General features: G+C 39.8%; 2 protein-coding genes across 3 annotated transcripts; both read right to left on the bottom strand.

The window, feature by feature from the left end:
- Positions 1-16,740: 16,740 nt before the first annotated feature.
- Positions 16,741-25,174, bottom strand: gpr37a (G protein-coupled receptor 37a). The gene is made up of 2 exons (XM_055022708.1): positions 23,840-25,174; positions 16,741-18,325 (listed from the first exon to the last, which is right to left on the bottom strand). Exons 1-2 carry the CDS (start codon positions 24,668-24,670, stop codon positions 17,459-17,461), a joined length of 1,698 nt encoding a protein of 565 aa, XP_054878683.1. The 5' UTR covers positions 24,671-25,174; the 3' UTR covers positions 16,741-17,458.
- Positions 25,175-25,280: 106 nt separating this feature from the next.
- pot1 (protection of telomeres 1 homolog) lies at positions 25,281-63,960 on the bottom strand. Of its 2 annotated transcripts, XM_055022731.1 has the most exons (20): positions 63,894-63,960; positions 51,126-51,259; positions 49,994-50,066; positions 47,655-47,755; positions 44,697-44,804; positions 44,481-44,552; positions 43,888-44,014; positions 41,893-42,023; positions 35,162-35,458; positions 34,870-35,025; positions 34,012-34,196; positions 32,698-32,795; positions 32,370-32,396; positions 31,091-31,247; positions 28,598-28,806; positions 28,316-28,451; positions 28,121-28,203; positions 27,314-27,408; positions 26,173-26,278; positions 25,281-25,988 (listed from the first exon to the last, which is right to left on the bottom strand). In XM_055022731.1, exons 1-20 carry the CDS (start codon positions 63,958-63,960, stop codon positions 25,852-25,854), a joined length of 2,499 nt encoding a protein of 832 aa, XP_054878706.1. In that variant the 3' UTR covers positions 25,281-25,851. The 2 variants fall into 2 exon arrangements, with proteins under 2 accessions (XP_054878706.1, XP_054878707.1); XM_055022732.1 differs by lacking the exons at positions 47,655-47,755; positions 63,894-63,960 and having other exon boundaries at positions 25,282-25,988; positions 51,126-51,147.
- Positions 63,961-68,858: the final 4,898 nt, after the last annotated feature.

Genomic DNA, 68,858 nt, shown 5'->3' with positions numbered 1-68,858 from the left:
TTAGCCCTGCTGGGGGCTAAGCAGCAAATCCTAGCATTTCCCCTGCTAAGATGTCCATTGAAAAGTGTGAGGGCAGAAGACCTGACCATCTGGTTGTGTCTTGGGCCTATTTCTCACCACAAGTTAGCTCACTGGAAATCCCCTCAATAGACACTGTATAACTGTATATGTTTCCCTTATGAATTTGACCTCAGTGCACATAATGTCTATTTCCTTGGCTCAGGACACAGTGGGCCATGCCACACAGATTGTGCTGTTTCAGAAGTAGGTCATTACTACTGCACACATTTAAAAAAAAATGTTTAACCAATATGAATAATGAACAGAACATGGGTCAATTGTTATCAATCAGTGACATCCAATCTGTTTCTCAATTCCAAGCCTCAGGGAACACTGCCTTGCATGTTTTATACCTGACGTCTATAAAAGGGTGAAAAACAGCCTTCTGTCGCACTTAATAGAATGAAGAGAAGGTCCTGGAATCAGCTGTTCTGGAAAAGAGATAGCTAATATATGCAAGGTTGTGAGGTCTGGGATTGAGAAACACTGGACTGAACTGTTGTGAAGTGATGCTGACTATAAATTGATGAAGATATTCCTTTTTTTATTAATTATATTTACACCCTCTCAAGAAACTTTACAAATAAATTTTAACTGATTTAGCTCTGTCAACTTTCAAATGTAAAAGCGTGCAGACTTCTAACAACAGTTGGTTCTCTTCTGATGATCAGCACACATGCATATGAAGACAAGAGCTTAAAGCTCATCGCTGTCTATCTGGAGGACACAGCTACCATTGTTTGTAAGCTTCAGACTATAAACACTGTTTTTTTTCTGAGACTGAGAGTCAGTCTAACAAACTATAAAATAACTCAGGAGCAGACACTGCTGTGTGGACAGAATCTTAACAATGTTTTGCTGTTGGTGAAGACACTTTGACTTCTCATAATAATATATCTGCAGCATCTAAACTCAGCAAGCTGATCTCTCACCATTGTTTCATCATCATCATCGCCACCCAGCCATGGGATACAGTGCACCATTGTCTTTGCCTGCTGTTGTCACAACAACCCAGTGTGAGCTCGCCCTCGCAGTGAACATAGTTACAGTGAACCAAACAGAACATGGTGCCTCATTTAGTCTGAGACAAGCTATGTCTGATTGCTTCTGGTCTGAACCATTGTGGCCTGGAATCTATGGAACAAACAGACATATTTACAGGTAGAATCTCCTTCTACATTTAATACTACAGTGCATTTAAATACATGTTTGTGCAGGAGCTGCTTCCACACATGGTGAATATGCCAGGTATGTGACCCAGGGGCACTATATAGGTGGGAAAAGTTATGACAATTCCAAGGGCCCCTGACCAAGAGGGGCACTTTTTTTTGTTGATGTTGTTGTTCATAGAAATTTTAAAAAATGGGGCCCTGTCAATTACAAAATTAATTTTATTGTGTTTTCCAAAATGGTTTTTATGAGTAAAAATTAAATATTATCCCAAAATGCCCCTGGATTTGCATGTATGGCACAGTAATCTGTGAAAAATCTATTTCCTTGGCCTTCTCCCAGTGGTTCTTTCCTGCTTGGAACACTTGATGAGTAGGGTTAGGGTTGTAGCAGTCAGTACAAGACAAGAATGACTGTGGCAGTCACTATGCTGCTAAGAAAAATACGTAAAAATAAAGTTGGGTTTAAATAAATAAAAGAAAATTAGGTTTTCAAAAAATATGAAGAGAGAGAAAGGTAAAAGTGTCAATTTTGTACCTTGTTTTTCCCTGAGAGGTGAGTAGACTGTGAGATTATCAATCATACAGCATAGTTAACTTAGATACTGTTTGCCTCCATTTCACTAACATTTAATGAATTAAAGAAAGAAATTACTAAAATATTCATATATTTAACTTGTCCCTGAACCTTTTTATCACACTTAACAGATGAGTCAGTCAACAGCAGCTTTAACCCACGTCCCTCCTGACCTATCCTTTCGTAAGTGAAATTAGAGCTGCACTATGTAACTTATAAAAATATATTTTTTTTACATATTTGTTAAATCTTCTATTATATTGTAACAGTATGGCACAGTAATCTGTGAAAAATCTATTTCCTTGGCCTTCTCCCAGTGCTATCTAGAAACAACTAATAAGAGACAGGAGAGTTTTAGTGTTGTCAATCTCATGTGGCTGCTATGCTGGAGCCAACACAGCTTGTTGTGGATGCTCAGTCTCGTTAGCATAGCTACCAATGACAGCAATAAACATTTTTCTCGTAATGATAAGTTGTTTCTCCACCTTTAGCACATTTAGCAGTGAATGAATGAGGTTCATAGACAGCACTAAGACCGACCTACTGGTTCTGATTGGTTGTTTTGGTTAGGACGTTGCATTTCTTTAACTAGCAATAGTAGGTTAGGGAGGAGGTGGAGGAGATTGATTGTTTTCACAGATTATCTCTCTCATAACAAACTGTCACAACATGGTGACAGCTTTAATAAATATGGAATAAACATTTTTTTATTAAAGTGAAATTTCAGTAATCTAAAACGAATAGAAAAAAATTAAGCAACCTACTTGCAATACTGCATGTAAAATTCATGAGCAGTAAATATTGTCTTAGTATCAGTACTAGACCAAAGAAAGCAAGGTAGTTGCAAGCTTTTAAAATTGTGACGCTTTTATTGGGTCAGATTACAAAATTTGTAACAGTAGCTGCATGGGGGGATTTAATTTTGCATGTGTGTGTGATGGGGCCTCCAGATGGGTCGTAATGGGAGTGTGACTGTTCATCCCTGATTACTTGATTTCTTTGAATAGTCTTTAGCATTTCTTTCAGCCTCATCTTTTGATCTTTTGACTAAACTTTTTTTATTTTTTGAAATCTTACATGCATGTCTTTTGTAAGGACACAACATTCCTCTAATTGTGTTGGCTACATAATGACTTGAAGGGCTCTCTTTGTATGTGAACCAAATTCTTGTCTAATCATTCACTGGGCCTTGATTTGCTCTCTGGCTCTGGCCTTGGATGTTTGTGTCTTTTGTTAATGGAGCTGGCAGCCCCTGTCGCTGCACCAGTAATTAGACAGTGCCATTCATTCAGAAACAAAAGGGCTATGGCTACACTAAGGTTGTGATGTTGAACAAGATGCTCACTGACCTTCCCCCAACTGCTACCAGGACTGTTTCTGGGGAATGAGACAACATGATGGGAGGACCTGGATTACTGGCCAGGACAAACTCCCTTAAAGCTTCCTAGACTTAGCCAGTTTTTCTGTTGCATTGTAGAAAAGGATGTTCCCAACTTTGGCTATATACCAGAGGACAAAGACAGAAATCCTAAAGACCTATGGGATGTTTCATGACCTATTCTGGTCAAAAATGGTCATTATGACCACTCAGAGAAAGTGACTGACTATGTATTTCTTTCTCAAACACTTTGGTAGGATGTAATAAAAAAGTGTTTTAACCTCATTTTAACTTTATTTTCTGTATTTCATTTTAATTTGATCTAAAGTTGGATCAAATTTAGATGTTAATGTTTTCCTATATAGCACATGATAGTAATTCGACACTGTTGAATTATAGTCAGAATGGTTGATTTTTGGTTGAAGTCGACAACTGACGTTTAATGATTGTTTAATGGATCAACCATTAAACAATCATCCAATTCAAGCCAAGTAACTAATGTTGAAAATGTGTCATTGAATCAATGTTGTTTTGTGGTTGAAATCTAATGAATCAAATGCCAGTGTCTAATCAACATCTGATCAATGTTTAATCAACGTATGCTGTTTTGTCGCACCCCATCCCCTGTTCTCCTTCTCATCGGAGCTCTGGGTTATCATGTTTTAAATTAAGCACTGTTGAGGACACTGGGTAGTGATTCCTTTCTTTACATCTATCCCCACTATTTACATGCCTGGGATGTCCCAACAACACAGCCACTTCGCTGTTGGCCTTTTTGCAAAAAATGTTACTTCAATGTTAAATTATGGTGACCATAAAGGTTAAATTTATGGTAAAGGTTGATAACTGAAAAAAAATGTAATTCTAGCCAATTAACTAATGTTGAAAAGATGTTATTGAATCAATGTTGTTTTCTGGTCGAATTCTATTGATTGAATTGCCAATGTATAATCCTGTTTTTCATACCACTCCTCAAGGCACACTGCCCTGCAAGTTTTAGGCATTTCCCTAATTCAGCATACATGATTTTAATTGGAGGCTGATAAACAGGCTTTTGCTGAATTGCACTCATGCAGGTCAGTTTGAGGATCAGTGTTGGAAAAAACTGCAAATCAATTGTAAATACAAGTATGATGTTTTTTCCATCCCTCGTCATCCCCTTTCCCTCTCCTCCACTCACCCTTTCCTGGGGGGTGAGTGGGGTGCTCTTTTCACCCCTCCGATCACTGTCCTTGAGGCCACCAACATAAAATGTTCTGACCCTGGTGGGGGTTAATCATGTTTCAAATATACTACATGGGCTGCATGGTGTAGCTTGGTCTTCTGTGTCTGGTGTTTCTGAGGCCCCTCAGTCAGTCATGCAGGCACTGCAGCAGTGCCAGTCTGCCTACTCACAAGAGCCTTGGAGTAGTTCTGGAAGGGTTAAGGTCAGGGGTAAAAAGGGCCTTCAGATTCCTGGTGGAGTCATAAAAATTGTGGCTGCCACATGTTCTGATGGGTTTTCAGGCTCTACTATTCTGTTTGAGCCATTAGAGTCTGGATTTGTTTGCTTTCCCTGCCTTGGTTCAGGTAATTAGGGGTACATCTTATGTGCCCATTATTAATGTTAGTTCGACTGAGGCAACAGTGCGGAGGTATATACCTCCGCACTGTTGTTGGCACACTAAATGTTAATGTTGTTATTCTCCCTGCATAAATTACTGAAGTCCCAGCAAAAGTAGCCACAATGGTGTTCCAGGTGTTCCTTTGGGCTGTTTAAATGGAACCAAATGCTTTTTTGGGCTCTGTAAAGCGCCCAGCACATTCCAGTGGTTAACGCAACGGACAGAACAGACAGACAAGGACAGAATTTCTCTGGGGATCAACAGTGTCAGTCTGTCCTGTTATATTTTGATGACATTGTTGTCTTCACTTCAAGTGTGGATCAACATCTGGAGCACTTTAAAGTGTGTCAAGAAAATCCAAGATCATCCCACTTCCCTATGCTGGAGATTTTAGTTAACAGCAACAATAAATAAAGTTGTCTTTAAAATTAGTCACACAAGTGATATCTAGATCCAACAGTAGACCCAGACTTCAATTAAATAAATCTGGTTGTGTGTGTTGTTTTTGTCTCTGGCAAACTTAGCTTTAATTATACTTATTTTTTCTATCTAATCATGAGAAATCATAGTCAGAGAGAGAGATGAGACAGGAAGAGCAGGTTTCCTGAAAAATGAGGAAGTAAGTTTCCAGCTTGCAGATGTATAAAAATAGCTGAGACTATTCCTTTTTTCAAAGCATGAAAGTTGTAAAGGATGAAATCTAAACATTTTGAGTAATTAGATAAGATTTAAAGTAAAGTATTTATATTAATATTGGTTGACTTAAAACAATACTTAAATTTACACTTACACTTGTGGGAACACTTACAAGTAAAACAAGTAACTGTAACTTTGGTATCAAATACACCGCTCAAAAAATGAATAACACTCAAATAACACATCCTAGATCTGAATGAATGAAATACATATGAAAACAATTTCCACCTCTTGTCTATTCCATTTGCACAACAGCAGGCGATATTGATTGTCAATCAGTGTTGCTTTCTAAGTGGACAGTTTGATTTCACAGAAGTTTGATTTACTTGGAGTTATATTGTGTTGTTTGAGTGTTCCCTTTATTTTTTTGAGCAGTATAATTACAGTAATAGATTGTTCTTGGGTTCTTTAGAACATCTGTAATAACTCACGTTATGATTATCATAAGAGTAATAAGTTATGGTGATCATAAAATTTTAAATGAATGCTAAATCAAAGAAACTAAAAGGGTTATGAATGTAATTTTGACATTGAACTTGAAATGGAGTAAAACATGTAAATGCAATTAAAGATCACAGATGATGTGTTAGAGGTAGATAGTAGGTGAAAGGTTAGGGGTAAAATGGGAACTAACGGAAGAGCAGAGATGACCAACGCCTTATTTGGAGATAGATGGTTGAACAACTTAAACGTTTCAAGGAAAAGCCAAGGGAGGATTGTTGAGCAATCCTGAGACATTAGCACAGACATCAGGATAAAAATGTCTCTAAGACTGTGATGGATATGGATCATCTGTCCAAGCAGTCAGCCAATGAAACAGGCACAGCAACAGTGTTATCCAATGCAAATGCACCAAAAGGGTGAATAAACCCTATAAAAGGTGAGAGCAAAAGAGGAATCTTTGGTTGGATCCTCCAAGCAGCTTCAAGCCAAAACGGAGATGGACAAAGAACTCTGCAGCTGAAGAAGAGCTGGGGCCACAGAGCTGAAGAGTGTCCTGTGGATCGGGACCAATCTGTCTGCCCCGCAACATGTGGCTTCAAATCACACTTCTCTCATCAACTGGGATCAGACCCCAAAGACTCCAAGGAAAAGATGAAGATCAAGGCAAAGATAAAGACCCAAGTCCTGTGTGACCTCACCATCGACGCGGAGATAAAAGCTCATCAGACCAACAGAGATCCCTGCCTTCGTCAATCAACCTCCTCCTCCCGCTGCAACACCTTCTTCATCATCGAGCCATTTCTGGGATTCGAAACACCAAACTTTGTCCGTCTGTCATTTTGGGGTTTAGACGTCTTGCCCACATGCAGAACACCACAGGAGAAGAAAGTTAGTTTAAGATATTTATTACAATAATAACGCAATGATCCGGGTCCAACGGGGTATCACGGCGGTGGTAGCTCACTACAACACAGCCGAGAGAAATGATGAGTTCAGGTGTCGTCGGAAATTGTATAGTGTGAGAAAAAAACTTCTTTAGTTTGCTTACCTGAGCAGGAATGTCCCCTTTCTTTGGGGTTTTGTCAGTGGCAGGTTGCAGGAAGTGGAGCACGGCAGCAAGATGCAGGACACTAAGGTCGCGGTGGAGGGCGGCAGGTTAGTCGGAGGTCGGTGACAGAGTCTGACTGCCCACCAGAGGAGACTGGATGCTTGAGATCCAATGGAGATAAGGGGGATGAGACTCAGGCAACCAGTGTGTAATGACCATGGCGTCACAAGGGAGGCTTAACCATAAGCCTGTGTTGAGTTCTTCGGGAAGTTCAAAGAAACAACTCGGAAGTGTGCACCTGGAGAGCGCAGAAAAAACAAGAAAAGCTCAGAATAACGCAGAGGTAAGACTCAGAGGCTAGCTCCAAGGGGCTCAGAGTACCATGTGATGATAACACTCAGGCGTCGACGTGTTGGCAGCCATATCCCTATATCCTCCAGATGATGATGAGTAAACACCGACAGGTGCGCCGAATGATGAGCACGCCCCTCCAGGCAAGTGTATCTGGTGTTATCTTGTGGCCAATGTGGTGGCCGGCAGCAGAATCAAAACAAACAAAAATAAGAACCTCCCAGAACATGACACCACCTCCCCTTTAACAGTTGCCAACTGGCGGCCGAGAAGAGCTGGACGGGAGTGAAGACTGGTCATCATCAATGAGCGAGGGATCCAGAATAAACAACCCAGGAAACCAGGACCGATCCTCCGGACCGTATCCCTCCCAATCATCGAGGTACTGCGAACCACGACCCCGTCGACGGGAGGCCATGATTCGGCGGGCAGAGTAGGCCGGGTGGCCATCAACGAAGCGGGCGGGAGCAGGGGGCTCGGAAAAAGGGCTCAGAGTGCTAGTCCGGACCAGTTTGATTTGGGAGACGTGGAGAGTAGGGTGGACTCGCAGGGAAGCTGGAAGGCGAAGACGGACTGCAGACGGACTGATGGTGCTTTCAATGACAAACGGGCCAATGAACCTGGGGGAGAGTTACTTTGATATGGATTTCAGGGGAATGTTCCGAGATGAAAGCCAAACCTGTTGTCCGGGGGCATAACTTGGAGCGGGTGTCTGTCTACGATCTGCCAGACACTTGTTCTGGTCAGCGGTGTTGTTGAGGGGGTTGACAGTATTTCTCCAGACGTTCAGGCAGCGGCGGATGCGGTGTTGAACCAACGAGACGGAGATGCTCTTCTCATCGGTGGAGAGTAGTGGCGGTTGCTAGCCTAGAGATGCTTCAAAAGGAGACAGACCCATGGCAGTAGAAACATGTAAATTATGAGCATACTCTACCCAGGGAAGAAACTGACTCCAGTCAGTGGGGCTGGTTGATGAGAAACCACGGAGAGTGGATTCCAACTACTGGTTCATGAATTCGGTCTGACCATTAGTTTGTGGATGAAAACCAGAAGTTAGCCTTACCTTGGCTCCCAGCGAAGCACAGAAAACCTTCCATACTTGTGAGACAAATTGAGGTTCTCGATCAGACAAATCTCCTGTGGGATCCCATGCAGACAGAAAACATATTTGACGAGGAATTGTGTGGTTTGAAAAGCTGTGGGGAGTTTTCTGAGAGGAATCAAATGACAGGCTTTAGAAAAACGGTCAATAACAGTGAATATAGTGGTGAAACCCTTAGACATGGGTAAGTCGTTGACAAAATCAATGGATATATAGGACCAGGGTCGTTTGGGAATAAATAACGGCTGAAGGAGACCAGAGGGGGGATAGATGGGAGGCTTTATTTCTCGAGCAAACGGTACAGGCTAAAACAAACTCCTTAACGTCCTTATGGATGGACGGCCACAAGAAACTGCAGTTAATAAGTGCGATGGTACGACTGATCCCTGGGTGCCCAAAAAACCTGGATGAATGAATCCAATGAATAAAACGGGCTCGGACTGCTGAGGGAACATAACTCCTTTGAGGTGGACACGAGGGGGTGTTCGGTTTGGACTGCTGTGCTTGCTTGATGAGATCTTCTATCTCCCAAGTGACTGTAGCTAAAGTGCAGCTAGGCGGTTGAATGGTGGCGGGATCCTATTCTGCATCATCTGGGGAACATAAGCGAGACAGAGCATCAGGCTTTACATTGCAAGAGCCTGGGCGGTACAAAATGGACAGATTAAATCAGGAGAAAAATAGGGACCAGTGGGATTGACGGGGATTAAGACATTTTGCGGACTGGATGTATGACAGATGAATTATTTCTTTGGGTCGGGTTGAATTAACATGGGGGCGTTGGAAAACGGAGACTTGAGTGATTGAAACGCCATCTTCACCTCCGAAGTCCAGTTAAAAGGGGTCTTAGTGGACGTGAGAGCGGTTAGCGGTGAGGCCATCTGGCTGTAATTGCGGATAAAACGCCGGTAAAAGTTTGCAAAACCAAGGAACCTTTGTAAATGTTTGCGAGTCTCGGGGGTCGGCCACTCCCGAACCGCTCAGATCTTTTCTTCTCTTGGTCTGACCTGCCTGTCCTCAGTAATAAAAACAAGGATGTAGACAGAAGACTTATGAAATTCACATTTCTCTGCTTTCACATACAGTTAATTCTCCAAAAGCCTTTGCAGTACAAGCCGTACATGTCGCTTGTGTTCTTCAGGGGACTTGGAATAAATCAGAATGTCGTCCAAGGAAACAAAGACGAATATATTCAAAAAGTCCCTTAATACGTCGTTAACTAAGGCTTGAAAAAAGGCAGGAGCGTTGGATAAGCCAAACAGCGTAGCCAGGTATACAAAATGACCAATGAGTGTTTTGAATGCAGTTTTCCACTCGTCACCTTGACAGATGCGAAGTAGATCTAATTTAGTAAACATCTTGGCGTCGTGAACTGGCTCGAAAGCTGATGCTAACAGGGGAAGGGGATACTTGTTTTTAACGATGATTTGGTTTAAACCTCGGTAGTCAATACAGGGGCGGAGTGAACCATCTTTTTTACCTACAAAAAAAAAATCCTGCTCCTAGGGGAGAGTATGACGGGCGGATTATGCCGGCAGCTAATGAGTCCCTGAGATAATTCTCCATGGTTTCATGCTTGGGTCAGGAGATTTATAAGCGACTGGATGGTAGTGGCGCACCGGGGAGGAGATCAATAGCACAATTGTACGGTCGATGAGATGGTAAGGAAGCAGCCTTAATTTGAGAAAAACTTGAGTTAGATCATGGTACTCAGGTGGAACGCCGGCCAGATCCAGCGGGTCAACCTCATGTGGTTTTGCCAGCGGTGAACCCGGGGTAACTGTGGAGCGGAGACAGGATGCATGGCAGGGGATTGATCAGGATTCAATTTTTTGATTGAATCCTGGTTTCAGCGTCTCTGGTGTCATCTTGTGGCCAATGTGGTGGCCGGCAGCTGGATCAAAACAAGCAAACACAAGAACCTCGCAGAACCTGACACAGCATATACCTGAAATATTTTAGGAGTAAAAATAGTTTCCTAATTCTATTGTATTTCAGTAATATAAAATGCATGCAAATAGTATGGTTAAACACTAAGTAATTCAAAACATACTGTTTAATGCTTAAGAAAATGTCTTAATACGTTTGATTATACTTTGGAGAAGGCTTTTTAAAGTTGTAATGTTTCACTGAATTGTTGAACCACTCACCAAAGAATTAATTGTTTTAATAACAGACAGACTCCTTGTCTGGATAGCAGTTAAGGGAGTGCAATCCTGTCTATCTGCAAAATCCTCCTTTGAAATTTATGTAAGTTCACCTTCTCGTAAAGTCTACCCAAAATGTTCATGCTAGATCCAATATTTCTTATGTCTACAGATTAATGTGTCTATTGTTATGCTAACTAAACTTATATTCTCAACATTCCTCCTTTTGATCTCTAAAACAAGAGATCACCTACCACACTTGCCCATACTTATCAGGGAGGAAACACAAAAGAAAGTATAGGGAAAAATCAACCAGAACTCTTCAAACATTACACATCAGCTCCACCTCTCCACCCTCCAAAGCGCCACAAAAGAGCATTTGATAAAGAGGTGGTGCTGGTGGAGCACAGCACAAACGAACTAGAGTAAAAAGAACACAATAGAACTGAAAATACTGCAGAGAAAACTACCAGCCTCCTGGTAACCACCTTCTAAAAGAACAGGACTTGTCAACCTTAGTTAAATCAAAAAGAAGGAAAAAACACATCACATAACATCATTACAAAACCATGACAAAATATAAAACCTTCCATGTCACCTAAAAAGCAATCAAATTCAACCGTTCACACAGCAAATAACCATACAGTAAAATATTCCAGTACAGTAACAACATCAAAACATAACAATGCTATGGAGAGAAAAAGAAAAAGAACAATAATACAGATACAGTCACAAAATTATATGCTAAACAATAATGTTCTTTCTCTATTATAGTTATGGCTTCATTTTCGTAAAATGTTCCAGAAAAATACAAGTTCGTCGGTGAGCCTAGAAAAAATGAAGGAAAAGGGATAAAGACTTGAGACAAAAATGTTCACAACAGTTCGCAAGAGTTCCAGACTGAAGCTCGTACGGAGAGAACCCTGTAGATTGATTAATGGACATCCTAACAGACATCAAAGCAACAGGCAAAACAACTACCCCATTAAATTTGGTCTGTGCACAGATTTTAGTCAATTTTCTTAATTACTGTGATTCAAACTTTGAACTTTGCCTGGTGATTGTGAATGACATACTGTACCAAAGACTGTGTTCATCCCAGCATTTGTTCCACTTTCCAGGGCTCCTGATTCCTGAAATGTGTAGCATCAACCTACCTGATTAGTTCCTGGAATCCATGACTGGAATATAATGAGTAATCAAGCCCTTGATGACAGTTTTACTGTCCTCCTTTTTAGGTGATCATGCTTGCAGCCATCCTGAGAAATGGCTTCAACACACATCAATACCTACCTGATTCCTCTCCATGTGCTTCCTGGAAAAACATTTACTCACATAGTCGAAGGGAGAATCACTTTACCAGCCGGACCTCTCCAGAGGTGTGACAGGTTATGACTTGGGGCCTGGGCCATGACTTGGGCCATGACTTGGTTTGACCTGTCACACACAAAAAAATGACAGGCCAAGCCCAGAGATTACTTTAGTGGCATTTATTTTCTATCAGTGCAGTGAAGCAAAGATGGCAGGTGCAAAATATTTACAAAAAATGTCCAAATCAGGTTAAAATGAAAACAGCACAGCAGTACCTTCAAAGTCCAGATGTATCACCTCCAGTGTGGCACTTCTAGAGTCCAGGTGCAGACTCCCTTGCTGTGGAACAGAGCCCTGCTTTTAAAGCGACAGGCTCTGCCTACAGAAAGTCCAATCAAGCAAAAAACAAAAACAAAAAAACTAAGTAATTACTTCTAACTCAAAAAAATTCTTAATGTATAAATAATAATAAGAAGAACAAATAAATAAATACATTTGTAATCAAAATACACTCAAATAGAAAACAGCCAGCACATTTTGACGACAGCACCACATCACGCAATCCGCTCCCGGTGCGCCACAAACCAGAAACAACTGCACTCAAAAAGAAAGCCGGGAAAATGTTTGACTGAAAACAGATTAGAATGAATGCCAACTGAATGGAGAACACCACGTGTTCACCCACAATGAACCGTCTCAGGTTAAGCTGCAAAAAATAAGTTAATGATTGTGCTAGTGATGGTGAGATGAAGCCTCATGAGGCATTGAACCACTTGAGCCAACTGGTTTGAGAAAGGGTTCATTTCTTGAAGCTTCATGTGCACACAAAACCACCTACTGGCCAGGTGTATAATCACAGCCAGCTGTATCAACACATGTGATGCATTGAATTTTTGTCTATTATTGCTCTTGGGAATGACTTCACAAAAGATGTAGGATGAAATAATTTGTCTAAATTATGTATATACATATGTGTACAATAAAATATTGTTTGAATGTATTCTCTGTGTGTATTTTTTCCCAAAATAGTAGTGTCATGTGAAATGGCATGTTGTGAAATAATGTTTTTCTGTGACTCTAGAAAAATGGCCTGGGCTTAATCAGGCAGAGGACAGTGAAAGTGCTTGTGGAACTAGGGAGGGGTAGTGAATAGGGTAATGCTTGTGTAACTTGGATGATTTCATGCATTTTTATTAAGAAACAACAATTTCTCCACAGTTTTTGGTTTCAAACGATTCCTCTTTTTTGACACAACTTCTCCAGCCTTTGAAAAGACACGCTCACATGGCACAGATGATGCTGGCGTACATAAATAAATAAGTGCAAGTTTGTACAGATTGGGGTACAGTGACCGATGATTAGCCCAGTACTCCAGGGGGTTCTCCAGCCTGCTTATGTTTGCCTCTGACAGGTAGCACTGGACCTCTACGGTGGCATCTGCTGACACATTTTGAGTCCTCTTTGCCTCCATGACACTAGTGTCCAATCTTTGCCAAATGGAAACCACAGGTCAAGGCAGCGAGGCCTCGGACGTCATCGTTTTTGGCTTCTCCCCTAAATGAAGCAAGCTTCGATACGCGCTTTACGGAAACATCCCCTCCATTACTCGACACACGCTTCGAAGCCTCGGCACATCCCGTAACATCACTTGATTGTGCATATTTGTGAATATGTGCGGGCTGGCTAGCACAGACTCTTTAATTAGATGACAGCTCGTGACGGCTCATCCGTCACAAGAGGCCATCCTGACAAATGGCTCCTCTTGCTTTCCAAATAGATAGTTCTTCTGGCAAAACCTGTTGATGTTGGATGATTTTATCAAGGTAGTTCTGTTCCACCTGTTCAATGTCAATACTTCCTTTCTCCCCCTGTTTTCTGAACTATGTCAAAAGAGCTTTAAATTTCTGAAAGCTAAGCTAACAACAACACCTGTCTCAGCCTATGCAGATTTCACTCAACCAATTATCTTGGAGGTTGACGCCAGCTGTGGTGGCCTGGGAGCAGTCCTCTCTCAAATGCAGGCAGGCAAGATGAGATCCTTAAGTGAGCCATGACCGACAAGTTTACAAAGTATTCGTTGGGGAACAAATGTATTGTGTACACTGATAACAATCCTCTCAGCCATTTATCCACTACTAAATTGGCTGCTACTGAACAGAGGTGAACTGCTCAGCTAGCCGTTTTTGATTATGAGATCAAGTACCAGTCAGGGCAGTGTAATATAAATGCTTATGTACTTTCTCATGATCCACCAGATGTGAAAGCCATGCTTCTGGGTACAGCTATGCCTAAAGCATTGCAGGAAGCTTTGGGATTTTAAAAGGTTGAGGCAACTGTTGAGGCGCTTACCAAGGACAAATACACACATATGCTTCTACACACATTACACTCTCATACTTTCACACAAAGGCCTTTGTATTTGTAACAGATACAGAAACTGAATCATCTCCTCACTCTCATCTCCAAGGAAATAGAGATTTAGGTGACGCAGGACATCTGATGACCACTGGGCGTGTTCTTAGATCATAAGCAACAAATCTTCACGTTTTTAATTACATTCTGTGTAGACTCGGGGCCCCGTTTTCACTTCTAGTCTGTGATGGTAAGCGTCTCTTTTTTAGCGCTAAAAAAGAATAAAAAACGTAAAGTCTGATTATTTTGTGTTGGCTGATTTGCTGCTCATGCGCTTGCACGTTTTTGGTCTATCGGGTTTAGAATACATGATGTTTTTTCACAACACAACCCAAGCAGTTGTTGCAGTTTTGCCACAGCATACTACAGATGAACTTTATACTTTGTAGCAGACTGGTCCCCTTTTGCAGTACTTGTTGGTGTTTTGGAGGAAATGACAGCATCCCAGTCGAGAGGAGCAGGCTTAGCTGTCCCCACCTATGTTGGTTCTGCTTTGGCAGTGGGACCGGTTGGTTGAGAGAAATGGAGTTCTTTATTGAAAGGTATTTAGATCAGATGGTAGTGATGCTGTGTTCCAGTTGATGTTGCCAAGTGTGCTAATTAAGGATGTTCTGATCCAAGTCATGAAGAACATAGTCACCAGGGAGTGGAACGAACTTTGGTGCTCTTACTGATCTCACATGACCTCTGATGTCCACCCTAAAGCTCATGGCTACATGGGGCATTTACCTGCATCACATCCTAATGAAATTCTGGCCATTGATTATACCACCTTACAGCCCACCCAGAATGGCTTGGAAAATGTTTTGGTCTGGACAGATGTTTTTAGTAAATATACTGTTGCTGTCCCCACACAGGATCAGTGACCTGCCACAAAAATCAGGTCTTTTGTGATTTTTATGATTATTATTCTAACAATTATTCAGCTTCATGTAATGACTGTCATTAGAGTCTGGGATATCAGGCATGAGGACACACTGCATCCTTGCTGTCAATGGAAAGATCCACTCTGTTGAATCTCTAAGGTCTCACACCACCAAATTTCACTCTATCTCCTGGAAAAATTGTTACCAAAATCTATGAGGACATTCCTTATGCATGTCAGGATTATATTGAGCTAAGAACAAAGAAATGGCATCCCAAGATTTTAGCTTCATATGCTGACAGCAGTATGATTGCATTCAGGAAGTACAGTGCATGTGCAGCACATTTTTACATTATTTTATGAATAAATGCTTGAGATCTATTTTTAGCTGGAACTGAGGTGGTTTCGGGGACAGTGGCAAGCCGCTGATGATTCCACTGCTTGGGGATCCCATCTCGACGGCCAGTCAAGATGGGACTGGCCGATCCCCAAGCATATCTCCAGCTTAGAGAAGCCTTTAGTGCTTGACTAGAAATGACTTGAACACTGCTCCGGCAGTAAGTGGAGTCATCCTTCTCTTTTTCCATGTTGTCCTATGGGAGGAGGACAGATGGACACCGGATGGACAGATATTTTTGTTATGAGTCTGTCAGCTGGCATCAAGTTGAACATTTGGGATCTCAGAATGAAACAGCTTGGAGCCATTTAGTCATGCAGTCAGCGCTGATCTCAGCAGTGTGTCCCCACCGCAGCGTAAGCTGTAGAGGTGGAGGGCTCTGTGTGGATAGTGCTAAATGGTGAGAGCTCCAGCTCAGCTGTGGAACATTCATTTTCAACTTCTCTGTTATGGGGCCTGCTGCACTCCTTGCAGCAGCATCACCCTCAGTTTCCTTCCATCATGTTTTCTGTTCATGAACCACTTGATGTGTCGTCTTTTTGGAGCTTTTGGCCTATTTTATGTTGTCAGGTTTAGTCTAAGGCCCATGTGTCAAACTCAAGGCCCGGGGGCCAAATCCGGCCCGCCGTAGCTTTTTATGTGGCCCTCCACAGACTAAACTAAATACTAAGCGTGATTAAATATTATGTTATCAATCATATCAATGCAGTTTTTATCTGTTTACTGCCAATTTATATCAATCAATCCCTCCAGTTTTTTGAGAATTTAGTTGATGTATGATTATAGTCCATGATTTATACAGCGAGTAAATAAAAAGCCTCATTCATTATTAGTTCCTGAAGGGACTGAAAAGATGTTCAAAAATATTATGTAATTTTAAGAATTTATTGACATATTAACAGTTTGTGAACAGGTTTATTCAACATGTTCTGGCACAACCGGCCCTTTAAGAGCCTTCATGATCTTGATTTGGCTCAAAACGAAAATGAGTTTGACACACCTGGTCTAAGGTAATCAATGATTTAAAAACAAGGCAAATCTTATTTTTGTATGAGGTCAAGTTTGTTTGAATAGACATTTTCTGTAGAAACTAAACTCATTGTAACAAAACTCATTATCGAATTATCTTTGATATTAAAATTTACATTATAATCTGAAAAATCAGTGTGACAAAGATGCAAAAACAGAAAAAGCAATATTTTTTTCTTTTAGTGGTGTTCCTGTTTATTTCTTTCTTCCTTTCTAAAATACTGATGAAAAAGAAGTACTACTCATATCCAAACTAAAGTTTGAAATGACTTCCAACATTTCAATATAAAAGTAAAATGGAAGTACATCATTCAAATGCTTATTCATAACATCAAACAGCTATTATGCTTTGTACACTTTTATTCACAGCCATCCTGAGTCTTTTTGTGCCTTGATAAATATAGAGGTTACGACTGGTGAAATGTGATAATGAATACAAGCAAAAGCTGTAAAAATACTAAATTAACTCATACCGACTCCATTCTTTTAAGAAAATGAGGGGAAATCTCAGCTGGAAACTGCAGCTTCAGGAAGGAGATATATCTCAAAGGTGGTTGCCATGGATATTAAAGGATTACTCAAAGAGACATGAAAGAATCAAAGCAACATTCCGGGTGTGTTTTTGATAAGGAAAAACCATTATAACATGATGTAAAGCTCAAAAAAGTTTGATTTGACATAAACAAACTTTCATATTTTCTCTCCAAAGAGATCAAAACAGGCTGCAGGTGGGCTATCAGAAACCTTCTACTATTAAAAAAAAGGTTTCTGGTTATTTCATTCACCCATTGATATCAGATGGACACCGGATGGACAGATATTTTTGTTATGAGTCTGTCAGCTGGCATCAAGTTGAACATTTGGGATCTCAGAATGAAACAGCTTGGAGCCATTTAGTCATGCAGTCAGCGCTGATCTCAGCAGTGTGTCCCCACCGCAGCGTAAGCTGTAGAGGTGGAGGGCTCTGGTGGATAGTGCTAAATGGTGAGAGCTCCAGCTCAGCTGTGGAACATTCATTTTCAACTTCTCTGTTATGGGGCCTGCTGCACTCCTTGCAGCAGCAGCAGCAGCAGTCCAGAAAGGCTCTGGTGAATGGTTGACACAGACAGAACAGCAGCACAGGAGTCCCTGCAGACTTGCAGAACAGCAGCAGCTGACTGACCAGATGCAGGATGTCCAGGGTCTCCCTGGGAATGCCAGTCGCCATGTACATTATGATGATGTTGCAGATGTTCTCAGGGATGACGCAAAAGCCATAAAGGATAGCCAAGGCCACCACAGCACAGTTCATCTGGCTCTCCAGCTGGATTTGCTTCTTGCTCCCTCGTACACAAGCTCGCTCAGCATGACGGATCTTTCTGGCAGTGACCAGTGAGCTGCAGATGGTAAACAATGTTGGCAGACAGAAGTAGCAGCCAAAGTACCACCAGAGGCGTGCACTGTCATACGTCAGCCCCAGGACGTACAGCATGTCTGGGAGCTCAGTGGAGATCTGAACCGCACAACGGTCACAGGGCATCACATCGGCGGCGTCACTGTCCTCTGTCACCAACTGTCGGATGAGTAGCTCAGGTAAAGCCAGCAGCAACGCTCCAACCCAAATCACTGCCAGCTTAGCCATGGTGGATGCCCAGTTCTCAATCATCTCATAGTACATCATCACATTAGTGGCTACACGAAAACGGTCAATGCACAGAGCGCAAAGTGTAAAGGTGGTGACCCCGAGAGACGCCACCTGGGAGAAGATCAAAAGCAGAATGTTAACTCACATAAACACCAATCCATGAACATCACAACACTTACACTGATTTGATGAACCTTTGCACCTGCCACAAAACATCTTAGACATAGTGAGCTAGCACCTGACAGGCATTTGCACACACAGAATTTCACTTGTATTTACCAAAGAAATATTTGCCTTTTTTATACTTTTGCTGCTGACAGTTGAATCAGAAACAACACAAACTTACTATATTGTTGTGAAATAATTTAGAATGCCAAAGGATAATGTCATCTCTGTTAATCTACAGACTGCTCCTATTCAATCCAGTATTTTATTTCACTAAAGCATGCTCACATTGTGCACCAGATGAATGAGTAGAATACTTTGGTTATTTTTTAAATCAAGTTTCTGAGAACAGAGAGGCACCTTAAAACACTTATTTCTTTAGTGACAGAGTGATTTAGAATTTAATTTTTTTACACAATTAAGATGACAAGTCTAAATCTTACTATATTTAATTAGGAATGTGGCATATCAACCCCTCTGGTACAAACAGAAACCACAGCAGGCTGGATACGATTTACAGCCGAATAGCCAGTTTGAACAGAAGCTTGCTTCATCACTGATGATCTGTCCAGATTCATCAGTGGATGTATTCGCACATAAACTCTGGGACATCAGTGACAGTGGGGAAAGATTGGATGAAAACACAAATGTGTTAGTGACTACTGGAAAGTCAATGACAGCTTGGGGCGACAGCTCCACTGGCGACCCATTCTGTATCCACTGAAAGGAAGACACCCAAATAAAGCTAATTAGTGGAAAGGACAAGCTCCCAGATTGGTGGACATAACAGTAGCAGAACCAGGAAAAGGACTACTGACTTTGAGCAAGCAGTGTTCAAGTGGTAATGTCCGCAAGAACTTGCATGGCCAGAAAATCCACCAAGCGAAGATGAAGTGTTTGCTGGGAGCAGGAGTAACACAACACACAGGTGAACACCCAGGTGAGATGTAGGAGGAGCCTATAAGTGTTTCCCTTGTGTGCCCGGAGCCTTCAAGTGTTGTTGACTAATCCTGCAAGCACAGAGTCATTACGGAAGTGGATTAAGTGTTGTTGTGTCTAGTACTTTTCTCAGAAGGAGTTAGAGCACCCAATCCAGCTGAAGCCCACAGAAGAATTCATAAGGAACCCTTTTAGCTGAATTTATGCAAGGAGATTCACCTGGGATTAACTAACAACCTTCATCCAGGAGTCCCACCTCACATTCATTCATTTATTTACTAACAGCTGGAGTCAAATTAGCTCCCATGGATCACACTCTCCTGTTTTTGGAAACATGACTGTTGAGCTTTAGCAGACCACTGGTAGGATGAGTTCAGCGTGACCAGGTCGTCACAGGCAACACACACGGACACACACATTCACAATCAGGTCGAAGGACAATTCACAGAGACCAATAAATGTAACAGTCATGTTTTACACTGTGGGAGGAAGCCAGAGTACCCAGAGAGAACCTGCACATCCATGAAGACAGATTGACTACATGCTGAAGGGCAACATGCATTCCTGCAGACAAAGCAGAAAAATCTTGAAGGAGAATTTCTGCACATTAATTGGTCATATGAAGTTCAAACTCACATGGGTTAGGCAGAAAAACAGCGATCCAAAGAAACAACAGCAAGTCCTTCTCTGAATGGCTGTTATAATCTGAAAGTTTTGGAAAGTGTGTCAAATTACAGACAAAAAAATGTGTAAGATAATACATTTTTACTAATTTAATTAACTTCCATCTTCCTTTTTCAGTTTACCTTCTTATTGACTCTGCCTGGTTCAGTTAGGACAATGGTTAGCTTTTGGGTTCAACTTAAGATTCTGTGCTACCATGTGTGCTGCCCTCAGTTTTCACCCTATTACCTGAGGGTGATGAAGATCCAGCAGCACTAAGGGCTGCAACTCCTCCTAATGACAAAGAAAACAAAGGAAATGCAACACAGGAGAAGTGAATGGCGCAAGTCATCAACTCCATCATTGTGCTGGGTGTCTTGAGTACATACATTTTTAACCAGTCTTAATAATACAATTAACTTGATGCAAATTAAAATATATGTATATATAATTGACTTGGAATCTGTCTATGTTTTAACTGATTTTTTAATGTGATTTGTTGTTATAGAAATAACCTGAATTGAAATATTTCTTGTCAACAGTTGGTTCAAATTTCAAGTCACAGATTTCTGGTTAAAATAGTTTCAAAGTTTCTAGTTTCAGTTTAACCTATTTGAAATGATTTCTTTAAACTCATACAACAAATGAGAACGTTAGTGATGTCTAACACAATCTCTGGTGGTTGGTACATTATTTCTACCTGTTTCATTCAAAGAAATTCAGAGTATGTTGTTGCTGCTGTTCTGAGTTTTCTGGAACAAGATTTTATCCCTTTTAGTGATAAAGGATTGAGGCGTTTATGTCGAGAAGAAACTGTTCCGATGAAGCTAAATTATAAACAGAGCCTATTTAGAGGAGCTTGTCACTGCTTACATTGATGCAAACAGTCCTGTGGTCAAGGTCTAATCTTAGTCTTAGAAAGGGGGCTCACCAATCCCACACCCCAGTCTGATGGGTGAGCAGATTGTAACACATGCATAAGGGTTTTCACAGTGTTATGTGACCTTAATCAGATAAACAAGCCCTCCTTTCATTTAGATTTAGATGTGAAACTGGATCTACCATCTTCTCCTGGGATCTTTATGTGCAGAACCTCTGCATATCTGGCCACAGCTGTCAAAGAAACCTTCAAGCCAAGTGTGCCTGACAGAGTGAGTATAGACAGGAGAATGACTGAGAATAACCTAAAAATGGCTTAATAACTATAAAAATGATCCCTTACAGCATTCTTAAAAACAGATTCCGTTCATAAATTCTTTATGAAAAGTGAAGAGCATGAGCAAAGAAATTAAGCACACAAATATTAGAATCAGTGCAGACTTCTACTTCAACCTGATAGACAGCAGAGGGAGAATTGTTGAGCTGAGGTAAACATGTGCTGCAGTATTAGTATGTCAAGATGTGACATGTTTGATAACACACCCTAAACCTCAGCCACTGCTGCCTTCTTTTGGGTTAGTGTGTGCGCCTTCTTTAAAAAGATGGGAATTCCTCACTTTGGTGAATCACATTTATCTCTTCTATGTTTCCTCACCACATGTATGTTGGCACCAGCTTTTAAAGGTGTCGTCTCATCATTTTAGTTAGATTTAAGTTCATTATCTGTTTTTCATTACTGAGCAGTGCTGCTGGTTGCTTGAAAACCCTAGTGAAAAAGATACTTTTGTATATTTCAAACATACATTTGTTTCATTGTACATTTTAAGAATACTAAGTAGTAAGTGTACTAAATATAAATATATATGAAGTATACTAACAGTATGCTTGTACCAATTTTGACATAACTTTAACACACTTGTCTACGATTGTACCACAATACACTTAAGAAATATATTCAATAAAAATATACTTTAAGTGAACAAAATTGGCATTTGCTCAAGTGTACCAATGAAACAATATGCTTTTAAAGATTTTTTGTATATATTTAAAAATATATGCTCAAAGTAAATTTAAAATATAAATTACTAAAAGCTTATCTTAAAAGCTTTAATAACCTTAAAGCTTAAGGTCATTAATCATGATATTTCAGTATGTTTAAATTGCATCTCAGTGTTTACTTTAGACTAATGAAGTATGCCTTTAGGTGCCTTAATAATCTTTTACTATGTTGTTAAAATGGCAAAGAATAAAAAAAAAATAAAAAAATTAACAATCCTTATAGTGGAACTGGTGGTAAGTTTGCTTCAAAATGCTAATCAGGAGGGGGCTATTTTTTGCATTGGGTGATTTCATCCCTTTCTGGAGTTTCAACCGAACCCCAGATCTAAAACAACTTAATTAATCTAACCATGTGTATTACACAATAAAGACTAAGTGAATGTCCCCTTGATATTGTCAAAAATTTGAAGACCAGAAATAAGTGACAGGCCAGAAACAACAGTCGAGCTTTACAGTCAGACGTTTAACAAACCGCCAGCAAAAAAAAAAAAAAACGTTCTGCCTACCATTTAAGTTGTGCACACTCTAAAAAGCTCAATTTTTAGTCACTATGTTCTGAGATCTTAATTGAGACCCGAGTCCTGGTCTCAGGAACGCAAAAACTGGCTCAGTTGTTGCAGTTCAATCATTTTTATCTCTATGCACCCCTCCATTTACCAGTTTCAGGACCTGAAAATTGGTCCTGAACCCATACACCCCTTACAGTTTCAATTGCAACATTGGGCTTCACAAGAACTCCTCAGTAATAATATTGAGGGGTTCTGGTCGGGCCCTGAAACTGGTAAATGGGCCTGGGTGGTGCATAAAAACAGAAATGGTTGAACTGTAACAAAGGTGAATCAGAATTTTGTAAGAGTATAAATAGAGTTCCACAGTTTGCAGTTTTCAAGAATGATCTGCCAATTTCCATTTTGGCTCATACCATTTTTTTTGTGTGAAATCGTGCTAAATATAGAAAGAAAGCTGAAAACAGTAGGATTACTATTGATAACTGCAAAGATGCAGACTTGACCTGGTGGGTCTATCAGTCAAACCTCCCCCACAGCAGAGAAACAGAAGACAATAGCTAATTTGTAGACCTTTGCTGAGGAAGATAAGATCGGTGAATGAGATTGGCTTTACATCTAAGTATGAGCCGATCACTCATCTCCCAAAACTAAGAAAGTCTGTTCATCCCTAATTTGAGAAATAGGATTAATAGCTTTTTGATCAAATCAAAAACTATTGACTTTCTACTCCCTGAAGCAGTGACATTTGTTGGATGGGAGTGACATGGAGAGCTTTAAAAAGTTAATTCCTCATATTTTTCCAGTTGTCACATTATAACCTCAAATGTCAGTATTTCATTGGGACCAACGTAGGTCAGACTTATTAAGTGGAGGAAAAATGTTGTATTATTTTCACCTTCCTAACAGATAAAGATCAGAAAAACATACTCTTTATATCCATGGCCCTTTATTTTGATTCCCCCAAATAAAATCCAGCAAGATTTGACTTCAGGATTCACCATGGTTGAAAAAAAGTCCATCCGTGTGGAGTTGAACCTCAGTCTAAATGCAGCTTGTCTGGTTCTGGTCTCAGAGGTTTTTCAAAGATCAAGCATCAACCTTGGAGATCAGGGAACCTAGGAGGTCAGGCAGAACCTGGTGGTTCTGTTTAAAGCAGAGTTAGGTTCTACAACAACATCCCAGATTTCTAATCAATCAATCCTTCATCTGGACGTGGAGACAGAATGGACCCGCTGGAGACCTACAAGGACATGGACATTCACCTGGATTGACAGGAGAGCATGGAGGCTCTGGATGAGCTGCAGAGATCCACACCTCAGGAGGAGAATCTGCTGACACACTAGTAATCCTACACAGCACACCTGGCCTTTATTACTCTCAGCAGTACAAAGCCCTTCCACCAATCTCTCACCTCCAGGTAGGGGACGATCCTGCAGGAGAACTCTCCCAGCAGCCAGTGCTTGGTGAGCTCATGGAAAACCACGAGCGGCAGGCAGAAGAAGACAGCGATGAAGTCCCAGAGTGCAAGGTTTGCCAGCAGGGAATTAGAGATGCTCCTCATGTAGTAGTTGTGACACACAATACACATGAGCGCCACGTTCCCGATGATCCCTACGCTGAAGATGACGACGGCCAGCACCAGCAGCGCCCAGGCTCCGTACGACGCGGCAGTGAGGGGATAAAATGGGTTCTTCATCTGCTTGCGTCTGGTCCGCGGGTTCCCTGGTCCAAATGCCGTGGTCTCAGGAGTGTCTGGCAGGGAGTAATGCTCCTCCTCATAGTTGCTGCTGTTGAATTTCGATGGGAAAGGGGGGTCCCGCTCCTGCGCCAAAGCGACCGGTGCCTCCAACAGCTGCTCGCTTCGCCTCCTCCGGTTCTGATTGGACCTCGCATCCTTCTCATCGGTTCCTATTCCGCATTTAAGCCCTTGCCCGTTTTTTTTTAGCCCTTCATCCACAGTACATCGCGTTTTTTGCAAGCTCTCCTGTAAATGTCCATTTATTGCAGAACTTTTACGCACAGAGCGTTGGCGCAGCGCTCCCTGTAGCTTGGCTGGTTCCGGGCCCAGAAGGGAAAACAAGGCTACCCGGCTGGCTATTTGGGGGGGCCACGACCTGCTCAGCGAATTCCTCTCGGGAGTGGTAGTTTCGTTAAGAAGACCGGGACGAGAACCATGCGGGCGGAGCGGAGCTGCATCGATGTTACTCCACAGCAGCAAGCAGAGGAGCCGCTGAGGCAGCATGGTTCGGCTTAAACAGAGTGGGGTTCGGTCAGCGCCACGATGCCCGGTCCATCTCCAAACTGTGCTGTCAGATCAAAGAGGTCTTGAGCTTCTAGGAATATGAGCAGCGCTAGCAGGGTCTACTCCCGACTCCTGAGCCGACTAGGGTCTGTGCGGGGAGCCGATGTGCTGACACCAAGGTCACCACTCGCACGACTGAAGAGCCCCGAAGTTTGAAAAGTTCCACCTCACGAAGCTCTGAGACAGAGAGAAAAAGGGCTGGTGTTATATCAGGGAATGGGAGAATCTAGGGTGAGGGAGGGAGAGGGCGAAGTGAAAGATTACAAAGAGAGGGGAGTGAGAGGGAGGAGCAAATATCCGTCAAACTTCCCATATTAATTCCGTTTACCTTGCAGAAAACAGTGGCAATAATAACCCTGATTATGGAAAGGACAAGAGTTGTGACAAGGTGGCACCCTCAATAGAATCAGAATCAGTTTCTGTTCAATAATGAGTAACCATGTCAGTAAGTCACTTTAGAGAGAATTCTGCCAGATTGATCCTGATTGTTTTTTAGATATAAAATAATGGATAACAAATACTTTCCTGCAATTTTTTTATACTTTATAACTGGTGCTATTAATAAAGAGAAACTCCTGAAAGTTCAGTTCTTTTTCCAAATAGTTTGATCGAAAACATCCCATAACATCTCACCTGTTCAATCTGCTCCAGTCTAATTGGTTTCCTTCCAGGATTGCTCTAGATTTAGCTCCATTCATCCTCCCATCATCCCTGACCTGCTGCCTGCTGAAGTAATGCATTCCCGCATGATCCTGCCACCACCAGGTTGCACAGTGGACAGGATGTTTTCATGGTGCAATGGAGGCCCAAAAGTTTGGTTTTGTCCTCAGAGAGAACATGACACCTGATCCTGTGATTGGTTTTAGCCTATAGCCACACTGATGAGCCAGAGCATAATATGACCACCAATAAAATATCTGATTCAAGCTTACTGATTATCCTTTTATTTAGAAAATCATTAAATCACTATGGTGAATGGTGGAGAAAACCTTGTGATGAAAACAAACAGAAAGCATCCCATCAGTGCAAGGAATAGGTTTCCCATCAAGCAGCTCAGAAGACAGAACACGTCATGTGTTTGAATGTTAGGTGATGTGCAGTCCAGATTGGTCCATCATGCTTCATTGTTCATTGTCTGGACTGTTACAGCAGGGTTTGACGACCACAGTATTGCAGATCTGGTAGCAGGTCTGGCTCTGCCTCTTCTCGCCCTCTGTCTGGTACGCCATGAGACATAGGTCAAGCCATGGCTGCTCACCTGTAATATATGTGAGGAGTCATCAAGGTCACCCGAACCCTGGACTGGACAGGAAGTGATCAGAGTCATGAGGCGACTGTGAAGGGGCTGAGACAGACTGTGGGATACATTCTGCCACTGATTTCTCAATGCACAGGCCTTCATGGACTCAGAGCACAGCTTGGTTGTTGGTCCCATTACATACCTATGCTGCCTTCTGGTGGACAGAGTGTATCCATGGTCTGATGAATGGTGTTTTGAGCTTCCTGATTGGTTGAGATATCTGTTGCTGCCACATTGAAGAAAAGCTCCTGAAGACAGAAGCAACACAGTTTAGTTAATTCCTCCATTCAGTAGGAAGACAGTAATTCGGAGCTCTGTCAGTTGATAAGGCAACTGGTGCACAAAGGGGAAAATGGGTGAACTACATGAATATGTTCATCAAAAATATCAATGACATTCATCTTTGTGTCCTACTGTCCTGAGCTGTGAGGAGTTTTAGTTGAAAAGAAGATATGTCCTTCACAGTACTGCTTCAACATCCCTGACTGCTTCTCTGCTGTCCGGAAATATCTCAGTTCTGAGTGTTGTGCATCATTCCAGTCCTCCCGTCATCAGGTTATGAAACAATGGTTCCTATGCTGTTGATTCTAAGCTTGAGCTGACCAGTTTCCAGTTATTTGGAGAAGGTGTTGAACCAGAGACCTTACTAAAGGTCAAAGGTCACCTGTCCTTGGAGGGCTGAATTTGAAGACCCCTGAGCTGGAGACTCAGGAAACCTTTGCAGGTGGAGTTAATTAGCTGATTAATGAGATTTCAATATTTCATAAAATTTGGAGTGTTCATTTTCTGAATGCCAATATCATCAGTGACAAGAAATAAAGGATTGAAACATTCTATGTTAAATTAATCTATATTATAACTTTCCCTTCCTGAGTCAGTCTCCTGTATTAAATGTGCACCACAATTTTTGTCCCAAGTTCTGCATGTGCAAGACTTTTTCTAAATGTGAGAATATAAACACACACACACAAATACAACATATCTTCTTATAAAAGAACACAGAACCTCAGCAGATTAGTAAAAAGCCCTTAGCAACAGAGGCCGGATGACTAAAAGAGGATCCACTCAGAAACCAGGACATTATTGAGATGAGATTTTCTAGTTCTACTTTAGTGAAGGTGATGTCATGGGATGGGCCGCCAACCCATCCAGGCTGTACCCAGCCTTGGTAAACACACAGACGCTAACTCCTGCATGAACACAGCTGTTCTCATATTGCAGTCAGATGTTCCAGCTCAGACTTTACCTGCTTAACGACAAGGGCATAAAAATCAAAAACTCACGGCATGTCTCCACAAGTAGACGTCCAGAGTGTCTGTGGCATCCTGCAGCTGCAACTTCAACAGCAAGACCAGCTGCAGCGGTTGCACGCTGAGGGCTGCAGAACACAAGCAAACAGACAGAAGGCTTAGGGCTGACCCCAAGTCAGTCACATTCAGGAGGTAAATTTATCTTTAACAGACTGCTTTTGGCAGTTAATATGCTGTCGCCAGCCAGTCAGCCAGCCACTAGCCAGTCAACCAACCAGCCAGCCAGCAGCATGAAATCCAGACTCCAATGATGCTCTCATTCCACTCACTCTGGCAATTCTTGCCATAAGAGCCCAGACGTTGTTGAAGCAAAGTGCTGGTCATGGGGCTGGTTTTTACAAGTCTAGGGTGAAAAAATGTTTCACTTTTTTGTTTCCATTTTAATATAGTTCAGATTTTGCCACACTTTTGAAAAATCCAATGATGACAGTCCAATTAGGATGACTGGAAACTCCTGGTGTGTTGGACAAGTCACTTAACCCATCTAGCCTCACCTGCTGGTAGGGGTCAGACTGGCCCAAGGCAGCTAGGGCTACAGCCAGCAGTTCAACAACATGGGTGCATGTGTGTGCTCTGGGGTCCTCTGGATCAGAATGAGTGCTGTACCAATTCAGACTACTTCTTACCATAAGAAGTTAATGGTGACTGACATCCAACCATAACCTGGTTTTGTTTGGAGATTTTAAACATTCAGTTGTTTTTCTTTAACTTATGAAGTCTGTTACTATGGTTACTGTTTTTTCTCTCATCTTCAACAACAGAAAGTGCAGCATGTCTCACTCTCTGCTATTATCGTCTCATCGATCTGCTCTGCTCCTGCATCACTCGGCTCCCTCACTGCAGGCTCAGAGCACCGCTTACACCTGCAACACACACACAGCTGTCAGAGATGCTGTCCCTAACACACTGGTGGAACTGTCTGGATTTTGGTTCTGTTATTATGTGATGCTAGTAGAAGAGGGGCTGGGCTGTTACCCATAGTGTCTGTTTGTTCCTCTGAACAGGAAGGGTGCAGTCAGGTCCAGCAGGGCCAGCCGGCCACAAGATGGCGCCACTGGAACAACGTTGGGGTAAGCAGCTGACAGTTGCTGTGTCTCCTCCAGAGAGCACCCTGGGTGAGGAAGGGATTCAAATGAAAACATAATTTCCTTTGTTGCCGATCTGATGAGAAGAAAAGCCACAAAGTTTAAAAGACTTCATCTTAAAACAGAAAGACGCTGAAGGAAGTTGCAGACATTTCCTGGTCTTGACTGTTACCCATGAGGAAGATGAGCTGCTCAGTTTTGCCCTCTGTCATGAGCTTGGTGGACAGGTGGACACTGGTAGAATGCTGTTGGGATGCTGAGGCATCTCCTGGTAGGTCCACATGTCCAGACAGCGCCCATGGAGGAGGAGTACAGGCTGTAGGGCGTCGGGTCGCCTCAGAGAAGATCCCAGCCAGCAGCTCGTCATCTGGGATATCCTGACTGGGAACACAGTGGAGCTTTAATTCTCCATGGACTCACACAGAACACCTCTATAGCGGCAATTCACAACACGTTGTCTCAAACAGCAAAGTTTTCTCAATTAATTATTGAGCATACAGGTGTTGTTCAGCTGTAGTTGAAGAACAGCTGTTCTGCTTGTAAATTCATTTCCTTTAAAGTACAAGAAAATTTGGGCTGATGTTTATAGCAGCTCTCTGTCAATAACAGGAAGGAGAGTGGGTAGAGCACAAAGCTCTACTTCCACTGTAGAGGAAGGAAAGAACATATTCATGAGTCCGGAAAGGAATATTTAAGCAGATCCTCTTCATTACACGTCTGACCTCAGGAGGGCGCGACAGGCTCCCGGTGGCCATCTACTGATGGGTGGTTTGAATTGGCTGACAGAATCTAATTCATTGTGCTTCTGGGCATGAGATCCTTTATGATATGTTTAGCTCATTGTCGAAACGTTTCTTTAACATCCTAAACAAATAAGAAATGACTAGATTTTATCTAAGCTGCTTGTGACCAAGCCCAGACTCTGTCCTGTCTCACTGTCCCAAATTGTCCTAACAGAGCACTTTGCTCTAAGATGCTTTGTCCACATATTCACCTATCCATATGTGCGCCTGTCCATTTTTTCACATGTCAACATGTTCACCTGCCCATCATTACTCCTTGAATGCTCACAGTTACCCATGTGCACGCATGTATATGCAAAGCTAAGGCTAAGGTAAAAGGAAGTGACACATCTGGGAATGCTCTCATTAAGGCGTAGCTTAGGTAGAGGCTTAGATAAAAATGATAATCATTCCTCCTCTTTACATTTCCACCTGTTTTCACTTTCACATGTGCATCTGTCCACATGTTCATCATTCCACCTATTCATATGTCCATCTGTCCATATGTTGACCTGTTTATATGTCCACATGTTCATATATTAACATGTCCATCTCACATATGCTCATGTCCATCATTCCTCCTGTCCACATCTTTATATGTCCACATGTTCATATATCCACTGTCCACATTTTTTCCTGCCCACATGTCCACCTGTCCTCATGCTCACCTATTCACATGCGCAACCCTTCGCCTGCCCATATGTCCATCTGTCAACATGTTCACTAAGCCACATGGTTAGCTGTTGCTCATGTCCATCATCATCCTATTCACATGTCCTTCTGTTCACCGGTTCTCATGTTTATATGTTCACATGTTCAACTCATAGGTGGAAATCCTGGAGGATTCTGAGGGGTCCACAACCCCCCAGTCATGGACTCAATTGCTTCCTTCACTACAGGAAAACTACAGGCAGACTACACTTCTAAAACAATTCAGACGTCAAATCATCATCAACAATTACTTTTGTTTGCCGATTGGTCCGGTAGAAAATCTACCAAAGGGAATCCACTTCAATGGGAGTAAGGCCAGACTGAGCTGTGAAGTGAGATTTGAATTGAACAGAATAGTGCAGGAAGGCAACAACCAGGTTAGGATTACAAAGACAAAGACTTAGTTTGTTTGATACACTACATAATATTGTAGTATTCTTAACAGCATTGCAATCTGAATTTGGACAGCACTATGGTTAACAGGGTATTGGACCCAAATATGTGTATTTTTGTTTTTTTGGTCACTAGATTGGGTTGTCGGCTCCAGTATATGAACCAAGAGGTGACAGGTAGTTGACAGGCGTTGAACCCGGAAGGGCATACAAGTGTTTGACCTCTGTGGCGGAGTCATTGTTAACACTATTGCCATGTATCGTGGAATAAATGGATTTTGTTCACAAATTGTTCATCTGACTGGAACAAATTTTGAATTTGGACTACGTATAAGTTAATCTCTGGGATTAACTTTATAAGCAATGAACAGGTACAACGTTAGCTGCTAAGCGCATCATGACGAAGCAGCAACACATTATTTCAAGTTTTCGGTCTTGTATGACATTTGTTAAAACACAACTGGGCTCTAAAAGACTGGACCAAAAATGCCTTTCTGTCTGCTGACAGGTGACTTTAAATATGGAATGTTTTGAACAGACTAACCTCTGTGGAGAAAGGGTTATTCATATTTATTCTGTCCATCTACAAATTACCCATAAAGTTAACAAATGTAGCTCATGTTCTGGCAGAAATAAAGACCAACTGAGGTGATGATTTAGTGATTTCACAGAAACAAGTGGAGCTGCTTCTAGTGCTGATTGGAGGACCTGGGAATTGAGCTGTGATTGGAGCATTTAGCAGCAGACAGGTCAACACTCGGCTGCAGTGTGTGGACCTACATTGTAAAACAACTGCAGCAGAAGAGTTTGAGGGCATGGTGAAGCTGGCGGGGCTCATAAGAGCCTATCTGAGCTCGAACATGGTGAGTCTGGCCACCAGCACTCTGCTTCACCTGGGACAGAGTCACCACCTGCAGCTGGTGGTCACAGCACCGCTCTGCAAAACAGGAAAATGAACTCCATAAGGGCTTTCATCATGAATGTGTTGAAAGTCTGTTCCCACAAAACAGGAGGCAAGCTGAGGACATCGATCCTTCTTCAGTCAAATGTTTTTACACCTGGCAGATTTCTGCTGCTTGTTTCTGTGTGTCAAGCAGGGGCCATGTTTATTTAATATAACAGACAGAAAAATCTGAAGTCTGTCTGTCGTTTTGACAGATTACAATTCACATCCCTATTTAGCGCAAACGTGCAAGTCACTTTCAACTTTTAGTTAAATCAATCAAAAAACATCCCTTCTGAATATAATCCCAGACATAGACACCTGACACCTGTAATCACCTGACTGGTAGCTTACAGTACACTGAAGAGTTATAGGCAGGAAGCTCTGGAGCGCGTCTGGTTAAAGAGTGCAGGTGAACCGCTGCTGGGGTCTCATAATTTAAGTAGATTCGACTGATTTCATTCCTCGGTCAGTAGTTTTTATCACTGCAGAGGACAGGTTAGATATGTTCATATGTTTGATAGATGAGTGGTGGGATCTAGAGTATTCCACTTGTTGAATATTAATTAAACTGCATAAAAATTTTATGCAACATAATAGCCAATATAATTATATTCTATCAATATAATTTAAGAATTATATTGACAGAATATTTTTGACTACATAAGTCAAAATGATGGACAAAAAAGTATAGCGCTCAATGTTCATATCACAAAGGTGTTTTAACTTCAGGCCAAGGTAACTTGACGAAATACAAAAAAAAAAAAAAAAAGCTTTAATAGGGAGAAAAACCACATCAGTGATACTAATATATATATATATATATATATATATATATATACATCAGACTGTGGACTGGTGACTGCTGGTGACTACTCTTCATCTCTATGGATCTCCGCATCAGACACACTGAAACAGTGTGTGACGGTGTGGCAGTCCCACACCCTCACACTGCCACCATCATGACTGAAATACTGTGGTGGTAACATTACACACACTTTAACAGAGTTTCCTCTTTTGTCATGCTATACTAAACTCTCTGATTTGTCTAAAAAAATATTCTACACTAGTCCAGAACCAAACTCAGTTTACTGCTGTAATATTTCATCTTCTTACCAGTTCTACAGTCCACCACATCACCATCTGAAACAGAAACAGAGATGGAAAATATTGAGTGAGACAGATTGAGACTGAAGTCAAATTGCATCATGCAAATTTGCTTCATTAGCAAAGAAAACAAAGACTAATTCTGTTCAAAATATTGACTCCATTACAATCACAAACAGAAGCTCTATTACTATGCCATAATTACTGTATAAGAATAGTTCAAACATCAGCAGTTCTGCTGATACTCCCTATGACCTTCAAAGATGTCAAAATCTTCTGAGGTCTTATCTTTAGAGATTTAACCTTCAGGGGTCTGACTTTTAGGTGTCTTTTATACCTATAAACTGTGGTGGAGTGCTCCACACTTCCAGCAGCTCAGAGTCGTTCAGCTCAGAAACTTCTTCGTCTTGGTGATCTGAGAACGCATCCATGGCTCTAACAGCATCCAAACAAGATTAAAGCAAAGCATAGGGTTGATTTCTATAGATCCATTCATAGACAACACAATCAGAAGGAAAGAGAATGAAAATAACAAAAATACAAAAAAATTTGCGGGGTGCACATTGGGACATGGAGGAATAAAAAGCAATCCTGATTTACTTTCTCTATATTCTGTGAAAGCTTTGCAAGATCCAAATGGTTAATTTTGAGACATAATGAAGTAATCAAAGCAAATGTGCCTCCATAGAGGAAATTTATTATTTGTCCAACCAAATAATACACTTCACCCATGGTGCCTCTCTCCAGCAGTGAATGGGCAAGAGATGAGGTCACCCTGGACAGATCGCCAGTCTAACACATTTATTTATTTATTTATTATATTATGCATTGTTAGGCCAGCAAGTATCTGTAAGTGCAGATACACCCAAGAGTAAGCCTCTATAACCCTAACCTTGCTATTTTACCATAATTGCATCATTTTCTGTGACCCATCATAATCTTTGACAGCAGGGCCAGATAGTATGTATTTCTCTGCATTGTTTAGTTTGAACTCTGCCATTATTAGACTGTACATTATGGTCATAGGTTATAATAGCCTTCATAAGTTGTGACCTGTGTGATCTTGGCTATATGGGGGTCACATATATTAGTAAATGAGAGCTGACTATAATGAAGAGGCGACAGAAATATTGAAAACGTTCTGAATCCCTCCTCTGTCCAACAAAGCACTTGGAATCATATTAATGGTTTACCTTTTTATTAAATGGCTATAGTGGGCTGACATATTTGAAGGACAGTATAAACAGTCAAAGCCTTGGTTCGTCAAACAGTGTTATGCATCAAATAACTGATTGCATTTTCTCCCCTAATGCAATGCTAATAAAGAAGCCATGAAGCTTAAAATTTCAGGTGTTGCAGACTGTGTTTCCCCTATTTATGTAGACTCTAGATAAGAATCTAATCTAGACATTAAACTCTTGTAGTCTAATAACTAAAATAAATTATTAGACCAGTTTCTTCTAGTTGATATAATAATAATGTAAATAAATAATAAATAAACCTCTTCCATGGATGCAAGTTTGCTATTATTATTTTATTATGTCTCTGTATAGAATTGGCCCTTTGAATTAAAAAAAAAAACTTCCCAGGATTTAAAGGAACCAAGTGTTGTGACAGGTTCTGTCCTGTCAGATAAGTGGCACAAACAAACCTCTTGAGTTCCTGCACTTCTGGGCTGTTTTCTGGGAGAAGCCGGATGCCTCTCCCGTATGACGTCCCTCCGTGAAGGTGGAAGGCCAGATGATCCGGCTCCACAGGCTGGCTGCTAGTGAGGCCCGACGCTCTACTGGATCCCGGGATTGCTCGGAGGTTATAGATTCTCAAAAAGGCACCAGGCTGACGGGACAAAGGGGTCAGTTCAACTCAGAGAAGAATAAGTCCAGAGAAATACTCCCTTTGTTAGGGATGGAAGCAAAAACCTAAGTTACCAGCTAGAACCGTAGCATGGCTCCCCTGTTCTCGAATGGCCCAGGACTTACAGTGAAGTAGACAAACTTGAGTGGTTCTTTTCACACTTTATGCTCAAAGGTCCAGATGTGATTACATGTGACATAACATGGTTTTCCACCCTCAGGTCTTCTGCTTGAGGATACTTCAAAGGTTCTCAATAAGGTAGAGGTAAGAGGAGGATGGTGACCACACCATGGGATTTTCCCCTTTTACGACAATAGCAGTGGTATTTCTTGCAGCATGAGTTGGTGCATTGGTGCATGAAGATGATTTTGCTACGGAAGGTACAGCTTTCTTATTGAACCATGAAAGAAAGTGATCAGTCAGAAAGTCTGTATACGTTGCTGGGTGTTCTTTGACTATTTTTAGAAGCAGTAAACATTTGCAGGTTTTGCAAAAACTTGCAAAATCCAAATAATTTTTTATAACACCAACCTTTGTGTCTTCACACTTCAGAAAACACATAAGTGACACTGAAATGTTCTGGGAAAAGTTAGCGGTGGATTTAGCTATTAACTCAAGTGGAAAAATTCCCAGAGAAAACTCTCTGAACTCTGACCTTTAAGTGTTTGGAAAACTCCACATGGTTGTCGTACACAAGGACATTTGCAATGTGGCTCTCTTTGTGTTTGGAGAAAGAAGAAGGGCCTTCTGTGCTGTTTGGCTCAACAATGACTTTCAGCAGAGCATGAGGACACCTGGTTCCATCCCAGACCTAGAAGACAGGAATCCAGTAAGGCTGATTGGTTTCATGTGTCCCAAGCCAAATGAAGATCTCAAGAGTTCCACTAAATGGATTCATGTCTGCCTTTCGAACATGTTGAAGAGTAAATAATCAAACTTCCCCTTACCTTGAGCAGTGTGCAGGTGGAGTCAATGGAGGCTTTGGCCAGCAGCTGGCAGATGAGGTCAAAGTAGGCATTGGGCTGGACGGCAGACAGAGGGACCGCAGCAGAGATTGACAAAAGTGAAGTCCGGCAGGCAGCCCACAACCTCAGTTCCTCTACGATGTGCCAGTCATCTTCGTCCAACTGGATGCTTTTACTAGATGTCCGAGGCTCCATATCTCCACCCACTGCTCCGCTAAACGTCACCACAGAGAACCCAAACGTGTTGACTAACGTGAGGGAGTTGTTGTGTAAACGCACCTGTGCAAAAAAAGAACAGAAAGTATTCAGACTCCTTTAAATGCTTCACTCTTGGAGCGTGCTGTGGTGGTGCAGCGGGTTAGCACGCCCCATGTTTGGAGGCCTCAGTCTTTGACGCGTATGTCGCGGGTTCAACTCCCGGTCCTGGCGACCTTTGTCGCATGTCTTCCCCCCTCTCCTTGCCCTCCTTCCTATCTACCAACTGTCAAAAATAGGAGCCACTAGTGCTGCAAAAATTCTATGGAGAAAAAAATGATTAAAAAAAAAAGTTTCACTTTGTTTCATTGCAGCCATTTGCTAATATCAAAAAAGTTCATATTATTTCTCGTGAATGTATACCCATCTTGACAGAAAAAAAAAAAGAAATTTAGAAATGTTTGCTAATTTATGGAAGGAAGTTTGGGATGACAAGAATTCTTCCTAAACCTGGCTGTTCATCCAAACTGAACAATCGTGGGAGAAGAGCACAAAGATCACTGAGGCTGAGTTCTAGAGATGCAGTAGAAAGATGGGAGACAGTCCCACAAAGTCAACTATCATTGCAGCCTTCCACCAGTTGACGCTATATGTCAGAATTACCTGACGGAAGCCTCTTCTCAATGCCAGACATATGACAGCCAACACAGTTTGCCTAAAAACACATGAAAGACTCCCAGACTGAGTAACAAATATCGAATTGAACATCAGCCAGAAAAAGCAGCCGACAAAAAAAAAACCCCATGTGCTAATCTGGAAGACTTGGTTCCTTTGCTTGACACACTACTAGTGCACAGTAAGGCTCAGTCACTTCCATCTCTGTACAACAAAAACATACAGTCCCATGACTTGTCAACTATTTTGCTGTATTGTGAAAAATACAAAGATGCTGCAACAGTGACTGATGAGCAGGCAGAAGCTATTGAAAAGCACACAGGACTGCAGCACAAGTGTTCTGCCTGGAGTGAATGTTGAGCTGGACGAATTACAGCTTCCACTATGTATGCTGTGTTTGCCACCAGTTTGGAAACCCCAGCTTTAATAGTTATTAAACAGGTGTGCAAGCCAGGCAATACCGTGTCTATAGTGCAAACAACATGGGTTATGAATCATGAGGTGATTCACAAAAGGCCTGCATTAAAATTAGAGCTAGCAGTCACACAAATCTAAAAGTTAAATCATCTGGTTTCACCATAAACACCAACTTCCCTGAATTTGGAGCATTTGCTGATGGACTCATAATGTGTGACTGATGTGGGAATGGGTGCCTGGAGATAAAGTGCCCCTACAAATATAGGACATCCTGCATCCAGCAGGCTGTGGATGCAAATGACAAAAGCTTTTGCCTTCAGCTGTCTTGCAATGAACTTTACTTGAAGGAACATCATCTATACTATACACAGATATAAACTGATATTTTTGTTACAAAATCAAACCACTGTGTCCTTGTGTGGACCCAGAAAAACATGGCTGTTGTTCATCTTTCTAGATCGGAAATCTGACCTGCAAAATGCACAAAGCTCTAACAATATTTGCCTTCCAGAGCTTGTTGGTACATATTTCTCAGAGCACACCTGTATTCCAGCTTCAAGGGAGATATATTAGTCTAACAGCATGCAAGTCATGTTGTTAGACTAATATTTGCATTTTTGTGTAGCAATTTTTCTATAAAATGTATTACCTCAAATGATCACGTTTGGTCCTGTAATGTTCAATTACACAAAATGCTAGGACAGAATCTATTTCATTACATGTTCATTTCTTACCTGAAATATGTTAAATACAGCAAATATTTGCATAAAATGTGATATATTTCACAATGTTCACTTGTCACCTTTAAGTTTTACTTTGAAATGTCTAATTATACATCAAATGTTTAAAGATGGGCTCTTTTATCTTGTTCCATCATATGTTCATTGCAAAATGTCTGATTATATAATTATTTACTTTAAAATATTTATTTCAAAATATATTTCATTAATGTATATTACCTGAAATATTTTAAATATCAAATTTTTACTTAAAATGTGATCACTTTATTACCTGTTTATATGCAACTTGAAGTGTTTAAATCAAATGTTTCATAAATTGATTTATTGATACATTGATTTATTAAATGAGAGAAAACAGCCACTTCCATAATATTCAACCGTTCAAATATTTCAATACAAAATAAGTGGAACAAACACAATTTTCTTTTTTTACTATCTACATTTAACACAAAACAGTGCCAGTGGCTGTACAAATATTTCAAAATAATGAGTGCAGAAAATAATCTTTTTTTCTGATCTTCATTTTACTTTATATCAGTACAGCATTAGTTTCACTTTCATTAGGTTTTACAACCAAACTAGAACACATGTTCACTAAGCTGCAGCACACATACACAATCTTGTCAAGTGTTACCTCTTCACCCTCTCATGTAAGCAGCAACCTAATTAGTTCTGTGCAACATTTTGTATTTGTTTCTCATGCAACTAATCACTCTTCCCATATGAATTCTGAGACGAGCTTCAACATTTTCAGCATCAAGCTGACCTCTTCATTTAGTGAATGATGGCATTTTAACCTCCGTGCACATCATTCCTACACCGTCTTTAATATCCAAGCCTCTGTCAGCTTACAGAATATCCCCAGGTAATAAATTGGAGAGAATGCCAGTTTTCTGTTATGTGCTCGTCTGATGCACGTCCACCCCTTTTCCTATTCTTGGGTATTAGGTATTTCATAGTCCTTTGCAGTGAGAGAAGGATTGTGCGCTTGCTTTTAAATTTGAGGGTCTTTCTGAACATCAACAATAACTGCTACATGTTTTCCCAATGGTTCCAAAACTTGAGAAGGCATTATGTAAACCATGCCTCTCAGGCCAGCTTACCATGGACTTAAGGTGTGCATACAACACATCTTAAATGTCACCAAACGGTTTTGTTCAGAGATTTATGTTAAAAAGATGGCAAAAATGCTTTACAGGTAGATCAATGTAGTGTAAGTAAAACCATTTGAAACTGTAGAGGTTTTTCTGTTGCTACGAGAAAAGACCTAACAGTGTTAACTGTAATGATAAAATGACAAAGTAAGGAAGACCTGTATATTTAACTTTTTTTGTTATCCTTAAGAAAATCTTTGTCCAGCTGTTTTTTTTATTCAACTCTGACCTGAGTTCCTTATTCTCCTGTAACAGATTTTCTTCTCTGTTCACACAAGTAGCATTCTATTTGTTGCCTTTTTGTCGCTGGTTCACGTTCCTCTTCAGTTTGAAGCCTTGCTGACATTCTCTTTTGGGGTTTCCTCTTCAGCCTCTCGAACTCACTCCTCTTGTGTGGCTTCCGCTACTGTTTTTTCATTATTTATCTCTTCTGATTTTTCTGACACAGTTTCTGTGACTTGCTCCCCCACTTGTTGATCCACCTGGTGTTTGCTTCCTGGCCTTCAACTACGATGCTGTATTGCCTCTTTGACGTGGCAAATACAGCCACGTGTGGCGTTTACCTCGCAGTGACCCAGATTCAGTGTCTGGATTGATCTCATCCATTTCATACAATGGTTTGCCTTGAAGAGGTACTCTCAGGTACTCACATCAGCATTACTGCCTTAAATATGATGACACTATAAACTTTGATAATTTACTTTACAGTAATGGAATAACAAGGATGTCCACTGTCAAAACTTGGGACTATACTACATAAAAAATATAAGCCTGACCTAAACTAGGTTGACCCACTTACATGAACTCAACATAAACTAAACGTGACTATACCAGGACAAAATCATAGCAAATATTTATGACAACATCAAGAAAGACACTCACCAAAATGGAAATGTCTGGTACAAACTTGTAGGTATCTTGGGATGTTGAGAACGCAATACCAGGACATCTCACCATTGATATCCATGCCATTTGCCTTCTTTTTGTTAGCTCCGACACCTTAGACCCCTCGTGTTAGTTTCCAGGCATGAAAACAGTCTGTTTTCCATCTTTTTATCGTTTCAGTCATGTGATCAGACATTACGTCCAATAATGCAGCAAGTTCGTACCATTGCTAAATTATTTTAACTAACTTAGATTCAAAAAATCTACGAGAAAGTCGTTTTTGTCGGTTAAGTTTATGGCCCTTCAAGATGGCACTCATATTTCATCAGCCACCGCGTCGCAGACTACTTCTACAGCAGTGATGTCACATTCCAAAGCTTTATTGGAACCACTATGTAAAAAAATCAGGTCTGCACCCACAAGGACATGTACATTACTCATGTACATGTCATTGTACTACATTGCAAGACTTTTATCTCTCAAACAAAATCTGCTTAGCGAAAGTAACACCAAGATCCTATTTTCACTGTTAAACAATATCTTTCATCCCCCCCAATTCTTTTCCCTCACACTTCTGTTCAGATGACACCTCCAGTTATCTCAAATACATGATGACGATAAAATCAGGAAAACTCAACTTCATCCTGCATCTCCAACCTCTTTATTCTATGAGTCTCCTCCCCTCTGTCAGCAATTTTCTACCTTTCAGCTTCCTCCATCGAGCTTCTGAAATAGATGCTTATGAAAATGCTGATACATTTTATCATTTGTTTACTGATTTATCTGCTGTGTTTTTGTACTTCTGCAAGATGTGTGTTTTCCTAAAGAAGTTTCGAGACAATGTGCAGATGTTTTCACAGCTGTGACAGGATAAGAGACCTGAAAACATCCTTTGTAAAAGGCCTGACTTTCAAGTCGTCTTAAAAGGCTGTCATGTATGAAATGCATTGAGTGTACTTGCCTGTGCTGTTGAATTATAACTGACAGCAATGCCTATGTTCTGAAGCGATTAAATATTGAAGGACTGCCAGCTCTCATTTGAGTCAACAAGCCGGAGTTAACTGAACAGGAGAAGCATGTTTTTCAAAACATGCTTCTTCCGTTTTGAAAAAGACAAGTCTTTGTGTCCTTGTGATCTTTTCGGAGTTTATAAACCTAACATCAAATCTAAGTTCTCCACGTGTTGATTAGATAATTTCCCAACAGTTCTTGTAAAACTGTCTTTATTCACGTCTCCCAATGGTTTCTAACACCATTTGCTTTTCTTTCTTCTGGTACTAGCTTCAAAACTGCAGTTGTTACTCCTATCCTTAAAAAACCTGAATTTTTACCACTCTCCACCCTATTTCTAACCTTCCATCATCTCCAAAATTCTAGAAAAAAAAGTTGGCTCTCAACTTAATTTCCATTTAATCAAGAAAAGTCTTTATGAACAATTCCAGTCCAGTTTTCACCTCGATTACAGCACAGGATTTGTTCCAATCAGAATCACTAAAGACGCTTTTCCACTAGCCTGCATGTAACAGGTACAATCGTGGTCTGCCTCAGTGCGGTTCAGTTAGTGAACATTTCCATTTATATGGTCTATTCCTTATTGTTGTGGGGTGTTCGTGAGCAGTTGTGTTCAATTTTCCGCTGATGTCTGCAACGAGTGCCGGTTTCTGGGCAACCACCCAGGGCAGCATTTTGGAGGGGCGCAGCATGAGCGGTTGATTTGGAGTTTTCAGTGACGTAAATCACAAACCAATCAGCAAAAGAAATCAGGTGTCAATCAAATCTCTTCGGTGCCGTACCTCAATCCGTTCAGCTAGTCCAACACCTGAAGCAGGTACTGAAATTTGACAACAGCTGGGCTAAGCCGCATTGGATTTGCTAATGGAAAGCGAATCTGGCCAAGGCGGACAAAGACCATACATACCATTTAGAGGTGATGTAGTGCCTCACCACCCTCCTTGAGGCAGTACTCGGTTTATTTTCTCTTCTCATTCTTCTTGATCTCAGTGCAGACTTTGATATCATCTCACATAATCCTACTCCACAGACTCTTACATCGGTATCACACAGCACTCAGTTCATCCAACCCGTGGCTTGAGGTGTGCCCCAGGGCTCTGACCTGGGACGCCTTCTTTTTATCAACTACCTTCTCTCCCTTGGCAATATCTTCCATAAATTTAACTCCTATTTCATAATTCTTTGCTCATGACACCCAGCTGTTTTTATCCTCTGCACAGACCTGAAAAAGGTTTCACCAATCTGGCGGAACTGGAAAGAATCTACAAGGAAGAATGGTAGAGGATCCCCAAATCCAGGTCTTCCTAAGAAGACTTGTGGCTATACTAGCTCACAAGGGTGCATCTCCACAATACTGAGCAACGGGTCTGAATACTTTACCATGTAATATTTCCAGTTTTCTTTTTAAATAGTGAAAATCTCTACATTTTTGTTTTTTTCTGTACATTCATGAGAAGTAATATGAACTTCTTTGATTTTAGAAAAGGCCTGCAATAAAAAGAAGAGTGAAAATACTTTCTATACCCACTGTTGTTCATATCTGAGTCTGTTTCATGTGTATTCCGTCACGATAAGACAGTATGCACCTGAGACTGTTTGTGGGTATTCATTTGATGGAAAATAGTAATCTGCGGACCTTGACTCTGTGCATGCGGACAATGTCTCCAGTCTGAAAGATTCTGGGGTGGTCCTGCAGCTTCTCACAGAAGATGGTGCAGCCGATCTTATGGTCAGACTGATCGGTGATCTTCAGGCTGGAGCAGTAATCTGTGGAGATAGAAGTATGATAAGCTGCAGCTCAGCCCTCTTGTATGGAAACCAGTGTGACAGAAAATAATAGCAATAGATGGCTTCCCTTTTAGTTTCTGTCCCACTGAAATGGTTCACACCAACAAACAGAGTAATACAGAACCTTAAGAAATAATAACTTTTAAATGATGATTTTATGTAAGAAAAAAAGCTCTCCAGACCAAGCTGGCCCTGTATGAAAATATAACACTCCTTTCCAAAAATAAAAAAAATATTTTTAAAAAAATATTTAGAAAAATTGTTTTTTTATTTTTCAAGGCACATAATGTCCTGATTTTTGCCAGGCTTGGCAGATGCCCAACTGACATCAGGCTCCCATCTCAAGAAATTCAAGAGTAGATCAGAGGAAGTCACTGACCGCCACCAGCCTTACAGACTGGCTACAGACCACAGGAACCAGGATCCAAACATGGAAGAGAAGAGAGTGTCAATGAAACCAGGAGGTTACAGAAAACCCCAGGGTTAGGCTTAAGGTCAGATTTTATAATTCAACAACACAATGGGAAAAATAGCCTCCAGGGGACAGTTCCAGAGACAGAATCTGACATGACCCAAAAAACTCACAAAAGTCCATCTCACACTGAATGTAATTAGGGGGCAAAAATAAAAAAAATAAATAAAAATTAAAATTTACCTATTTTTTGTTTCTTCCTTAGCACATATATTTTGCTAGGTTAGATTGGTCTCAGAGTTAATCCCAAAGGGTAAGATTGAATCTCTGGTGAGAAATTATCCAAACCGTAAATGTTTGTTTACGGTCTGGATAGTGACTCATCTGTTGGAGAATCATTCTAGGAAATGTTGCCCGCATCAATTTTGACAATAGGACTTATGTTATGGAGTTGTAAGGTGAAACACGGTTTTTACCATAGCGCCACCTATGCCTGAATATGTGTATCTGAGTGGCGGTGTGGGTCCTAAATCTGGACACCAAATAAAAGTAGTAAGTTCCAGGGGAACAATAGGGCTCCCTGCTCCGAATGGGAGCAGGTGAACGGCCATGCCTTACATTGGCCATCTACTCGCTCCCGCGGGCTTGGAACTCTAATTATTATTATCATCATGAAAATTAAAACATAAACAGGCTTGGAATATATGACCTTGTATGACAATGTTATAAGTATATGAGTTTCACTTTCTGAAATGACCAGAAGAAATATATCAAACTTTTTCATAGCAACCTAATTTCTTGAGTTGTCCCTGTATGTACAATTTTGACCCTGCAGGGATTAAAAACAATCCACAGTAATTTCAAGAACCCAATTCTTGTTTTTAAAATTTATTTAGTTTCTATCTTATGCCATAATCTAACCCCGAGAGAGCGAAGGTTCTTATGTATCAACAAAAAGCTAAGATATAATCAAACCATTCAACTTGTTGGTAAGTCTGGGGAACCGCTCAACCTTTATCCAAGGAAAGACAGGAGCAGCAGAAAGAATAGCAGGCAGCTAAAGATGAAATATGCTCCTCCGATTATTTAAAAGATTTGTTTTCTAAACTGGATCATAGAAAAAAGCAAATACACATGACTAAGATGATAAGGATGACCAGGATATATTCATCATCTGCACATTAAGTCAGTGCAACGAACCTCAACGCAAGTCACTGATGTATATGTGTACATGTGTGTATGTATATGCTTGCATATACATACTGCAGACATATGTAGCACATATCTGCACATCAACACGTAGCAGTAGGCTCTGAGAGAAACTTTTCACTCCTAATGATGATTATATTAGTTCTGTTGAAGTAGTTCTTCATTTTGTTACAGTTCATTAGGTGTTAACTTTTGGTCTCGAAGTCAAGCTGGGACACTGACCTGTGCCACGGCTCTTAAACGGTTGCTTGAAGAACACCACCACTCCATAGACATTCACCACCGCCATGTTCTTCAGCTCATCCAGACGCACATATGTGTACTTAGGAGCTATGGGGGTTCTGAGATCCTGAGAGGAAACACAAAGTAGCACATAGTTGCAGCCCATCACAATGGGGTCTGTCCTTATTCTCATGCATTCATTTAGAAACAGACATATACAGTACATACACACATATACAAATATGAAATGTGTACACATTACATATTAATGTACATGTGTACATGCTTTGAGGTTCATCGCACTGACTTAATCAAATTCACAAATACACCTTGGATGTTATTATTTACATATGGAAATTGTGCGCATGTGCACAATGCTAGAGGTCAAAAGGACTCTACTTTTACATGCTATCCATAGCCGCGCTGCCATTGTCACTCAATTCCGTTAACTCCTCAAAGAAACTTGGAAATGTAAGTATTAATGTCGTTCTATGAAAAACTGCACATCACTGATCATACATATACACATACAGAGAGAGAAAGAGAGAGGGAGACAAGACATTGTTTAACTGTTACAGCCACTCTTGACTCACCTCAGCAGGAGTCAAGGAGCACACCCTGCTGGCCAGTGGGCATCTGGGCTCAGGAGGTCTCTCCTTGGAAACCTGGAGATAACATCAGGAGAAGAGTTTGTGCCAATAAAATACCAGAAGTAAACACACACCAGAGTTCACGAGCCTGGAATGTGTGCAGTGTTAGATCCAGAGTGGAAGAAATTTTGGACAGGTGATGATAATCAACGTCCTTACATAGATACATGCATCCTCTCCTGACAGCAGCAGGTTACAGGGGTGGAGCTTGTCCTTATTCGCTGTTGGAGATTTCCCCACAGTGAAGCCAGAGACCCAGAGTATGTCCTGAAACAGAACAAAAGACAGCAACAGGAAACTACAACCAGGTTCCCAGAGGGGACAGACTCAAGACATGGATCTGTGAAGCCTTGGAGATACAATGGCACGGATTATCAGAAGCTTTGACAACTGAAGGTTGTCATGTTTGATCTGTAAGCTGACCTCAAGCTGAACAGAGAAATTCAACCTGGAAGACATTTGATCTGAGACATGAGTTGGTCCAGCCTCCACTGAAGCCTTGGACTTATGAAGCCTCATATGAAGCCTTGGACCTCTGGGGCCAGAGTAATTTATTTAGCTAAATTATTTTACTTAAGTAAATATTATGGTTGAGGTCTATAAGCAGACCTCCTGACACATGCAAAAAAAAATTTATTGGGGGGGAGGATCCTCCAAAAGGCCACTAGGGGCATTAAGGATAAAAAGATAAAAAAGGGTAGGGGCTCAAGCACCTTCCGTGCACGTGCCTGTGTCTCCCAGGTCTCTGGATGAGAGGAGTGTCTGAATTCAGGGTGGAGCATCCTGAATCTGGTCTATGGAGGACGGGTCCTTTGCAGGCCACAAATATCGAAGACCAGAAGAGAGAAGCTGTGAATTCTGACAGGTCTAGCCTTCAGCTAGCTGAAGGTCTAGTCTGAGGAGGAACCTCCATCTCAGCGTTACTTATGTTGCCTAGCAACCAAAATAGTTTGAAGCACAGAGCAGCAAAGAAAATAACCAGAGTCGAAGTTTGATTTTTAGCCATGTTTTACTCCTGATGTCTGTTACTATATAACAGACTTTTGAAGTAAAGGCTGTTATATAGTAAAAAAAAGAAATGTTAGTTTGATTCTAAAATGTTCAAATGTGTACAGCACATTTCTCAATGAATGAATATAAGCAAATTATTCATTTTCAAATATTATACTCTCCAGATCTCAGATAAGACAGTTAAATAAAACTATTATGGTTTGAAGGCTTAACTTTAAACATTCAAACCAATTTGCTCAGGAATAAATGAAATACTTCAATCACAGATTGTCTTTCACATTTGGAACCATCTTTAGGCTTTGGTTAATGCATTTCCTTAAATAAAACCTGTTTGAGTTGATAATATATTGATGTGATTGTTAAAGCCAGGAAAAAGCACCTTATGCAAGAACTGAGATACTGGATAATAATAGCAAAACTCTCCTGTGAAGCTGTCAAGTGACGTAATGGTTAGAGCAGTGTTTCCCAACCCTGGTCCTCAAGGCACACTGTTCTACATGTTTTAGCCACTCTTGACTCACCTTTAATGTGCCTGATTCAACTGATTGCAGTTCAACAAATGCCTGTCTATCAGTCATCAATTGAAATCAGCTGTATTGAAGCAAGGAAATACCTCAGACATGCAGGGCAGTGAGCCTTGAGGACCAGGGTTGGGAAACCCTGGGTTACAGCAGTGCACCATTTACAATCACCACTTCCCTTTCCTCTTGGAAGGGTGGACCACCAACCCCTGACATTAGCTTCTAAGTTTACCAAGGATTTTCCAGCAAACCGTAAACAGGCCTAAATTTAGCTTTTTTTTCTGAAGTGTCTTGAGACAATATTTGTAGTGAGAACCTAAATGCAACCCAGTGGTAGATCCATTTGTTGGAAGGATGGAGCATCCTGAATCTCCATCCAGGATCCTGTCTGCTTAGTGGCAGACCAGTAGGGTCTGTAGGCTTGTCACTGCAGCTTTAGGACGTTCTCTTGACCTGCTCAGTAATTTGAATTTGGGTCAGTTATTCTCGGTGGTCTTTTCACACAGTTAATTGCATTTCCCACACAGGCATGAAGTTATTTTAAGAGCATCTAACAGCTCTACACTGGAGTCCAACCCAAACCAAAATCGGATCTTGTTGATTAGATCGAATTGAACTTCAATGACACATTTTTAATAAGCCTTTAATGCGTACAATAAAGAGGGAACAAAACAAGAATGCTCGGCATAAAGATGTGTTAATTACAGTCTAAATAGAGAAGGAGGCGGTTCACTGTGTTGAAGAAAGAACATAATGTGCAGAAGATATGACTGCATCAAGAGCAACACACTGCATGTACACATGACCTCGCTCTGCTCTGCTCCTCCTAATCACACAAGTGACAGAATGGAGTTGTAAGACACTAAACAAAAGCTAAAAACAGAAGTTCCACTACTAAGTTAAAAGAGGTCTAGCAATTTAAGCTAACATAACAATATTTACTTTGGACTCAGGTCTGTAAATTCAGTTGGGTTAGGATCTGATCTAAACTTTATCAGGAGCCACCTAAGACAAAGGCTTGGGTTAGAAAGCATTGCAGGTCCTTTGCCCAATGCCAGAAAGACATTTTGATCCAGTTAATGTGGACATTAATGTGATCGAACTATTAATTGTGGGGTCCCAGACCCCACCTGAGGGGTTCCATCGTCATTTAGCCATCATTAATATTATTGCACATTGGCCTGAGGTAGCCTGCTGCCATCCAAATTTCAATGAAATCTGCTGAAGTTGAATGGACATTTGTCTGCACATGGGAACCCAGATCTGGCACTTTATGTGACCTCTCCACAAACGGCATGTCAAAGTTCCCTTGGGAACTCTGAAACACAGTATAGATCTCCTAGTTAACAGACTGCATAAAAGACCTTTTTACTTCTCCATTAAAATATATCTTTGAACCAAGCCCACAACATGTCATAAAACATAAAAATAAGTTATTTTTGGTTGAGCATCTCCTTTACAACAGCTTTAAGGATCCAGTTCTCCAGTTCCTGGCTAACACTCTGAACTGGACCTGTTGATATTAGAAATAACAGTGCCTTAATAGACCTGGATGGGATGAGGCTGGATTATTACACAAACATACCCCTGGGTTGACTATGTGGCTGAAGATCTCAGCTAACGCTCCAAAAATGATCATGTTTATGGACATTCTCTGACAGTCGACATTCTGCGTAGCATCTTTCTCTGAAAAAATAGAATAATAATTTTAAAAAAAATCATCAAATCAATAAATATGTTTCAAGGTAAGTCAGGTTTCTTTGTATAGCACATTAGAACACTATTAAAATATGTAGTATGGCACAGGGACACAGACCTAAGCCTGCCAGGCCTGTGACTGTACTGCAGTGACTGTGTAGAGTGTGATATGATGGTAACAAGATGGTGCAACCCATGCTGACTAACAGCATCGAGTACCTGTAATACCTCAAAAAAAATTTTTTTACATCAGGCTTTCTGCAGGCTGAAAGAAAACATTGTATAAACATCCTAAATTTGTTGTTTTCTTCTGCTTATTTGAGGGGAAAAAAGTTGTTCCCCTGCCAGTTGAGAAATCATCTAGCATGTATTTAAGCATTGTTTAATTCCACAAGAGCTCAAGTTCACAGACAACTCTATAATAAAGAGAGAAGCTCACAACCTTGTTGGAAAATGAAACAAAGCTATAAAATTCTAGAAATATAAATTTCTAACTAGATGAGTTCTCTATGTGTAGTGATTATCTTACTCTGGGTCTCTAACATTTCTGTTTCAGAGCTCTCATTTGGTGCTGATTGGAAATGAAGTCAGCTGGCCAGTGACTCCAGAACAACTTAAGATCCAGCAGTGGTTTCTCACTCGCTCCACCCATTCTCTCTCTTTTTGCATCACTTGTCCCATCCATTCTCTCTCCTTTTGTCACTCTCTCTCCTTTCTCCCACTTTTTGCCCTCTTTTCTCCAGCCAACCATGATTTTTTTTAAATAAATCTAATTTTACGTTATCATATGCATTGGTTCCCTTAGTTTTGTTTCAAGAGCCAGACCACAACATGGTGCAGAAGAAGATTTATGTTTCTGCCAAAGCAACTCCAGCCTAATTTTCTTTTATTATGCTTCTAAATTACAAATAGCCATAAAATATTATTAATGCATACAGTACTTGTAATAAGGAACTACAAAGGTATTTGACACTTATATTTTGAAATGTTATAATTTATGAAAATGCATAATCTTTTTGTCTGAAAGAAAATACTGTGGTTGTAATTTGCAACATTTGAACTGAAACGGTTCAGATTATATAATTTACACATTAAGCAGTACACAGTAAGACCTACAGAATAAACCTTCATCGAGGCAAATAAGGTGATGAACAAAGACTTCTGGAAATTGACAAATATTTTTTTGTCAATTTCACTTAAAAACCTTATGATGGATAAAATGGCTTGTTCTTAGAAAAATGTAAATGTCAAAAATGTATCTTTTTGAAGTGAATGGATCCTGAAGATTTGGTTCCCATAATTAGCTAACATTCAGTATTTGTTAACACCCCCAAATTGCTCAGCAGGTTTAGGGAGAAACTTTCAGAGTTGATTTCTCTGAAATTTAATTTTCTGAGTGTAAACACTGAAATGGCCATATCACCTTCCTTTCTTTTTTGATATCTTTGTAAAACACTTTCAGAATCTATAAATAATTGAAAACACCCTCAGGGGGACTTGTTCATAGAGTCATGTTGGCCAGTCACAAATCTTAGCATTCCAAAGATTCTAATATTTCTCCTAAAATTATCTCACTAGTAACTACTAATAGTCTGGGGATTCTTTGTGAATACATGCCTCGCTTTCTCTGCAAACTGTCTGATGTCACTGATGACAATCTGGATCTAGTCTACTGACTTTACAGCTTAATCTTCCAATGTTACAAACACTTTTGGTTGATGCATTTGATGCTATACCCAAAGCTATAGAAATGAGCTTTTATAATAGTGTGTCTGTATCTCGGTTCATATGAGGAAGTTGCTTCCGGTAATTTACATCTGTGTGGGATGTTCTTTAGGTGTGTGAATGACTGCAGTAGTTGGGACGATTGTGAGAGCTGTGTGACACCTTCCTTGTTACAGACTGACATGTTCAAGTCCTTTGTGATTTGCATCAGGATTTAGTTTCGGCATCATGTCTGTGTTTGCTTCATGGCCCAATATATTTCCAGGGAAAGGGATTTGTCATTCCTGTAGGGACACATTTTAAGCCAGCTGACCAAAAGTGTGCACCAGGAACCATGGGGTTAATATCTGAAACATAGTTAGTTTCAAGTTTTACCGGCACACTAGTTGACAGATCAGAGACTGGAACCAAGCTGATAACCTCCCCTGACCAATGACTTCTATGTGGGCAACAGCTTCCATCAACTGCAGTGAATGAGAGTGATGCTAATGAAATGATTACCATGAATGATGGTTTTCAGGATCAAGTCAGCAGTTGCTGCCCTCACAAGCGGCCCTTTATGAATCACTTCACCCTTGAAAAGAAAACACACTGTCATAAATCCTCAAATATGATTGGTTCTTACTAGAGCTTACTACAGAAACTCCAGTTAGAACTTGTCAACTTGTATTAATATGAGAGAAACATGTAGGGATGTCAGGTAGCTTGCGGAAATTAAATGAGAGAGACAGAAATCATTCTCTTGCTTTAGTGTTATCAACTCCAAATTTTGATCAAGAAAGAAGAAAACATGCACAGATCAGAACAACATACACAGCACCGTCGGTTCAAACCTTAATCCACTTTAGAGCCCATTCTCCTTCAAATCCCAAAACTAGTAGTGACTTTGTGCTATTTATATGTGGAAGCTTTGGATTGAATTTTCCAACTCATAGCCTGAAACTTAATGTGATTACTTCACTGGGACAGCTGAAAGCTGGAATAACTTAAAAAAATAAAAAATTCACATACGAATATGATACAGATAACCTGTGAAAAGTTCAATCTCCTCCACCTCCTCCCAGTGATACTATTGATGCCTGAACAAAGGCACCATTGCTGGTCAAAAACAACCAATCAGAGCTATGAGGACGGTTTTTGAGTTGACAATCAACGTCATGCATACACTGCTAAATGCAAACAACTTAAACATATCAGAAAAATCCTTTATCGGTCATCATTATTGGCCATGCTAACTAACCTGAGAATTTTTGGTGGCAGAATATAGAATGCTAACTACCACCTTTAGATAGTTAGCAGAAATCAAGGGGAGAATGTGAGCAGTGTGACAAGAGCCTGATTGACAGAGCAAAGACCTTCATCTGGGCTCTTACTGGTTATTCCTGACCAAGTTGTTTATTTATGTAGTTCGCACTGGGAGAAGGCAGAAAAACTGGATTATGAGTTTCATAATATACTCTCAGGGCATTAAGACAATTTTAACAGCTACGTAAAAAAAAAAAAAAAAAAAAAAAAAACATTTTTAATAAATGTTACATAACCCAGCTTTAAAGCAGAGACAAGGAAAGTACATCTTAATCAACTTCAGAGGTTTCCAGGCAGCAAAATAAGACAAATGGTGACTCAAACAAACCTTGACTGTTTTGTTGTTGTAGTTAGTGTTTGGGCAGAGGAGAGCCATGGAAATCCTAGTCAGATGTGATGGTACCTGGGAGCCTGGCTCTGACCCCGCTGACATAACATACACAGTCATGATGTTATGGTGACCTGGGATGGGATAAAAACCACAATTTTTTTTTTTCTCATGCAGCGCAAACATTATATTAGTATTATCCACACAATACTAAGACTGAAGGTCTTTTATGTAGAAATACACACACATACAACTTCATAGCCAATTCCAACAAGACCAAGAGATGTATTCTGGACCCATGTAAGCTAAAGACATTACATACAGAGGCAATAAACAAACAAAAACATTATTGATTTTTTCAAACTGTTAACTGTTTTTTTGATCTGGCACCCTGCACTTAAACCTAAAAGTATGGGTATTTAAATATACGAAGTCTCATATCCAAATGTGAGGAAATAGGAACATTGCTAATTGGATCTAACTTGGATTTTTATGTCTAAGTGAAACCTGACTAACTGATAACATTCCTACAAATATGACTGATGCACCTGGATATACATGTTTTAGGAAGGATAGAGTTTGAATTTTAATAATATATTATTATTTTTTATATTGAAAAAAAAAAGAGTTAATCATCAGTTAATCAATGGTCCGTCTTGTATCACTAAAAACAGTCAAACCTCAATAGATTTAATTTTTTCAAATAAACCTGGTCAAATTATAAAAGCCAATAACTTAGTGTGCAGCTTATCCAACCACAATGTCACTCTCATCGGAAGAAAATTACATTGAAATTGTTTTGTCAGTCATTATAATACACTGAAACAAACTGTAATACAAATTCCAAGAAAGGATGTACCGAAATTTGAGGCTGAATTTGAAAGGGTTAATTGGGATGACGTCTCAAACCAGAATCAGATAAATTATTTCTGCAGTACATATACTCTCAATGTTTGTAATACTACAAATACGTTTCTTAAAACTCAAATGAAGGGACAAAGAAAAATACAGCTACTTTGGGGATCGGTGGACATTCGGCAGTTAATAAAAAAGAGAGACTACACCCTAAAATCTTTTCTTAAAAACAAAAGAACCACAGATTGCCTGCTTTTTAAAAGTTTGAGGAACAGAGTAGTTAAAGATATGTACAAATCTAAAGCTTAATATTATATGTTTTGTTAGAAGCAGGATGGAATGGTAAGACGATCTGGAAACAATTAAACAGTTAATTGAATCCCAATAATGCACGCACTAATTACAAATATGAATTTGTAGTAGCAGGAAAAAATTGTAATTGATCCTTCTCAGCTAGCAACAATGTTTAATGATTTTTTACTCTCTTCAGTTAAAGACTTGGCATCAAAGTTCCAACCAGCTCCAAGGGATATACATGGTACAAAACAAAAGAAAGTGTCCCAATTTGTTTGAGATAAATGAAATTCATTACTCTGACATTCAAAAAGCTATCAACAGCTTAAGCAGTTCTTATGCAAAGGATATGTATAATTTAGATGCTACATTGTTTTTTTTTTAATACAGCAATATTTTAGAACCTTTAACTCACATAGTTAATATTTCCATTAGAACAGGGCAATTTCCCAGTGCATGGAAAAAAGCTTTGGTGAAACCGATTTTTAAATCAGGAAGTCCCAATGAAATCAGCAACTACAAGCCTATAAGTCTCATTCCGGTCATGGCAAAAGTGCTGGAGAAAATTATTCTAGAACAACTACTATTGTATTTAGAAAGTAACAATCTTCTGCATCCTCTTCAGTTTGGCTTCAGATGTAATCATTCCTTAGAGACTGCTATAAGTTTATTGCTTGAAAAGGTTAAACAATCACTTGATAGGGGACAAATCACTGATGCAATTTTTCTTGACATGAAAAAGACTTTTGATACGGTTGATCACAATTTACTTTCAACTCTTAATTTGTCAGAACTATCGTTGTCTTGGTTTCAGTCATGTCTGAAAGATCGTGAACAATGTGTTGCCATTAATAAAAGTAAATCTGTGTTCTGCAAAATAGCAGCAGGGATTCTACACGGAACAATCCTAGGTACAGTCCTTTTTAGTCTATATGTTAACAGTCTTCCTGAAATTTGTCCTGAAGTTATCTTGCAAATGTATGCTGATGATACCATTGTTTACACATCGGACAAGAGTAGTATTGTAGTCAGTGAAAAACTTCAGAACAGCCTGCAGAGATTATCATCATGGCTAAATGATCCTTGCTTAACTCTCAGTACAAAGAAAACAAAGTGTATTTGCTTTTCAATCAAGAAACATCATTACAGTCCTTGAATATCCAGATCAATGGGAATCCTATTGAACAAGTATCACAAGAAAAATATTTAGGAATAATTCTGGATGCTCAGTCAAATTTTAGGAGTGTGACGGGGTTCATTCCATAGAGACTGCCAGCACATTGTGATGACTACACCACATCACATAATTCGCTCCTGGTGCGCTCCAAATCGAAAACTTCACTCAAAAGAAAACCGGAAAAACGTCTACCTGAAAATAACCGATTAGAACCGCGTGTGCACCCACGATGAACCGCACTTCCTTCTTGGTTCGAGGACGAGGGCATTTTTGGATTGCTTCAACTTCGTCCACCTGTGGTCGCACCTCCCCTCTCCCTAGCTGGTAACCCAGATATCTAGTCTCCTGTTGTGCCCAAACACACTTTGATATGTTTAGTGTCAGTCCTGCTTCTCCAATCTTTTCCAACACTCTTGCTAGATGTGTGACATGGTCCTCCCAGCTATTGCTGTAAATGATTACATCATCGAGGTAAGCAGCGCCGTAGTCTTCACTTCCTTGCAGTACTTTGTCCATTAGCCGCTGGAAGGTGGCTGGAGCACCATGCAGACCGAATGGCATGACAGTAAACTGAAACAAACAAGAAGGGGTACGAAATACTGTGTACTGTCTGCTTGAAGGCTCCAATGGAACCTGCCAGTATCCTTTACACAGGTCAAGGGTGGTAATGAATTTTGCTTTTCCAATCCTTTCCAGCAGCTCATCCACCCTGAAACTGCATTAAGCTTTCTGAAGTTAATGCAAATCCGCAGTGAGCCATCTTTCTTACACACAATGACCACTGGACAGCACCATTCAGAGTTTGAAGGTTCAATAATACCTGACATTAGCATGGCCTCGACTTAATCTCGCAGCTGTCCCACCAACTGCTGGCTGAAAGTGAGGACGTGGTACTTGCTGTGGTTGCTGCAAAGACATCCTAAGATTTTGCAGTTCCTTCAGCAGCTCTTTCTCTTGCTTTTGCTGACCTGCCATAAAGTCCTTCATCAAAGTGAGAAACTCACTGCCAAACACACTTGATCCACTGGGGCCAGGCTTTGTTTCACCTTCCTCATCTGATTCATTCGACGTCTGCATGTTCTCCCATTCTTTGTCAGGCATCTGCTCTTCCATCTTTGAATGTGATCAAAGACCATATCTTTGCTTCTCCAAACGAGATCCTCTTCTCCGGCTTGCCATAATCCCACTCCTGACACCATGTGTGATAGGGTTCTTCTATGACTTGGGCCACCACACATAAAGATTGACGGACCACGGCCAGAGATTATCTTAATGAATTTTATTTTCTTTCAAAACAGTGAATCAAAGGCGGCCAATGCAAGGTATTTACAAAAATGTCCAAAATGAGTTAAAAATCAAAACACCACAGCAGTACCTTCAAGTCCTAGTTCACCACCTCCAATGTGACACTTCTCGCGTCTAGGTGCAGACTACACCTCTGTGAAACAGAGCCCTGCTTTAGTAGCCACAGGCTACGCCCAGAGGAAGTCCCATGAAACAAAACAAAATAAACAAACAAACAAAACTAAGCAATTATTTCTAACTCAAATCCTTGAAATATACAAAATAATAATAAGGAAAAATAAATACATTTATAATACATCACATAATTCGCTCCCGGTGCGCTCCAAATTGAAAACAACTTCATTCAAAAGAAAATCGGAAAAACATCTACCTGAAAATAACCGATTAGAATGAACGTCAAACGAGAACACCGCGTGTGCACCCATGATGAACCACCTCAATCCAAACTAAAAGGAAAAGAAACAGGTAAGTTGACAACTGTGCATGTTTGTATATATTTGCTAACACGGACTCTTTACTTGACTCTCAGATCGTGACGGCTCGTCCGTCACAAGGAGCCATGTTGAAATATAAATATTAAATATAAACTGTTATAAAATTATTTTAAATTGTTTAACACTTCACTATACAGAGATGTTTCTGAACTCAATAATCCTCTCACATTTTTGTATGGAGCTTCTGTCTGGTCTTCTATAAGTCAAACTATACTTAAACCATTAGCAAGTCTCTATAATCGGGCTTTAAAGGTTTTTTCTCAAAAGCTAATCAGATTTCATCATTGTCACATTTTGGCCAATTTTAGACTTTCCTAATTTTGTAAATTATAATCTTCTAAAATTCATTTTTAAGTGTTTAAACGGATATGCACCTACATCATTAAGCGATTGCATACAGAGATGCAGGGCCATAGCAGATATACTAGAGCGGCTTCAGATGGAAATTGTAAGGTCCCCTTTCGAAGAACCACTTTTGCTCAAAGTGCTCTGTCCGTGAGAGGATCTGCAGTTTGGAATTCACTTCTTGTTTATTTAAAGTCATTATCCAGTTTTAGTACGTTCAAAAAACAAACAAAACTCGCTATGTCAAAAACTGAATTGTATCCATTTTTAATGTTTTATGTTCACTGTAGATGTTGTCAACATTATGTTGTGCTATTTTAAATGATTATCACTTCAATTTTTAAAGGTACTTTCTAAAAGCCCATCTAGGGACAAGTGCTGCGAATTAGCTGTTGCTATTGCACTATGACGCAAACATGGAACTGCTGTTTAGTTCAGTTTGTCTATGTCAATGTGTGTCTGTCCCTACCAAATAAACGTAAATAAATAAATAAATTGTAGGCACATTAAATGTTATTGTTTATATCCAGAAATTTTATGCATGCGCACATTGCTGGAGGGCAAAAAGAGGTTTCTTTTACTTGCCATGCACAGCTGCTCTGTTGAGGTAGAACAATTTTGATAAAATTAAACCTGGAGATCAGTCGAGGTCAACTGATACATCAGCCATCCCATATTTTGGGTCAATATTTGTGACATTTGCCTTGTATAGGCATTAATGCCTTCACTGATCCAATAGCTTCAATGATCCAATAGCTATACTCTTAGCCTGAACCCGGAAATGAGAGCAGGTAGCACCAGTATTGGCTTCTCTGCATTGGCTGCCAGTTTCTTATTGGATTGATTTTAAAATTCTCTTTTTGGTTTTTAAAGCTATAAATGGCATAGCCCCCCATTATCTCCAAGACCTTCATCACGACCATTCCACTTCTAGAATACTTCTGTCAAATAATAAACTACTCTTACATATTCCGAGAATCAGACTGAAAAGCAGAGGAGACCCGGCATTTGCTGTCACTGCTTTTAATGTGTGGAACAACTTACTCTTCAATGTTGTGAAGCAATTATTTCTAACTCAAATCCTTGAAATATACAAAATAATAATAAGGAAAAATAAATACATTTATAATACATCACATAATTCGCTCCCGGTGCGCTCCAAATTGAAAACAACTTCATTCAAAAGAAAACCGGAAAAACATCTACCTGAAAATAACTGATTAGTCTGGAACACTTCAAAACACTCCTTAAAACTAATTTTTATTCTACAGCATTTCCATAAGGTCAAACATTGTAATTTATTTGTCCTGCCTGTTTTATTTTGTTTTTATTTATAATCTGTGCTCTTATGTGTTTTAATCTATAGTTTTATGAAAACTGTATAGCACATTGGTGCAGTAAATACCTGTTTTTAAAGTGCTTTACAAAAATAAATTGATGTTGATATTGACCAAAGAAGTTGATCACCAGGGCATATTTATCCTGCAGGTTTTTATATTGTAAAAATGCAACTGCATAAAGTTCGAGAGACAATGCTTTAGACTGGGAACGAAGTATCTGGAGCAGTAAGCTTGTGTTACTATTGTACCTGAAATATCCGGTGCCAGGTACAATGACAGCAAGTTTCCTGCTATTATTGCCCCCCTTCCCTCTCATAATACCAATGGGTGGGGGAGATTTTCCTCAGCACCCATAAAAATATGATGCCTTATTTTAATGGGTTCTTATTTTGAAATTATACATCAGATCAGTATCACATTTGCTGGGTGTCTTCTAGAGGTGTCCTTCTACCACCCAGAAGTGAGAGAAGTCACTGAAAAGTGTTTTTCAGCAATAAGCATGACAACTTAGGAAACCATTTTCCTAAGTTCTGACCTAAACCATTTTATTTTCATGGGCTCTTATTACATATCAGATCTGTATGCCATCTGCTGGGTGCCTTCTAGAGATGTCCCTCTGTCACCCTCAACTAAGATATGTGTCTGGTGACAGAGACTTTTTCAGCAATGTGTATGTCAACTTTGGAAAACTAAAAATTTAAAACTAAAAATTTTTTTGATGGGCTCTCATTTTGAAATACACATCACACCTTCATGCCATTTACTGTGCATCTTCTAGAAATATTTTTGAGTCACCATGAAGTGAAAGAAATCATCGGTAATGTGTTGTTTATGTACGGAGCCCTCCAGCAACATGGGGGAAATTTTTTCTTTTGCATTACTACGCAAAACTTTTGCGTTCCCTCGCAATAATGTACTGATCAGTTAATGCATCATAATTGAATACTGTGAGCAGAACAGAAACTTTCCCTAAGGAGGGAAAAAACAAAAATACATCCTAATTTGGACTATTTCTGAGCACCATTAATTTGCCGTGTTATACACGGCAAATTAATGCCGTGTATAATCTAAATTAATGCCGTGAATCTAAATCTTCTATTTAGATTCACAAATACCTATCAACCCAGTTTGACAATCCATATATCTACCTTTGGGGCTCTTTAGCAGAGGTAATAAAATTAACATTAAGACAGCCCCCACAGAGGGAAGGCACACCTCCTAATGCATATATTTAAATTTAGAGAAAGGCACAGGCTTATAAAAGTTTTCGTTTGCAACAGAGAATTCGAATTGCTTTCTGCCCAAGTCCGCGATTCCCGGAAAATGCATTTTCTGCTTTCTTTCTTTCAACTCGTGTAATTATTTCTGTTTTGTCACGTCTTGGACTTTTTGATAATCTAGTGTTGAAATAGAATTTTAAAGTAGCACAATAGTACATAAGTTAACTTTTAGGTTAAGATAAACTTAGATACAAATCCAAACTAAAACAACGGCTCACTCTCTGAACGTATATAAATTCTTAGGGAGGAGTCGACAGAAAAGACAGGCCTAGACTCCTTAAATCTCTTTAGACAGGGAGTCTGTCTGCGAGGCAATTAACAAATTCCTTAGCATGGTTCAAAAGTTCACTAGGATCTTAAAACTTTTTATAAATAATTTTATCTATATTAGAATTAACTATATTTCTTTAAGCATGTTTTGAATTAGTTACTTCTTAGATCCAACTTATAGTCATTATTTAGCATTACATTTTGTGCAAGCTTGGTTAAAAATACAAACTACTTTCTTGTGGAATCATTTGAGGCAGAAAACTAAAACAGACTAAATTTAGCTCAGGGAGAGTTTGCAGGAGACGCCTGGTACGGCAAAGACCCAGTTTGACAATCCATATATCTGCCTTTGGGGCTCTTTAGCAGGAGGTAATAAAATTAACATTTAAGACAGCCCACACAAAGGAAAAACACACCTCCTAATGCATATATTCAAATGAGGAGAATACACATTCTCAAAAAATGGTTTGTTTCACAGCAGAAGTTCGAGTCTCTTTGTGCTGAGTGAAAGTTTCCCAGAGGATGCATCTTCTGTTTTTCCCTTTTTACTCAGCTAATTGTTTCTGTTTTGTCATGTCTTGGACTTTTGATAATCTAGGTGAGATGCTTATTGTAACATTCTTCTTGCATTGAATTTCTCTGGATAAAACTCTGGATATCTGAAGTCTGACGTCGTAAGATTGGTCTTTCTCCCTCCACACGTACACAGACACAAGAACCTAGGACAGAGGAATAAATTAACGAGCTAAATCAAGTTATTCCTCTTTATAATTCTTAACACTAGGTAAGATGCTTATTGTAACATTCTTCTTGCATTGATTTTCTCTGGATAAAACTCTGGATATCTGAAGTCTGATGTCGTATGATTGCTCTTTCTCCCTGCGCATATTGAGGCTCAAGAATCCGGGATCACAGGAATGAATTAACGAGCTTAATCAAGTTATTCCTCTTTTAATTCTTAACACTGTCAATTAAACTGAATGTTAGAACCTTGACATGATTATATGAGTTGTTTTACCAAGAAATCGATCAGAAGCGACATGAAATTTTTCAGATCCACCTCATTCGCCTGTCTGGCTGTAATGCGCTCTCCCGACACGGGGAACAGATTTTCACAGGAGAACCGAATTTTGCACAAGACCTGAAACTCAGATGCGTCGGACAAAACCGCGCATATTGCTTTCAACAAGTCACGTGACTGATACAGGAACTGTTTCGAAATGACACTGGCGGGCCAAACTGTGTTTATAAGGAAGCAAATCTGTCAACGGAATGCATTTACCCAAAAAAATTCTTGATAATTTACGGTACAGCGTCAACTATAGAGCAGCCTCAAAGCAAACGAAAGGTTTCATACTTTGGGACCATTTTGTTCTTACATCAGAAAATAAGACCTTGGTTATCACTTGGTTGTTGTTTCATCAGGTTCTTTCTAGTTGATCTATCTGAATCCAAATTTAGCTGAAATTGACTTTTAGTTTTTTACTTTCATGTTATGTTCTGCAGGTTAAGTGTGGCATATGTTTGACAGAAATGTCTTATTTAAATAAATCCACCTCCTCAATGCTGAGGCATCATAGGGACAGGCATCAGAATGAAGTCCCAGATACACCTAGGATAAACTCACCCTTTCTACAAATTACTCAGTTGCTTTTTATAAATTATTTTACATAAATGTATTGTTTACTTAATTTTTTCTACAGCAGGAGAGGTTGTGTCAAAAAACATAACATACTAAATTTCAAAATTTTGGAAAATGTTATTTTTGAATGAAAATTTGTTAATAAATAAAAAAGAAAAGCAGTCCACAAGAAACCTCATTCCAAACAAGTTCACTTAAATTTTCACTTTATGGTACATGTTCACATTATTTATCGACTGTATCTAAGTATATCAAATATATTTTGAATTTAACTGAAGATATGACATTATAATATACAATAAAATACAATGACTTAAATCCTATTGTTTAGACCAAGTCATCAAATCAACTACGTTGCCTGTAGGGATTTTTAATGTCCAGCAGTGTCAGTATTCAGTGATACAGTAACACAGTTTTGCTATGAAATGGGTCATGACACCTCATTTACCCATCTCTAGCTCGCAGTATAAGATGCTGGTTCTGCTCTCGCTCTTGGACCGCTGCTAAATGCAATTAGTAATATTTCACAGATGTAGCGCCACTCATTCTCCACCAGATAGTGAACTTTTAAGTTATATGCTGCTTAAAAATGGAGCATATAACTTAAAAATATATATAATAATAATATGTCTATTATGTCTAAATTTTGTGAATTTATTGACAGATCATTTTTCTATTTTGCCAGGTACCACAGTATCATTTATACCTAAAGTGGAAAATTAACAGGCGATTGGCAGAAATTGGCCTCGTGGATGATCGGTATCGGAATCAGCAGCGAAAAACCTGATCCGAGCCTCCCTAATTTTAATTTATTTTCAGATACATAATTTCCTTTTGCAACGGCATAAACACAAAACCTAAACTTTTGAAGCATCTGGAAATCTACTTAATACATCAAACATGAACCGAATGTGCACTTAAATTCTGAAAGAAACTGGTAAATGAGGGTAGAGTTCTTGTGCCATCGCGCATGTGAAAATCAAGTGTGGGCTGACTTTGCTGTCATTTTTGAAGAGGCGGCTAGCTTTATCGTGGTAGCGTGATCGGAATAAGGTGGTAGTGGATGCGAGTAATGAGCTCTGGGTAGCGAACTCCTTAAATAAGTAGCTGAACATCTATGAAGTCCAGACGAGACACAAAAAAGTTTCGTCGTAAATTAATAATAATAACTTAAAGTGTCCAGTGATAACGGGAAATATAACTACAAGCAAGGGAAAACAACAACAGTAATGGCTAACAGCAAAACTAACAGCAAAGCTAACAAGGCTCTACTAACACACGACTACTGTATGGACACCGATGCCAAAGGGACTAAAAATGCCCTAACATCACCGTGCAAGGCCCCAGTACCACAGAAGAAGACAAAGGGTGACGAGGAGGTCAGTTCAAAAGATCCACTAAGCAACAACTCATGTGCAGGGAGCTCAACATCCGTTTCTCTGAGGACCTCAGCAAAGAAGACCGGGAAGCACGACTAGCTGTGTGGCCCAAAGTAGAGCAAGCAAGGAGAGCCGGGATAAAGGTGGTGTTCAAAGGTCCACATGCCTTCATCAACAGACAACGAGTTACTCTTTAAGGACACAATAGCTCTGAAAGACATTTCTGACTCGAGATAATTTTATCAGTTCAGGAGTTTTTGCTACCTACAGTTGAATTTATTCTCAAGTAAAACCCATTCAAATACTGTTCAGCCTTTCATTTTATTTCCTTATTATTATTATTATTATTATTATTATTATTATTTTTATGTTCAACTTGAAAAGTGAACTTTCATTCATTTCTGTTAATGCAAGAGGCTTAAGAAATTTGACGAAAAGTAAGTTTCTTTTTATTTTGTAAAGGGAAAAATGCAAATATAATATTCTTACAGGAAACTCATTCTAAACAAGAATTTAGCATTTTTTGGTGTAAATGGGGAGATGACTCTTTCATGACTCTTCAAGAGTCATGAAATAAGGGGTCGCTATTCTTCTAATAGAATTTCCAATGTCAGATAATTTCAAGTAAAATGAATGAAAATGGTCACTGGTTATTCCTCACTGTCTGTTTGAATATTACTTATTTTGTTAAATATATATGGTGATAATAATCTAAACCTGAACAAATTATTGCTAGAAGAAATAACCCTAAATTTAGATCACCTAAAATCATTTTACTCAACAAACAATGTTGTAATCGGTGGGGATCTCAACCTTGTTGATGAATTTTATGATAAATGGTCTTCTAAACATAACTCAAGTTACCCAAACAAAATATTTAAAATTTTTTGCAATGAACAAAATCTAGTTGATGTGTGGCGTCATCTTAATCCCAACTGTATAAAATTTTCAGGGTTTGGATCAAATAGCAAATCAAGACTTGATTATTGGGTTGTAACAAATGAATTATTGACCAATGAAATCAACTCAAATATCTTTGCTGCACCGTTGACTGACCATAGTCTTATTTCCTTACAAATGAAACCTCAAAACTGAAAATCAGGCACAAGTAAATAGTAGAAAATTACTACAGTGTCCTTAAAAATGACACCTACTGCCAAAAAAAATCAAATAATTAATCTAAAATATTAAAGACTCTGAAAATTTAAATAGTCCTGTTCAAAAATGGGAATTCTTGATTTCAAGATCAGACAATTTTCTATCTCGTTCAGTAAACAAATTAAAAAAGAACTAGATATTAGAAAGGTGGATCAACTCAAAAATTGCACTTCCTGAATCTATTTCTAGAGGTATGGTAACTTTTGGAGTGTTATTAAAAAACAAAACTATAGAACTCTGTTGTAACTTACTGTAATATTTTGTTTGGCAAAATTCTTTATTCATAAACAAAGAGTGCTGAGATCATCCCGGTTTTTCACATTTTTTTATCTGGATTCCAATTATACTTGAAATCTCTGAAACATTGAATCACATGATTATCACACAATATTAATGGAATTGCCCACCGATGTATATCAATTCTAACATATGAATCCCGTTGTTGCTATTTTAGTTATTGTTTCATTATTATTAATTATATAAAAATATTTTTTTCTTATCAATATTACTTTGTATTTCCATTTTGTAATCTGCCTTTACTATGCCCTCTACAGAGTTGCACTGTTGTAATCGTCTTACTTGTTTGTGATTACTTTGTTTAAATGGTAAAAAATAATAATAATAACTTTACTGCGGTAAGATGCTCTGCTGTAAATCTTTTTTTAGAAGCTAGCATTTCTTTAAGCTTCTCCAGACCTTTTCCCCTGCATTGCTGCTGGTTCATAATGTTCTATAACAATAAGCACAACGTTTTGTCGTGTTTGGTGCGTTGTTTCTGCATAGAAACAAGGTAAAAACGATGCAGTTGGCTTCGGTAAATAATCACAAACAGATTGAAACACGTTTCAATCTAATAAGCCTCATATTGTGGCAATGAAATCCCAGCTTCCAGAGAAAACCGAGACTAAAAAGACCCAACCATTCCCCATTAAAGCCGCATTTTGAATCAGAAAAGAAACCTAGTTCGACTTTTAATGTAGGTTGTAGCAAGAATAGTTTGTCAAAATTAACAAACTAAATGAAGTAGCGCTTATTATCCAATGCTGGCTTATCGGTAACTCTTGCAAAGCAAAACATGACTTTCAAACCGAGTTTGGTCTCACACACGTTCGTTGACGAATGCGTAAGCTTATCCAGCATTAAACCATTCAGAATATGTTTCCATGTAAACTTTATGTTTTCATGAAAACCCTGGAAACAACAATGACAATAAGAAAAGCACAACTTACGGTTACAGGAAATAACTGCTTTCCCTCCCCTGGTTTTGAACAGACGGGAAATTCCTCCGACGCGCATGCGCACAAGGAAACCAAACAACCACTTAAAAATGGAACCATAAACCACAACCCTAAGACAGAAGATTTGAAACTATAAATATAAACTTAAGCGAAATAAGTTATACAGTCCACATTTAGCCAAATATAAAAATATCCAAGGCACCGCCCTGACTTCTTTTATAAACAGCGCAGGTGGTGGAAGATGGAATGTTTATCTGGCTAAAATAATCTCACAGGCAGGTACGTGCAGAGGGAGGAGGTGCGGAAGAGACTGTAGTCCAGGGGCGGATCTATTGGGGTGACATAGTCATGTAAAAATAGTTATTGCAAATCGGACAGTAAGCGCATGAATCTATTTTTTCCGACAACATTGAACGCAACAAAAAATGTAACCTGAGACATGTGCAAGAGGACAGAGCGCGAGGCAACATTTCTGTATATGGATGATGAATAGTACTGAACTGGATATTATCGTGCGCCACACATGCCCCATTACTTGCCATTGACTCAGGAATATCAATGGTCAGAAAAATACTACAATCACGCAAAGAATCTGAAAAAATAATGCAATATTTAGCGGATAATTCAACTCCGTGATAGCCATAGATAATAAGTTTAAAAAGTTTCACATTTAATAGATGAGGAAAAAGTTTTAATTTAGAGAAAATGTTGAAAAAGTGAATAGTCAGTGATGTTAGCCTAACTGTTGCTAGCCTGGTATTGACTTTAATAACCTTAACATGTGCTACGCAGTTCGGTGTATTTTGGTTCCGTTAGCACAAAAAGAGGACAACTCACACACCAAGTCATCAGTGGAGCAGGTGTTTAAATCAGTTGATCATCCGCCGCTGAGAGAGCTTATCCTGTTCTCTCTCGTCCTTACTGATAACTCTGCCTGGGAATTATTTTTAAAGCGACAGTTTTTATAGTTATATTTACATTTTTGACATCTTAACTGGATTACTCCAAACCTAAGAACTGGGGGATTTTCTTACTTTTATTGGGGCCTTTACATTTATGCAATCACCTATGTTCGTGACTGCCATCTAGTGGACATAAACAATTCATTCAATCATCACACTCCCTTGCTGGCAAATGTAGGAATTGCAAGTAACCGGCCTTTGCCCATAGTTCCACAGCAGTGCTGCACTCCCACAGCAGGTGCCTCTCCAATTCTGGCACGCCACAACCGGGTCGGGGGCAGATGATTGTCGGTGACATGCAGCGGGAGTGCATAACGGCTGTGACTAGGAGGATCCTATGAGCCACCATCCATACCAGGTGCTAGAGTCTGTTTGGAAGGATGGAATGGCTCATGTTGTGATAAAATATTATTTCATTAATAAAGTGAGGTGACTTACCCAAAGCAGCCAGCAGGGATGGTTTCTGTGTTGAAGCTAGCAGCAGGCAGCAGTACAACAACTCATGGTGCTGATTTTCTACATTTCTAAATGTATTCTAAGCCATCTGGTTTGACAAAGGAGCGGATTTTGATGACAATAGCATATGGTTTGTTTGGGGTATCAGCAAAAACAGTTGAACTTGAAGCTGAAACCCGACAGGTGCAAAAATGCGGTTCTTTCAAGTCCAGGTGTCAAAATAGAACTGAACATGAAAAGTAATTACTCTGTTGTAACTTACTGTAATATTTTGTTTGTCAAAATTCTTTATTCATAAACAAAGAGTGCTGAGATCATCCATCAGAAATGGTTCTCCTAAAGACCATTTCTGATGTTCAGAACATTGTTAATACACATTTCTGGCACCTAGCATGAGCTCAAAGATTAAATTAGAAACTAAGCTGTGATTTCTGGCTTGAAAGCACAGTTTGAAGATAAATAAAACAAAATAAAACATGGTTAAAATATGAGACTTTTGAAACCAAATTCAAGCCCCTTCAGAGAAGCATTCAGATAAAATGCCATCATCCAACAGAGGCACTGAGATGACATTTTAAAGCTGAGCTGAGTTCATTCAGAAAAAAATAAGTTTAAAAAGTAAAAAGACAGAATATCAGTTTGAAAATTGACTTTTAAAGCCAATTTCTGTCTTTGAAAGCCAGGAATTGGCTATAAATGCAGAGCAGCATCAAGGCAAAACTTCATCCAACAGTAACTCTGTGACAAGTTTTTAAAGCTAAGCTGATTTATTTGAAAAATGAAGATAAAATAAAAATAAAAATGGATTCAAATCTGCTTAACTTGAAGTATGAGGCCACTGAGGATAGGGTTAACTCCCAGCTCGATAGGACGTTCCTAGCCAGACTTTGAATAGGTTGAAAAATGAATGGGAGTCTATGGCAGCTACATGAAAGAACTGGGCTAGGACCACCAAACATGGTGGGGACCTGCAGAGGGTTGGAGGGAGTATACAGAACAAATTTGGTCAAATGAGCACTTATTGTAGTTCACTAATTTTTCTTAACATTTATGTATCTGAGGATATTGTCTCCATTGAAAATATTTTCTATAAATGCTGTAGAAGACCAGATAAGGAGCTACTCCAACGTTTTCAAATCAATTTAAGGAGGAATAATTTTTACCTCCAGATCGAGGGCACTGCCATAGGAAAGAAATTTGAACCCACATATGTAAACATCTTCATGGCACAAACAGAGGCACTCAGGAAATGCATTAACAAACTGTGTTCTACTTCAAATGCCTGGATGACATCTGGGGGTCTGGGCTCACTCAAAGGAAGATTTTAAACATTTTACTCACACACAACCCATCCATCACACTCAAGTCTACAAAGGCTCACTATACAAGACCACACATAAACTAGACATTAAAGTTTATTTTGAGCCCACTGATGCATGCTCTCCTCTATAAAACCAATCACCCAAACACACCTAGGCAGGCCTAATTAAATCACAATTTCTCAGATTCCACTGCATTTACTCAGCAGATTTTAGGGCGTCCTCTTCAAGGACCTTTCTTCTGAGGGAAAACTCCAGGACTTTCCTGAGGAGATGCAGAGCTTCTTTCCTTGAGTGCTCTCCGATTTACCCTCTTGTCACAACATTTTCATCCTCTGTCGACAAGCTCATTTACAACATCAAGTTTCAATCAGAGACCTCACTGCTACCAAATTAAGGAATTATTTGCCAGGTTCTGTGTTTTTCTGTTTAATTCTGAGTTCTCTGTGTCCTGAGTCTCCTCGTTGTCTTGTCTTCCCCTTGATTGCTCCCAGGTGTGTCTGGTTCCCTTGATTACCCTCAGTGTATTTAGTCCCTCCTGTGTCCTTTGTTCCTCGTCGGGTCCTTGTCGTTGTTTGTAGCACTTTGTCGCTCATTTGTTTCCGCCTTTAAGACCAGTTGCTACCGGTGTGAGTCCTGGCTTCCGCTCAGCTGTGCTGCCTGGCCACGGACCACTGTGTTGACTGTGTTTTTGGACTGCTTTTGGATTTAAATATTTACTACTCACTTTACCTGGGTCTCCAGCGTCTGCCTCACCACCTCCACCACACCAATTCTTGACATTATTGCAGTCTACAGAAGGAATAAAAACGTAAAAGACTATTTAAAAGTACCCAAGGTCAAAGGCCAAGGATACTTTAAAAAAAAAAAAAAAAAGCTCTCTTGGATTAAAAACAAATTTAACACAGTTTACAAAATTGATCCATTTGAACAGCCCAAACTCAAAACCTGTATTTAGATGCAAAACCTACCAAACTGAATATGTGGGTGAAAGGGGAGACACCCATTTCACCTAAAACATTTTGAATCAAAAATGCAGACACTTATTTAAACATTTTATTGATGGTGAATAGATGAAATGGACTGTTTTTTTTCTCCCACACTATCCCACCTGGCTCACAGCAGAGGAGAACTGAGTGAATCTGGATCTCCAGACTCAATGACCAGATTCCTGTCCTTCCTCAATGACAGGAAGGACACTCCTTGTCCTCAATGAGAGGAAGGACAGCTGAAGGTGACAGAGATGTTCTATCTTCAGAATCCCTAACCCAAAACCTGATGGAAGGCTGATCCTCCTCATCTTTAAAATGGTAGCCAATATTTTTCAAACTTAGAACATTTACATGTGTGTAACTGCAACCAGCTTGTAGGATACCAAAGAAGCACATTCATAAACTTGAATGGGGCATTTGCAACTAATTGCATATGCATAAAGGCATTATGTGACAACCTGCAGGGAAGCTGCTCTTCCTGCAATATCCTTCAGTCCCTATGTGAACATTTAAATTTTTTAGTCTCTATATTATACTTTGACTTTTAAAAAACATTAACAAAAAATAATTTTGAAATTAAATTTTGTATCTGTGAAAAAAAGACTAAAACATGCTGCTTACTTTATTTAACCAGAACCCATTTTTAACATATTATTGCAAAAGTAGTTTTGTTCACTTTAACATTTCAGGAAACTTTGATTATATTGACCTTTGTTTGCCTGTGGTGGAGGTTTCTTTTGTTCCAGCTTTACCAGAAAGACTACTTTTTATGGTTTTAGAATTCTACTCTGGATTCCAAAGGGAGGAATGCTCAAGACCAACACCTTCCAAGTTTGTAGAACAACTGTTGGTGGCAGTTCCACACCAGGGGTGAAACTAAGCCGGTACGGTATGGTACTGTGCACCAGTAAAAGATTTTGTGCTGTATGCAGAAGTAGGAGAACTGCTACAATAAAGTCTCATGCAGAACGGCTGCACTTTGAGTCAGAATAGATCTGCTAGCAATAGAAAATTTATAACACTACTTAATCTGTTTATAAATATATATTTTTCTTATTCCGGATTGTTTCTGGAGAGTCCATGCTATGTGCAGAGCTTTATCCTTTCTCTCTCTCTCCTCCCCCTCCCGGAGGTTGTAGCTTTCATCAGCAGCCTTCAAACTATTCTCCGCTTTAACGTCTGTCTGCTTAATACAAAATGTCCCATTTAAAAAGCAATGGAAATAGT

Source organism: Poeciliopsis prolifica, unplaced genomic scaffold (genome assembly GCF_027474105.1).
Source record: "Poeciliopsis prolifica strain line A6 unplaced genomic scaffold, Auburn_PproV2 SCAFFOLD089, whole genome shotgun sequence".
NCBI classification, from domain to species: Eukaryota; Metazoa; Chordata; class Actinopteri; order Cyprinodontiformes; family Poeciliidae; genus Poeciliopsis; species Poeciliopsis prolifica.
The sequence above is the reverse complement of the archived record's forward strand: the minus strand, read 5'-3'. Positions and strand labels throughout refer to the sequence as shown.

Bases quoted from the DNA above. Each gene is read 5' to 3' on its own strand.
- pot1 (XM_055022731.1), bottom strand. From the start codon at position 63,960: ATGCGCGTCGGAGGAATTTCCCGTCTGTTCAAAACCAGGGGAGGGAAA. The intron at 44,553-44,696 runs GTAAGGACGTTG...TGTTATCTCCAG, and splicing joins GAGAGGATGCATGTATCTAT to GTTTCCAAGGAGAGACCTCC. The intron at 35,026-35,161 runs GTAAGGGGAAGT...CCTGTCTTCTAG, and splicing joins CCACCTGCACACTGCTCAAG to GTCTGGGATGGAACCAGGTG.
- gpr37a (XM_055022708.1), bottom strand. From the start codon at position 24,670: ATGCTGCCTCAGCGGCTCCTCTGCTTGCTGCTGTGGAGTAACATCGAT. The intron at 18,326-23,839 runs GTGAGAGATTGG...ATCTTCTCCCAG, and splicing joins GGATCGTCCCCTACCTGGAG to GTGGCGTCTCTCGGGGTCAC.